The sequence below is a fragment of the Prinia subflava genome, chromosome 8 (genome assembly GCF_021018805.1).
Source record: "Prinia subflava isolate CZ2003 ecotype Zambia chromosome 8, Cam_Psub_1.2, whole genome shotgun sequence".
Taxonomy (NCBI): domain Eukaryota; kingdom Metazoa; phylum Chordata; class Aves; order Passeriformes; family Cisticolidae; genus Prinia; species Prinia subflava.
This window is the reverse complement of record NC_086254.1, coordinates 13,097,458-13,166,424: the sequence shown is the minus strand read 5'-3', so window position 1 is coordinate 13,166,424 and position 68,967 is coordinate 13,097,458. Positions and strand designations below refer to the sequence as shown.

At 56.9% G+C, this 68,967-nt stretch overlaps 2 protein-coding genes across 2 annotated transcripts; both read left to right on the top strand.

Moving 5' to 3' along the window:
- The first annotated feature begins 21,919 nt into the window (after positions 1-21,919).
- LOC134554280 (uncharacterized) lies at positions 21,920-24,588 on the top strand. Its single transcript, XM_063404821.1, has 7 exons — positions 21,920-21,952; positions 22,047-22,127; positions 22,731-22,932; positions 23,060-23,190; positions 23,529-23,636; positions 23,809-23,928; positions 24,445-24,588. The coding sequence occupies exons 1-7, from the start codon at positions 21,920-21,922 to the stop codon at positions 24,460-24,462; spliced, it is 693 nt and encodes a 230-aa protein (XP_063260891.1). The 3' UTR covers positions 24,463-24,588.
- An 18,852-nt stretch (positions 24,589-43,440) lies between these two features.
- LINGO3 (leucine rich repeat and Ig domain containing 3) lies at positions 43,441-66,634 on the top strand. Its single transcript, XM_063404963.1, has 4 exons — positions 43,441-43,705; positions 50,667-50,735; positions 54,417-54,520; positions 64,671-66,634. The coding sequence occupies exon 4, from the start codon at positions 64,704-64,706 to the stop codon at positions 66,516-66,518; it is 1,815 nt and encodes a 604-aa protein (XP_063261033.1). The 5' UTR covers positions 43,441-43,705; positions 50,667-50,735; positions 54,417-54,520; positions 64,671-64,703; the 3' UTR covers positions 66,519-66,634.
- Positions 66,635-68,967: the final 2,333 nt, after the last annotated feature.

The following is a 68,967-nucleotide window of genomic DNA, read 5'->3' as shown; positions in this document are numbered from 1 at the left end:
AAGGAGTAGCTGGAGGTTTGGGAATTACCTGGAACTGCTTGAAATCAGGCTGTGAATGGCAATTGAATTTTCCTCTCCTTAATTGTTCTGTGTGGAGCTGAACTGGCAGGGGGATGGCAGCAGCCCTGAGGTTTTTTTATGGTGTTCCAGAGCTTTTCTGGATGTTTCCTGCAGGAAATGCCCTGGTGAGTGAATCCCAGTTTCAGTGGTGCATTAGGAGTGTGAGCTCTGACTCGAGAAATAATCCAGGAATAAAAATTCCACAGGAACTTGTGAGAATTGGCATTATCTGCATGCAAGAGCCCGTGGGAGGAGGAGGAAACTCTTCCTGGAATCCAACAAAGCTCCTGAGCACGAATTACTGAGCTGAACTAACGAGTTTGCTGATCAAAAGTGCCTCATTTGAGTTTTAATGGTGCTCCACATAAAGGGGTTATTTGAATTTATGGCAGTGTCTCTCCATTCTTGTGGCAGAGTAGTTTGGAAGATCATTTTTAAAACATCCCATCCCATTGATTAATGAAAGAAATTCAGTTTTTACTGTCAGTACTGTCTTATCTGAAGTTGCAATAGTATAAGAAGGCTCTTTTCATATGGAAATCCTCCAAGTCTTTAGCATTTCTTCTTGCACACTTTGAACTTGATTTACATTTTCCCAACAGAAGTGACTGAAAGCCCTGTTTCAGATGAGGAGGGCTCACCACTAATGGAATATATGGCTCTATAATATTTTCATCATTACATAAACCCCACATTTGAATACCCTGCTCTTCTGGCCAGAACGCTTTGCTGAGCAGATGCTTCTTAATGAGCTCTTTCCAGTGACACTGAGGCCTTGGAGTTGATTTACAATGCATGAAACCCAGGAACACTTCAAACTCTTCCTTCCCACAAGCAGCACATTGCACTGACTTTCATCTGCCATCCTATTGCCCAGCTGAGCCTTTTTTTCTGTCTTTTCAAAGTTCCTCCAAATCCTCTCATATCAGGGACTATTCAAAACTCTCTCACATCGAAATAATTTTCTCTCAACCATAATTTGCTGCCATCCCCTATTCACTCCTCACAGAAGCTGTGCAGGAATTCTGCCTCTTGCAAGAATTGCTGGGCTCTAGAGCTGCTCATCCCTTCCCATGCTGAAAGTTTGCCTCTAAATTCCACATTTTGGGGTTTTATCTCTTGAAACCTGGTTGGGAGAGCTGGGAGTGTTCACCTGGAGGAGAGAAGGATCCAGGGAGAGCTCAGAGCCCCTTGCAGGGCCTGAAGGGGCTCCAGGAGAGCTGGAGAGGGACTGGGGACAAGGGATGGAGGGACAGGACACAGGGAATGGCTTCCACTGCCAGAGGGCAGGGCTGGATGGGAGATTGGGAAGGAATTGTTGGGTGTGAGGGTGGGCAGGCCCTGGCACAGGGTGCCCAGAGCAGCTGTGGCTGCCCCTGGATCCCTGGCAGTGCCCAAGGCCAGGCTGGACAGGGCTTGGAGCAGCCTGGGACAGTGGAAGGTGTCCCTGGAATGAGGGGAATGTTGGAATGAGATGATCCTTCAGGTCTCTTCCACCCCAAACCATTCCATGACTCTACAACGATTCCATGAATCATTTCTAACCAGTGAGAGAAGTTTTCACTGTGGAGATCTTCAGTCACAACTGGGACAGCACCACACTGCTCTCACCTGAGCAGCTTTGAGCCTTCATCTCCTCACCAGTGGTCCCTGGGATAAAACAAGGATCTAAAAATGCCCACGAGGAGCTGTGGATGGTTCCCACCCCGCGTGGAGCACTCATGGTTGCCATGGCCTGTGTTCTTCAGGATTCCTTCAGCACTTGTCATTTGTTTGCTTGGCCAGAGTGAGAGGCTTTGGGAAAGCCCTGAGACAAAGAGAGCAAACAGGAGCACAAACAGAGGTGCCACCCGCTGGCTCTGGGATGCTCCCTCCTGCCGGGATCCTCATTCCCAGGGCCGTGCCTGAGAACAAGGAGTGGTTCTCAGAGCTGTGTTTGGTCAGGGCTGAACTCTCTGTATCTTTGGGGTGGTTTCAGGTTGAAAGGCTGGGCCCTGCACCCTTCAGCCACTGGTCTCACTGGTTTGGTTCTCGGGAGGGTGCGTTGCCTACAGGGCAGCTTTGGGGGGGAAAGCAGCAACACCTTGGTCAGGGGAAGAGGATTTGGGGGAGATGAAGAACCTGGTGGGAGCTGGGTGTTAGAACAACACCTCCACCTCAAAGTGTGGGGCTGATGGAGACCAGGAGAAGGCTGGAGTCAGGAATGACACAGCAGGGCTGGGACAGAGGGGTTTGCTCAAGGCCAGATCTCAGATCCTCTCCCAGAGCAGGAGAGGTGAGAAGAGGCCGTGCACATCTGAGACCCCAGTGACTCCAGTCCCCACTGGCATCAGCTCAGGGGAGGTTGGGCTGGAGCTGTGTCAGGCCTTGGGCTGGAGCTCAGGGAAAGGTTCTTCCCCCCGAGGGTGCTGGGGCACTGCCCAGGCTCCCCAGGGAATGGTCCCAGCCCCAAGGCTGCCACAGCTCCAGGAGCATTTGGACAACGCTCTCAGGGATGCTCAGGGTGGGATTGTTGGGGTGTCTGTGCAGGGTTGGACTCAATGATCCCTGTGGGTCCCTCCCAGCTCAGGAGATTCCATGATCCAAGAATTGTCACATTTCATTTCCATTACCCACATTCACCTTTTGCCTCTCCTTTTGCAGGTTTCCTGGCCCACAGTAGCTGCCAATTGAAGTCCCTCAGAACACCTTATATTTCAATATCTTCCTATTTTATTTTCCTTTTTGTCCATTTTTCCTTTTTTTTCTGCCCAAGCCAATCATCCCAGGACAAGAAGCACAGGAAAATTCTTCAAAACACAAATGGTTTCTGCAGCTCCCTTTGGCCAGAAGATGTTATAAAACTGCTGCAGGTTTTTGTTTCTTCTTCAATAAAAGATCAGAATCACTTCATCCTGTGTCCAGTCATCACCAGCTGAGGGTCTTCCACCCAAATTTTACCTTCCCAGCTGGCCTTACACTCAGTATCTCACTGGAAGTCCAGGATGAGTCACTTTTACCGCTTTATTTATGGTGCAATCAAAGGAGCGGGAGCAGTGACTGCTTTGCCAGTGCAGAAAATATCCCTCTTTCCTTCAGCCCTGGATTAGAAACAGTGGGATTGCCAGACAAGCAAATGGTGGGAAACTCTGTCATCTTGCATTTGGATTTGTGGGGATTGTGGGAAAGGACAGCAGAACTGCCCTGAGGATGGAGAAGCTTGAAATGAGCAGGAGCAGCAGGAAAAGGGAACACAGAGGCATCACCACCATGAAATGGAGTGGAGAAAGGGGATTTTGCCAAAAGGCAGCTCCATGGGAGGCAGGCAGAGCTTCCGTGCCCAGTTCCATGTTGGGAGAATCCCAAACTGCAGGAGCTCCAGCCCACACCACATCTGTTCCTACCTCGTGGTGTCCTGGATGCCTTTGTTCCTTCTGATTAATATTCTTTAATATGCTATAAATATCTTCACTTAAAGAGTGGCCAGGCAGTGGGAGAGGCTGCCCAGGGAAGTGGTGGAATCCCCATCCCTGGAAATAAAGCTTAGATTTGGTTGAAGGTTTGACTTGATGATTTTGGGGGTCATTTCCAACCTCAACCTTCCTGTGTCTCTCTGATATCAAACTCAGAGAATTTCCTTATCCAAAAAGGTCAATTGAAAAGCGGGAATAAGGTCTGGATAAATCTCCCAAGCTGAGCCATTGGGACAGGAGGGTTGGCACAGCACAAAGCTCCCAGTTTAGGTGACATGAAAGATTTCAGCTTGCCCAAGTCTGAATAATTGAGCTGACATGATCAGATCATCTTTTGATGGTCTAATTGAATTATGTGCATTTCTGAAAGCTTCTCTCAGTGGAGCTAATGAGTTTTATGTCTGTACTGAGCCAGGCAGACCCAGCCAGGGTTCCAACCTTCCTCTAATGGAGCTAAACAGGACAAGGGCTCAGCCAGGAATTCTTACACCAATTATCAAAGGTTCAGTTCAACTCCTCCCTTCTGCTGACTGCTCAGAACCTTGTCCCAGGAGGATTCCCTGTGGCTTCGTTGGGATATTATTTCCCAGGGTGTTTCCTGGGCAGTCTGAACGGCTGAAGAGAGAAAATGTCTTTGCTTTTATGGGATCCAAGCTGGTTTCCATTATCCCAAGGGACAAGTTCCTAAGCTCATGTAACTAAAAGAAGGTGAATGAGACAAAAGAAAGAAGATTTTTTACAAGGTGAGTGGTGAGACCCTGGCACAGGGTGCCCAGAGCAGCTGTGGCTGCCCCTGGATCCCTGGCAGTGCCCAAGGCCAGGCTGGACAGGGCTTGGAGCAGCCTGGGACAGTGGAAGGTGTCCCTGCCATGGCAGGGGGTGGGCCTCTAAAAATCTTTTAAAGCTTCCCTCCCACCCAAACCATTCCATAACTCTATGGACATTGTGAGCTGAACATCAACCCTACAAGAACAGATTCCTTTCACTCACTGATCTTGGAGGACACAAAAGACAGGCTAGATACAAAAATGAGTTTATTCAATCGGGGAATATGTCTGCAGAGAGGGAGAGGTGCCAGTTCCAGCACCTTCACCTGAACTTCAGCCCCAGGAGGAACTGAAAGTGTCGAAACCTTTTGTGGTGGGGAGAAGTTTGCTCAGCCCAGAGTGTCAGCTCAGAAATCCACCCTGTGTTTGCCTGTGGATGAGCTTTGTGCCATCAATCGCTCTGAAAACAGGGATTTACAGCCATGGGAACCTCAGGGGTGTGAGAGGAGGCTCAGAGGTTCCTCCTCCACCTCCCTCACCTTCCATCCTGATGGACACTGTCCCTCTGGCCACCCAAATCTCTGCTGGTGGAGGCTGGAAGTCATGTGAAGCTTCAGCTGTGAGGGGGGAGTAGGTGCAGGTTCCTCCAGGGTTACTACAGAGATACTAGTGCCACACACAGCCCTTTGTCTGCCTCGCTGTCACTGTCACTGCACCTTTGTCTGCTGCAAACTGAGCCCAGCCCAGCCAGGATGGAAACACTGCTGGGATCAGAACCAACATTCAGGGAATTTCTGAGGATCTTGAAATGGTTTGGGCTGGAATTGACCTCAAAGCTCATCCAATTCCACCCCTGCCATGGCAGGGACACCTTCCACTGTCCCAGGCTGCTCCAAGCCCTGTCCAGCCTGGCCTTGGGCACTGCCAGGGATCCAGGGGCAGCCACAGCTGCTCTGGGCACCCTGTGCCAGGGCCTGCCCACCCTCACAGCCAACAATTCCTTCCCAATCTCCCATCCAGCCCTGCCCTCTGGCAGTGGAAGCCATTCCCTGTGTCCTGTCCCTCCATCCCTTGTCCCCAGTCCCTCTGCAGCTCTCCTGGAGCCCCTTCAGGCCCTGCAAGGGGCTCTGAGCTCTCCCTGGAGCCTTCTCCTCTCCAGGTGAGCACCCCCAGCTCTCCCAGGGCAGAGGGGCTCCAGCCCTTGCAGCAGCTCTGTGCTCTCCTCTGGGCTGGCTCCAGCAGCTCCACGCCCTTCTCGTGCTGTGGGCCCCAGAGCTGGAGGCAGCAATGGGGGTGCCAATCCAGCAGAGCAGAGGGACAGAATCCCTCCCTGGACTCTTCAGCCCAGAACCTGGGAGGTTTCTGGGCTGCCAACACCCAGCCAAAACCCGTGGGGGTTCTTGTCCACTCTCACCCCCAGGTCCTTCTGCCCAGGGCTGTGATTTCACTGCTGCCAGACCCTTCCATTCCTTGTCCTTGGTGTTGTAACATCCCACAGTGATCTGGAACCAGCACGAGGATCAGGCCTGCAAAGTTCATGGAAACATCTGACACATCTCTTGAAAACGTGGGGAGTTATCCCCTCCTGCCTCTCCAGAGATCCAGCTGGAATTTTTGAAACCTCTTATTTACAGTATCAGTGCAATCAAGGCAGGATCCATTCCCTGACATGTTCCTCCACTGCAGAACCAAGAAGTTTTCCTTGTTTTTTTCTCTTTCTAGGAGTGAATTCAGTGTTTGGAACACACAATTTCAGCATGAAGAGTCCAGATGGATTTTGACAAGAACCTTGAAGGCTGTTGCAGTTTGTCACGGTTGTGATCTCGAGACAAGAATTTGACAATGGATCAGTGTGGAGTTTAACAGCATATCAAATGACAAAAGCCATCCCCAGAAAGTGACACCCTGAGGTAAATGGAGGCTTTTCTTTCAGGGAAAAAAGAAAAAAGCCTGGACAGGTAAGGTGAACCTTATCATCTTGTGCAGAAGAAATCACAACATTTGCATGAAATTCCTGTTGAAATTCTCCTGAGGTATCACACTCCTCAGAAGACCTGTCATTCCCAGGCACTCCACAGGGATTAGCAACTTCATGGGAAGAAGCCAGTGTGATTCTTGAGATTTGGACATCAACAGCCTGCATGAATAAATAAAACCAGATAAATTCATGTTCTCTGAACTGAGTGTGTTCCTGCATTTTCAGCCACTTCCTTCCATGTGGGCAGAGGGCACTGGATCCTTACAAACCAAGCCAGGTCTTCCCAAACTGGTTTGGGGGCTCAGGGATTGAAAAGTCCCCTGGGTACACCCAAAGGGGTGGTCCTGGTGTGCCCTCCCAGCACAGGGAACCCCCAAACCTCCCTGCTCCCATCTCCAGCAGCCAGGGCTGTATCTGTACCTGCAACACGATTTATCTTCTGGCTGGATCTGCTGGCAGCCTTGGGTTAGAGGTGGCCACACGGGCCCAGGCCACGGATGAGCAGGAGCTCTGCTGACTCCTTTTACCTTTTTAGGTTTTAGATTGATTTTTGTCAATCACTGCCTGTGTTCCCATCCCTCCTGATCCTTCAGGATCCCTCCAGACTGCCTTTCACTCTTTGTGTCAGAGACCAAACCTTCCAAAGCCTGTCCCATGTCAAGCCTGTTCTTCTGAACACCCCAACATGGAAGTTCCAGCTCTTTCTGTAGCTCCAGCTCTCCCTGCACAGCTCCCTCCTCTCTCATCCCTTCCTCTCACTCCTCTTTGCTTCCCCAGGGACACTGCAGCTCTTTCCTGCTCCTCAGCACTGCCTTTCATCTCCTCCTGTTCCCTCCGGACCCCCTCCCCTGCCCACGTCAGCAGGAGCACTGCAGCAAACAGCCAGTGCCCTCCAGGCCACATCCACGAGTTGGAATCATCTCTCCAAAACTCGTGTCCTTGGGAAAAAACAGCTGAGTGGAGGTGTTGGCACAGAGGGGATGGAGCAGCCCCTTTCCATTTGCTGACTTGGCCCTTGCCTGGCCCTCCCCGGGGTGGGGACGTGGCGTGACAAAGGTGACAATGCAGGCAGGCCCTGCCTCAGTCAGCACTTCCAGAGAGGAGGTCACCTCTGCTCCGGCTCTGGAAGGCAGCTGGTGTTTGTTCCACGTCCTTGGAGAGACCTGCAGGAAGGCTCAGGGCCTTGGAGAGCGGGACTTGGGGAGCCAGGACACAAAGGGGCTGTGGCAGCTGTCCTGAGTGCCAGCCCACGGGCACTGGACCTCTCCCCACAGCCTGGAGGGCTTGGAGCAGTCTGTCCCATGCCAGGTCCCACAGCCTGGGACACCTCTACGTGTGGGACAGCCTCATCCAGGACTGCAGAGCTGTGGTGGGGCGACCCAGCCGTGTGTCCTGACACACTCAGGGGATTCCTGCACCTCCCCACCTTTGACTGTCCAGCTGAGACACCCCACGGGACAGGGCCCTGTCCTCAGGAGGGCAGGGTTAGACAGGCATTGGGAAGAAACTCGATCCAGCTCCTCCTGCTGGTTCCAGATCGCTGTGGGATGCTACAGCATGAGGAACAAGGAAGGAAAGGTCTGGCAGCAGGGAAATCACAGCCCTGGGGAGATGGACTTGGGGTGGGGGTGGATGGGAAGGTTGAGGTGTCTTGGCTGGGTGTTGGCAGCCCAGAACCCCCCTTGTGCTGGGCTGAGCCCAAGGAAGTGCCCAGGGAGGGATTCTGTCCCTCTGCTCCGCTGCCTTGGCACCCCCATTGCTGCCTCCAGCTCTGGGGGACAAGGAGCACGACAAGGACGTGGAGCTGCTGGAGCCAGTGCAGAGGAGAGCACAGAGCTGCTCCAAGGGCTGGAGCCCCTCTGCCCTGGGGACAGGCTGGGAGAGCTGGGGGTGCTCACCTGGAGAGGAGAAGGCTCCAGGGAGAGCTCAGAGCCCCTTGCAGGGCCTGAAGGGGCTCCAGGAGAGCTGCAGAGGGACTGGGGACAAGGGATGGAGGGACAGGACACAGGGAATGGCTTCCACTGCCAGAGGGCAGGGCTGGATGGGAGATTGGGAAGGAATTGTTGGCTGTGAGGGTGGGCAGGCCCTGGCACAGGGTGCCCAGAGCAGCTGTGGCTGCCCCTGGATCCCTGGCAGTGCTCAAGGCCAGGCTGGACAGGGCTTGGAGCAGCCTGGGACAGTGGAAGGTGTCCCTGCCATGGCAGGGGTGGCACTGGATGGGCTTTGAGGTCCCTTCTCACCCAAAGCATCCCAGAATTCTCACATTCCCCTGGTGCAGGAGGCAGCTCCATGTCCTGAGGAAGCCTCGCTCTGCCCTTAAATATTAATGATGATGTTCAGTGGAGCTGCCTCACTCTGAGCTCACATCCAGGGCAACAGTCAGGCTTTTTTTATCTTCATGTGCCATCTGCTCTTTCATCAAATGATTTGTAAAGGAGAGGCCCTCACATTCAGGAAAATCATCTGATAAATAAACACCCTGTTACACGGTGATACCTTTTATTGGGCTGTTAACTGCTCGAGCTGTGCAAGATAAATAGGTTTAATTAGTGGTAAGACATTCCTTTTTTAACATTTACATGAGTCTAATCATTATTCCCCTTGCATAGGCAGGCTCAGAATTTTAAGCAGACTTCTCTCCTGTGTGGTGTGTGCTGCCAGGAGGGTCCCATGAATAATTTAAGACTGCGTTGTCTTCTGGCCCTCAAAGAAAATACCAATATTTTACTCCCACTTCCTGAACTCCTGCCCATGAAGGATCGATCGTATTCCCGTGGGAGCTGACTCTGTTGGGAGATGCTCGTCCTGGAGTGGAATCTGTCCTTTTTCCATGGCTCTGGGAAGCTTTTACAAGTCTCAGGAGGAGCAGGGGCAGCCAAAACAGGGCAGAGCAGGCATCGCTGCCACAGTGACATCGAGAAGGGTCTGAACCTCCAACACCCCCACAGCAGCTCCTGCTCAGCCTCAGCAATTCTGTTCTCTTGAGGCAGCACCTGGACATTTATTTACAAAGTGCTGGGGACCAGCAAGGTCCCTCAGGTCATTCAGCGGTCACAGGGCTTTGCTGCAGCCTCTCTGGGGAGATGAAGTCCTCAGGGGCAGCTCCAATCTCTGCTCTGGGACAGGGACAGGAGCCCAGGAAGGGCTGGAGCTGTGTCAGGCCTTGGGCTGGAGCTCAGGGAAAGGTTCTTCCCCCCGAGGGTGCTGGGGCACTGCCCAGGCTCCCCAGGGAATGGTCCCAGCCCCAAGGCTGCCAGAGCTCCAGGAGCATTTGGGCAACGCTCTCAGGGATGCTCAGGGTGGGATTGTTGGGGTGTCTGTGCAGGGACAGGGGCTGCACTGATGATCCCTTCCCATTTTATTAATCCTGGATATTCCAGGATTCTGCGATTTGGCAGCTGCCTGTTCTGGCTCCTTCCATTCCCACAGGAACCAAACAAAAAGTGCTGAAAACTACAAAGAAATTTAGGGACACTTCAGTTCCAAAAACCCTGGGAACTGCCGGTGTCCCACCCACAGCAGTGCCCTGCCTCTTGTGCTGGGCACAGCAAGGGGCTGCTGGAGATGGAGCAGAGCTCACCCCTCAGGGAAAGCTGAGGAAATCCTGTTCCTCGGGAAGCTTTTCCAAACCAAATCAACCATGTTCAGAAGATGGAACATACCACCCCAAACAAGGTTTCTCCCGACTGTTTGCCTGGCACAGAAATTCTGATGGAGCTGGAGCTGAATTCAAACTCCTTCTGGAGCCAGGGATGGATCTGAGAGCAGCTCCAGAGCTGGGGCTGAGCATGGGGCAGGATGGATCCCTTCCCTCGGGAATGGCTCAGGATCCACCCTGCTTCTCTGCAAAGGTGATGGTCCCTGCAAGGGAGCAGGGGACTGGGGCCTCACTGCTGCTCCAGGCAGCACCTGCAGGAGAGGTGTGAAGGTTTTTCCTTAAAAAAAAACCCTGATCTTTTCCCTAGCTAAAGGAAGGTGTAGTTAAACTAAGATACAGAGGGGAAAGGAGAAGGAGAAAGAGAAGGAAATGGTGAAAGAAATCACATATAAAAAGTAGGAGGAGAGAAATAAAACCAGGAGAGGGGCAGTCAGCTGGTCACAAAGATGAAAAACACACCGATAATTCAGTTGTATGGCAAGCAGCAACATTCCTCTCTTGGCTCTGCTGGAAAGCCCTGAGCCAGAGAAGGGCACTGGGCAGGACACTGGGACACAGAGCCAGGGAGGGCAACAAGGGAAAGGGGGATTCTGCCCCTCTGCCCCACCCAGGTGAGACCCCACCTGCAGAGCTGCCCCAGCCCTGGGGAACAACAGCAGCAGGACGTGGAGCTGCTGGAGCCAGTGCAGAGGAGAGCACAGAGCTGCTCCAAGGGCTGGAGCCCCTCTGCCCTGGGGACAGGCTGGGAGAGCTGGGGGGGCTCACCTGGAGAAGAGAAGGCTCCAGGGAGAGCTCAGAGCCCCTTGCAGGGCCTGAAGGGGCTCCAGGAGAGCTGCAGAGGGACTGGGACAAGGGATGGAGGGACAGGACACAGGGAATGGCTCCCACTGCCAGAGGGCAGGGCTGGATGGGAGATTGGGAAGGAATTGTTGGCTGTGAGGGTGGGGAGCGGCTGAGATGGAATTCCCAAAAAAAGCTGTGGCTGTCCCTGGATCCCTGGCAGTGCCCAAGGCCAGGCTGGACAGGGCTTGGAGCAGCCTGGGACAGTGGGAGGTGTCCCTGCCATGGCAGGGGTGGAACAGGATGGGATTTAAGGTCCCTTCCAGCCCAAACCATTCCATGATTCCATGAGCTCACACCTGCACACCCTGGGAAGGCAGAACCCCAGGGGCCCATCAAATCAGGATTAATGGCCCCTCTCAGCAGAGTGAGGAGCTCTGTGTGTAAACAATTTTTATTCCAGGCCCACCAATCCATCCCTGGATGTTCCTGGCAGCATCAGCAGTTCCACCTGGCTGCCCAGGGAGCTGAGCTGTCAGCTCCCCTGGCCCCGGGCTCCTGGGGACCATTACCCCTGGATTTGTTCCCTGGATATCAATCACACCGTTCCCTCTTGGGCACTCTGCCTGAAATGATGGCAGTAAAACCCCCACCATGGACTCCAGGCTCTAAACTCTCACAGCACTAAAGGGACAGGATTCCTGCACTGACTGTAGCAGGTTGTGAAATTTAAGGGCCAGATCCTTGGGATGCTGCACTGTCTGGCCAGGATCCAGCAGATAAATAAGCTGCTGTTTCATCTCCAGCCAGTGAATCGCCCCAATTAAAATCAGTGTAGATTAATCTCATTAATTGGGTAGATATAGGACCTACCTCTGCATGCTCAGCACAGCCCTTCTGAGATTAAAAAAAAAAAAAAAAACCTTGACTGAACCATAATCTACACCAAAGTATTAAGCAAACTTGGCTAAAGTCATCTTCTTTTCACAAATCCCAGTTATTGGCAGGAGCCCCGAGGCAGCTGCAAATTCCTGCAGAGGAGGAGAGCAGAGGAGCTCTGCCTCACAGGAGTGTAATCCTCCCAGGAGCCTGGGGCTTCAGCTGCCTCCAGCGGTTCCTCTCAGCGCTGTCAGGCTTGGAGATTCCACTGGGATTACAGGGAAGTGATCCCAGAGGTCACCTGCAGTGCCACCGAGCCCTGGGGGAACAGCAAAGGGAGGGAGGGAGGGAGGAGAAAGAATTCCCTGCCGGCTCCATCCCTAAAAACATTCCCTGCCACTGAAGGAGACATAAAGCATCCCCTTTTCTCCTTCCTCTCTCCTCCTCCCACCTGCAGAGCTGGGGAACAACAGCAGGAGGACCTGGAGCTGCTGGAGCCAGCCCAGAGGAGAGCACAGAGCTGCTCCAAGGGCTGGAGCCCCTCTGCCCTGGGGACAGGCTGGGAGAGCTGGGGGTGCTCACCTGGAGAAGAGAAGGCTCCAGGGAGAGCTCAGAGCCCCTTGCAGGGCCTGAAGGAGCTCCAGGAGAGCTGGAGAGGGACTGGGGACAAGGGATGGAGGGAATGGCTTCCAGAGGACAAGGTTAGGTGGGATATTCGTGGTCATGCAGATCCCTCCTCCTGCTGTGTAGCCCTGGGTGAGTTAAACCTTGTGTGCCTCAGTTTCCTTGGAATTTTGGCTGTCTCTGCAGAGCTCAGGTGAGTCCAGGTGGAGCCCTCCCTGCCCAGCCCAGGAGCTGCATGGGTGAAGCCTTTTGGGGGCAGAAATTTTGATCCTCCCATGCAAACCCTGTGTGAGGGCAGGAGGTGTCTGCACAAAGGCTCCCTCCCTGCCCCGTCCCCTCCTGTCCTCTGATATCCCAAGGATTCCAAGCCCCTGGAACAACCTGGTCTCTCTCCAGTGGGACACAGAGGGGAGCTGGGCACAGCGAAGTGCAGGAGGTGACACTGAGGAGTGTTTTGTGTTATTTCATCCCCCAGCACCTCCAGACTCTCCAGAGCTTCCCAAAACATTGTTTTGGCCAGGGGCAGAACAGCCCACACCACCTCTCCTCTCTCCTCCTTTACCCACTAATGAAAATCATCTCTGAGCTAAATTAACATCTCCCTCACAGCGTACCCAGCCCTGAGGGCAATTAAAGAAACGTAATGAATCTGCTCCTTTTTTTTCTTTTTAAGCAATTAACATGAAGCAGCTACAAAAGTGAATTGTGTATCTTTTAAAATGACTAATGGCTCCAAAAATGACTCCAGAATGGCTTTGGGAGGGGGAGGCACCGCTGGCTTAGAGGTTTTTGTAGCACTTTTCACCTGCAGCTGCCCAGGTGAGGAGGGGGAGGAAGCAGCCGGTGGTCTCTGGGGCATCACGACTCAGCCTTGCTGATGTTGTCACCTCTGCTGAGGTCTCAATTCCCTCCCCGGCTGCCCTCACAGGTTTCTTGCCAAGGGACAGGGAGAAGGTGGGAGAGCAGAGGTTTGGCACAGACAGGGAGGGGACAACAGCTTTGGAGAGAGTCAGCCCAGGGCCAGGGATCCAGGAGTGTCCAGAGGCTGGAAAGGCCAGCAAGATCCAAAGATGAGCTGATAACATAAAGTGAAATTACATTTTTCACTTAGATCTATCCATGTTTGTTTCTCCTCCGGTGGTGGAAAGGAATGGATTAAAATTATAATGGTAGGGAAGTCGTTTTACAATGTCCAGCCTTTAAAACTGTTTAGAACTAAGGCAGTTGTTCACACAGAGCAAAACCACCTTGAAAGGGATCATTAATCCCACTCTGGAGGAGCAGAGCTGTCCCTGGGGCCGGCCCTCCCAGGGTGTGAGCTCAGGGAATCCTGGAATGGTTTGGGCAGGAAGGGACCTTAAATCCCATCTCATCCCACCCCTGCCATGGCAGGGACACCTTCCACCGTCCCAGGCTGCTCCAAGCCCTGTCCAGCCTGGCCTTGGGCACTGCCAGGGATCCAGGGGCATTGGGAGGTGCCCCTGGCACAGCGTGGCTCTGCAGGAGAACTCAGCTGGGACACTCAGAGCAGGATTTGTCCCAGGCTCTGCTTTTGGCTGCTTTGCCCCTCAGGTTCTGGGGCACACAGGTCCCTCACTGGAGCTCAATTCCCACCCCTGGAGCCACAGCAGGGTCCTGCTGGCAGGGGACTCCTGCACCTCCTCAGAGCTGTTCCAAAGCTGCTCCCACTGCTGGGGCTGGAATCAGCCCAGGGAGGCTCCAGCTCAGCCAGGGAAGCACACGGAAGCATCTGCAGGGGCTGCTCCTGTTATCAGCACAGGGCAGAGGCAGGGACCTGGATTTTCCTTTGCTTTTGCTCATTATCCATGTGGATAAAACAAGCTGGAAACCAAAATAATTTTGTTCCACACTCTGCCTTGGCACTTCCCACGATTTGACCCTCAGAGGAGCAGGGAGCTGCTTTGTTCATTTGGGGCTGTTTTCCTTCCTCCTGAGGCCTCTCCCATGAGCTTGTCTGGACATGGGGGAGTCACAGGCCACAGCTCTGCCCACCCTTGGGAAAACCAGCATTTACAAGAATCATTTTCACAGCCTTGGGGTTGATTTTTGCATAGCCTGGAAACCTTTCCAGGCTCAGGCCACGCTGGAGAAGCCTCTCCTGGTGTTAACCCAGGAGTTCTTCCAGGAGCACAGAGCCCTGGGAAGCTCTGTGCTGCTACTGGTGCCAGTTCAGCATCCCAGGATGAGAGATGATTCCCAGGAGCAGCTTCACAACACCACAGGTGGCAGCCCAAGGACAGTGGGAAGGAGAAGGATGTGCATTAATCTGTGTCAACTCCCCTTTTTCCTGTGTCCAACAACTCAATAAATTCTGGCTGGAAATAAAATCATTATTTGCCTCCTCTCGTGTTCCAGCTCAGCATGGAGCTGGAGATGCCAAAGGAGAGGGATGTGGATTGTTCCAGCTGGATTTATGGAAGGGCTGGAGCTGTGTCAGGGCTTGGGCTGGAGCTCAGGGAAAGGTTCTTCCCCCGAGGGTGCTGGGGCACTGCCCAGGCTCCCCAGGGAATGGTCCCAGCCCCAAGGCTGCCACAGCTCCAGGAGTGTTTGGACAACGCTCTCAGGGATGCTCAGGGTGGGATTGTTGGGGTGTCTGTGCAGGGACAGGGGCTGGACTGGATGATGGTGGTGAGACCCCCCCTGCAGAGCTGCCCCAGCCCTGGGCCCAGCACAGGGAGGACCTGGAGCTGCTGGAGAGAGCCCAGAGGAGGCTCCAGGATGAGCAGAGAGATGGAGCAACTCTGCTGGGAGGAAAGGCTGCAAGATTGGGATTGCTCAGCCTGGAGAAGAGAAGCTTTGGGGTGACCTCATGGTGGCCTTGCAGGGCCTGAAGGGAGCCTGCAAGAAACATGGAAAGAGACAATTTCCAAGGGACTTGAGGGCCAGCACAAGGGACAATGGTTTCCCACTGACAGAGAGTAGGTTTAGATTGGATATTAGGAAAAATTTCCTCCCTGTGAGGGTGGGCAGGCCCTGGCACAGGGTGCCCAGAGCAGCTGTGGCTGCCCCTGGATCCCTGGCAGTGCCCAAGGCCAGGCTGGACAGGGCTTGGAGCAGCCTGGGACAGTGGAAGGTGTCCCTGCCATGGCAGGGGTGGAATGAGATTCTATTAAAGTCCCTTCCTGCCCAAACCAGTCTGGGATTCTGTGAAGAGCAACAGATGCTCACGGTGAGGTTCAAAGTAACCCCGAGGAGGGAGCACAGGCAGGATTTTTCCTGCTCAGGACAGCCACAGTTGGATCTCTTGGAGCGTCTGAAAGGAAAAGCACAGACCTGGCTGCACTCCCAGCTGGGAACAGAGGTCCTGCTGCAGAACCAGGCGGGCTGGAAAAGTGGTTTGTGCCTGTGAGCACGGCTGAGCAGAGAGCAGCTGCTGCCCTGAGCCTGGCAGGGGCTCCAGGGCTCTGCCCGGCAGGAATGTTGAGCCTTTCCAGGAGCCACGTGCGGGCAGCGAGCACAGCCCGCCTGGCAGGTGTTTGCAGTAATGGAAAGAAGCAAACAAAGCCATTCAGGGAACAAATGAGGATAAATCCAGGCACTTCTACCTGCTCACAAACAGCCTGCCAGCTGAGGAGCTGAAATCCAACCCCCTGGAGAAGCTGGTGGCCTTGGAGCATCCCAGGCACCGCTGAAGCTGCAGCCCAGGAGTGGTGCTGAAGGTGCTGGAGGGCAGAGGAGGGGTGTCAGGGGTGTCAGAGGAGTGGGAGGCAGGACAAACTGGGCCAGGGAGGTGCACACTGGAAAACCAGGAGGGAAACTGCATCCCCACATTCACAGGAATGAAAAACATCCCAGTGTCCATCCCTTTGTGCTCCCTGCTGCCCAGGTGGGGACTCTGGGCTGCAGCAGACTGGGTCATAGCCAGAAACTGCCCTTTGCAGCCCCAATTAGCTGGGAGAGAAGCTGTGCAGCTAATGAGCACATGAAGGGATTTATTTCAGCCCCAGGCACCAATACTGACTGTAAAATACCTGGAAGCAGCTCTGTATCGATCCCAGGGAGGCCGAGTGCTCCCCAGCATAAAAATCACAGCGAAATGGGATTTCTCCATGAGAGTTCTTTGCTGTTGCTTGGGTGCCTGTGAGAATGAGAGCTCCTCGTGCCCAGTGTGGCCAAGAGCCACCTGCGACAGGTGACATTGGTGGCACTGGAGGTTGTTGACGGCGAGAAATAGTCACCCCTTTGAGGGGGTGTGAAAAGAGCTGGGCTGGTTTGAAAAGAGAAGGGATAGATCCTGATTTCCATAGGTTTCAGTGGGAATTCTGGAAAACAGAGAGGAGAGAACCTGAGGGATACACTGAGACCAAAGGGAAGAGCTGTCGATTTTTCCTGATACATTTTGCAGGAATGAAGCACTGGGGGACACTCTGGGTATCTGCCCAGTTTAACTGGTTTTCTTGAAATAAACTGGTGCCAGAACATTCCAGAAGGGTCACAGGGAGGGACGAGGGGTCTCAGTCTCACAGCTGGGGACAGCGCTCAGAGAATTTAGAGCCCTGTCGCCAACCCAGCCCCCCAAAACTCAGGAGCTTGGAATTGGTTCCTCCTCCGATTCCCCCTCCTTGCAGCCAGGCATGGTTGGTGCTGCTCAGAGCGTGGGATGAGGAGGGGATAATTAGCCCTGAGCTTTCCTTTACCTGCAGGAGGCTGGAAGGAAATTCTGAGTCAGACCAAAACAACATTTAGAAAATGTAGCAGGCCTGGGCAGGATGATCAGTGGCTGGTAATGACAATTTATCTTGTCGCATCTTGATGCCTCCCATTGTAACGTCCTCCCTGCCTGGTTTGCAGGGAAAGGGCATCCTGTAAATCTCAGAGGCGCTGGGAGATATTGTCCTTCTCACTTCACAGGCTGGAGAGGCGCCTTGAGCTGGAACCTGGCAGGCAGAGGCACAATTCCACCACAGAGCACCTTCGCTGTGCTGCAGGGAATTTATTTCCCTCCTCACTGAGCCCCAGCTCCACTCCTGCCACAGAACAACTCCCACTGCCAGCAATTCCCACTGCAACCATTTTAAACAATCCTATAAGCCATGATTCTCTCCAGGCTATCATCCCCACGCTGGCACACCCAGAGGAAATGAGTCTTGCACCATGGCAGGCTGCAGCAACACATAATAATTCTTGCCTTGGGAATTCCTGAAAGGGCGCTGGAGATGCCCTGGGAACAAGGATGAACAAAGCCCTGCTTCCCACCTGGGAAGCACAGTGTTATTTCTTCCTATTTTGTAGACAAGATAAAGGACATTTTTAAACGTTCCTGGGAGCTCAGAAACGTCCCCAAGAAAGGAACAAACCCCAGGAGTTGCAGCTCCCCGTGTCCAGGTTTAACTGGTAAATACAGCAGGTTCAGTCAGCTCCACGGGAGTTGTTTCCATGTTTTCCCCAGGACACGCTGAGCCAGTCGGGCAGAGCCACTGCTCTGCAGTGGTTTGAGCACAAAAGGAGAGAGGAGAGAGGTTTACAGGAGCGTGCCTTAATTGCCAGTCGCCTGTCAGCTCGGAGCACATGTTCGGCTCTCACAGCCCGAGTAACTGATAAGAGCTCGTTTATTAATCCCTGGTAACTCAATCTGCCCTCCCAGACGATGCCCTCAGGAGCTGCAGATCAATTTAAATTTCCAGAGCCTCGGTGCCTGACTCACTCCATAGTGCCAGTGCTCCTCAGGATAACCTGGGAGTGGATTTTCTGTCACATCCCTGATCCCAGCTCCCCTTCCAGCGGTGCTGGCTGCCACATCCTGCTGTGCTGGGTCATGGACAGGAGCCATGCAGGGGGACACGTCTGACCAGCCGCCACCCCCTCCACCAGCACGGGGATGGATCCTCTGGGTTCTGGTGGTCCATGCAGCCCCCTCTGGAGGAGAGCAGGGACTCCAGGGCCCTTCGTGCTCGTCCCTGTTGCTCGCTGGTGCTCAGACACCGCAGGAAAAGCTCCCTTGGAAGCGGCAGCTCCGACAGAGCGCTGAACCAGACTGGAGGGATGGGGAAAACAAAGGCACTGACTGGAGCAGGACCTGGTCCAGGTGACACTGGCACGGAAGGGGTGGGAGGCAAACCGGGTTAATGAGCTGCCTGGTTAATGACCCACATGCAAATCGTGATTGCCGCCCGTGCAGGGGCCTCAGCGACTCCCAGCACCCCTGGACTGGGTCCAGCCCTCCCAGTGGCACCTCTCAGGGATCTCCTGCAGAGCCAGACCCCTGGAAGGGAAGCTGGCAGCAGCCCAGCCCTGCTGACCCAGGGCACTCTGCTTCAGAAGCCCCCAAACACTGCTGATCATGAACTCTTTAATTCTGGCACTGCAGGTTCTGCTGCTCAGTAAAAGAAAAAAAAAAGAAAAAAAAAAAAAAAAAAAAAAGCCATTTATGAGGGAACAGTCAATAAAGTGAGACCTGCTTATCACAGCTGGTTCAGAGTGGTTGGAAACTGCACCCTCTGGAATGGTGAGGGGTCACTATTTCAGGACAGCTGCAGTGTCCTGGAGCTGAGGTCCCTCCTGCAAGGCTGGCACAGGGACCCTGACACATTCAAACCCCCCAGGTTATGGCCACAAAGCTGCCAAGCGGATGTGGTCCCTCCTCCTTCCTGGCCTGCTGCAGCTCCTGGGGCTCAGCGTCCCCGGCTCTGCATTCCAGCAGTGTCAGCCCAAGAACCTGCTCTCAGCTCAGGAGCTGCTGAGCCTGGGGGCACAGCAGGAGAGGGGTCACCAAAACACCCCGGTGACATCTGAGTGCTGGCACAAGAAAGAAAAAGGAGAGGACGATTGCTCAGATGAAACGTTTGCACTTTTATTCAGGCTCTGAACAGTCACAAACCCACAGCCCTCTGTCCCCCAGCACTGCTGTGTCCCTCCCAGCTGTGTCCTGCTGGACACCAGCAATGTCACATCCAGGCTGTCCCCTCAGGGAAGGTGACACCCTGATGCTCTCAGCCGAGCCTGGCTGCCCAGAGTTCTGAGGCATTGACAGAAGTGTCTCTTCCCGGGTCTTTAGGGAACCTCAGCTCCTCGGAGCTGCTTTGCAGGATCAGTGGAGAGTGAAATGCCCAGGCCTGAGCTGCCGCGGGTGGACAAGGTGCCTCCTGAGGATCCTCTGGAACAAGTTCTTCCTGGCCGTCGCCGCGGGGAGCTCCGGGCTGGAGCTGCTCCTCGGACAGTTCGCGCCCGGGAGCCTCCGGTCCCTCTTCTGTGCCCCTTGGCCTTCCAGAGCCTCTGTTATTCGCATGTCTCTGGCACATCTGGGCAGGGGAAGCCCTGCTGGGGTCGAGCTGCTTCCACCGTCCTTGTGACCGCTGGCACGGGGACTTGGCTGTTTGTGGTCCCTCTGCCTTCCTCCCATGGCGGAGTGTCCCCCGGCCGCAGGAATCCCGGGATGGCTGCGGCATCCCGGCTCCTCCTGCCAGGCGGGACGTGTCCCGGCAGCGGGACCCCGCGGGTGGCCCGAGCCCGAGTGAAAGAACGCCTCCTCACGGGTGACCTGCGGGCTGCGCCCCAGGGTGACAAAGCCGTATGGGGTGGTGACCTTGGGGAGGTGCGGCAGGGACAGAGCTGCCCAGGCAGTGCGGTCTGGGATGGAGCAGGATGAGTTAAAAGAGGATGAGTTAGAGCCGTGCTCATCCTGCACCGCTGGGTCGCAGCTGCTCCTCCAAGCCGTCCCCGTCCCCTCCAGCTGTCCCTCCCCCTTGCCTGAGCATCTCTGCTTCTTGTGGATGTCCAGGGACGGGATAATGAACTGCGGGATGCGGTCGGGGGTCACCACGTGGAAGAAGATGTCGCCGGAGCCGCTGCCCTGCAGCGCGGGGGGACGGAGCGCGCCCCGCCACGGGGACATGGTGGCCCCGAGGGCTCGCAGGGCAGCGCTGGGCATTTATGCTCCGCCGCCACCCCCGGCTGGTGACGCGCGGTGACGACAGCGCCAGGGCCCTGCCAGGGTCCAGCGCCCGCCGGGGCACGGGGCAGGCGGGTGGCGGGGACAGCAGAGGGGACGGCGCTGCCGCTGTCACGCAGGGCCACCGGCTGTGTCACCCACGAGGCGGCGGGGAGGGGACGAGCCGGAGGAGCGCGATGAGTCACAGCCGTGGGCATCAGGTGGAAGGGGCAGCCGAGAGCGGCAGACAAACACTTCAGCTCTGTCTAGCAAAGCTCCCGTCGGGAAACGCTCGGGCCCACGCGATTCCGCAGAGCAGGCGGCGGCTTCAGCCTCAGCCACCGCAGCCCCGAGTCCCCCTCCCAGCGCTGCCGGGCCGGGGCTCTGTGCTGGCTCCTTCCCGCAGCATCCCTGAGCCCCCATCCCGCTGGGCTGGCAATGAGGGGACAGCCCAGGCCAGGGGGAAGAGGCCTCGTGCCTCCTGCGGGTGGGAGGATGAGGAGGATGAGGCTGAAGCTGCTGTCCCAGCTTTGCCCTTCCCCTGTGCAGCAGGGCAGGGCTGGCAGTGGTTTCCTGTCCCTCTCCCCCAGCTAAGGAAGCCCCTCTTGTGTCAAGGGGTCTTGGGCTGCAATGCAAGATGTAACCAGCAGTGTGTATTCTGTTTTTCCAGCTGTTGGAACTGTTTGAGGAGGTGTTTTCTTTATCTCTCCTACAACCCATTCCTCATAACTCCAGGGCGAGGGCACGGGTGTCTTCTGTTAATGGGGCAGCTGTTAAAACCAGCTGGGGCAGTGTTCTTTATCCCTTCCAGGACCCATCCTCCCTCCAGGGGGTATCTGCTGTTAATGGCCATTAAGGCTGACCCATGACTGATACAATTCCATCATCCATGGGAGATGCTGCACACAGCGGGAGGAGCCCAGCTGGATAAAACCTGAGATTCAGAACAGCAGCACAGCCTGTGTGCTCTGCATTCCAGAGGAAAACTGGACCCATCTCACCACCCCTGAGCCTTCAGAGGAAAACTGCACCTTTCTACAGGTACAGGATCATCTCTGCTCCAACAGAACCACACCTGTCACTCCAGGAGGACTTAACTGGACTGCTGCAAACACCCTGATCAACAGGGTGTCAGGTCGTGTTCTGACTCTGTCAGGGTTTTCCTTTTTGTTTGCTTTTTTGTACTACTACATTTTTATTTTTAATATTCCTAGTAAAGAACTGTTATTCCTATTCCCATATCTTTGCCTGAAAGCCCCTTTATTTCAAATTTATGATTATTTGGAGGGAGAGGGGTTACGTTCTCCATTCCAGGGGAGGCCTTGGCTTTCCCTGGCAGACACCTGTCCTTTCAAACTAAGACACAAGGGAATAACGGTGGCTTTAGGGTGGATCCTGCTGGGAAAATGATGCAGACAGGAAAAGCAGCTCCGTCTCTGCACAGGCAGGGAACACAGGGGATGCAGAGTGACCTCACCTCACCTGGGACCCAGTTTCTCCCATCCCTGGGGGGCTCAGCAGGGCAGGTTCTGGCATCTCATCACCTCCAGCTCTTTGCACCCGCACAGAGCAAGGGGAGAGATCTCAAATCAGAGCCTTGGAAAGCTCCAGGAGGAGACTTCAAACTGAGAGAAAACAACCCCTAACTGACAGCCCCGAATTGAGGCTCCAGTGCTGATAGCAGGGGAGCCCCAGCTGAGGGGCCTGGGCTGCTGCACCAATTAGCAGAGCCAGCAGCTCGTCAGGGTAACGAGGAGCAGATGGGACAGGACCCATAAGTACCCTGAGGGCCACACAGGGGTCTAAGCCTGCTTTGTGTCTGGTTGGGGCTCTATGGAGCAGCTCCCAAAGCCCAGCCCAAAGCAGGTCTGGGCACTGCCCCTGCCTGAGAGGGGCTTCTGCTGGGGGCACTCTCAGAGCTGGGCTGGAGGCTCTGACCTTTCTCTTTCTCTCTTTCCAGATGACGCCACCCACCCACAGTGATTCCTTCTCCAGCAGGTTCCTGGGCCAGATCCTTCAGCTCAGATTGGTCAAGTACCCGGTGAGTGATGCTGGGGATGGGGTGGTTAAAACCTCAACATTGGCAGTTTTGGGGGGGTTTCTGGTAGATAGTTTATTTTCTATCAGTCTTTTCACATTATTAGATATTAGGAAGAAATTTCTCCCTGTGAGGGTGGGCAGGCCCTGGCACAGGGTGCTCAGAGCAGCTGTGGCTGCCCCTGGATCCCTGGCAGTGTCCAAGGCCAGGTTGAATGGGCTTGGAACAGCTTGAGACAGTGGGAGGTGTCCCTGCCCATGATAAGGTGTGGATTACGTGCTCCTGAAGGTCCCTTCAACCCAAACAATTCCATGATTTTTTTCTCTGCATGTATTTGTCGCCTGCTTTCCTCCTTATCCCAACTTTTTCTCCTTGGCCTTGCTTTGCTCCCCTTCAGCTGTTAGTGGCTGCAGCGTTCTCATTTTTCTCCCTCTCTGGGCCAGAAGAAATGGGAGGGGTTTGGGAATGAAGTACAACCCAGCAAGTTTTGGCTGAAGTTGGTCCCAATCTCAGCTCTACACTGGGACAGAGCAGAGTCTGGGGCTTTCCTTGGGGACTTGAAATACCTGAAAGTTCTCCCATGTGCTGATGGACCTCTCTTTGTAGCTGAAGCTCCTTCAGAAAGCGTCTGTCTGGATTGGATTAGTGACCCCTGTTGAGACCCTCAGGAGCAAGCTCTGCCCCCCAGACCAGTCCCCCACGTGGCCTGGAAAGCTCGTGCACCTTCTGCTCTCCGTGACTCCCACCAGGATCCAGAACTTCCTGGGATACCTCCTGGCAGAGTGGGACCAGAGCAACATGTCCAAGGGTAAGAGCTGGGGACACCTGGAGGCTTTGCAGCTGGGAAGAACACAGCATGGAATTCCTGTAGGGAGCCAGGAAAACTGCTGCTTTTGTTCTGGGTGTGGTGATCGTGCCTCTTGTGCCTCCTGCAGAGCTCCGGAAGGCTCTGAGCAACCCAGCCTGGAACGGGGATGATGATGTGGCTCCAAAGCAGCAGCAGACCTGGCTGGTGTTTCTGGAGATGGATTTGCCAGAGGATGACTCTGATGACTTCACGTATGAGGTAAGATGTGGCTGCTGTGCAATTCCAAGATGATTTGGCCTCTGTGTGGGCCTGGGATGCTCTGGGAGTGTCCTATGGAGGAGCCTGCAGAGGTTTTCTCCCCTGTTCCCTCTCTGAGGGCACAGGGTGTCCAAGGAGCACTTGACCATCCCCCCATGCACCATCTGTGAGCTGGGGACACCCCACTCACCCCTGAGGTTTCCCTTTGGTCTATGTCCCTGCAGGGCAGCGTCTCTGTCACCCTTGGCTGTGGCTCCCAGTGCTGTTGGGACAGGACTGGTGTGTCCTTCCCCTCACTGTTCCTTCCTCAGAGCCTCTCTTTGCCTGTTTCCCCCCAGCCCTCGGTGATGGAGTCAGACAGTGACGAGTACCAGTCCCACAGTGACACCGACCTGGAGCTGGAGGAGCTGGGTGGGGTCACTGTGCAGGAGGCCTTGGCTGTCCAGGTGAGTGTTCCTGCTCCGTTCCTGGGGACAGCATCAACCCTTGGCTGGAAGGACTTACCTCAGCCCCTGGCTGCAGGAGGAGGGAGTCTGGGAGGGCTCCAGTCTGAATTCCATGAATCCTGTATGGATTTTGTGCTGCTCTGACTGTGTCCCTGTGCTGCACAACCCCCAGGGCCCCATGTCCCTGGAGCGGGAAGCAGAGGATTCAACTGTGGCCAGTGGTGATGACAGCGAGCAGGAGACTGACATATCCTGTGACGCATCCTGTGACACCAGCACATCTCAGGATGGGGTAAGGACCCTTGGCACAACCCCACCCTCTGAGTGTGCAGCAGAGGAGGTGCCACAAGTCCCCTGGGTGTCCCCAGGCTCTGAGCCTTTGTCACAGAGCTCTGCTGCCAAGGGCGAGGGTTACAGGGGCTCCAGTGGCTGTGCAGGGACACAGCCTCAGTCCCGGGGTGGTGCTGGGTGTGCCCAGTGCCTGGGCATTGGCAGCAGTGCCAGGTGCCAGCTTGTGGCACCTCTGACCCAGGGCCACTATCAGCAGATTGCCACAAGCCCTGTGTGACTCTCTAGCCTGGATATTTTACAGTTAAAAATAGGGAGGATCTGTGGGAAGCTTTTCACCACAAGCCACTTCCGTAGGGTCCCTCCCTGCTCTGGTCCCAGAGCACTGCTGGATACCCTTCTAATTCCCTGGAGGCTGCTGCTCTGGGAAGTGGAGGGTGAGGAGGGAGGTGGGGAATTTCTTTGTCCCCAGGGTCAGTGAGGGCAGGCAGTGCTATGGGGAAAATCTCCTGTTTTCTAGGAAAACTATGAAGCCTAACTTGTGCACCTGAACCTTCTGGGGCTGCAAAGTGCCTGATTCCCTGGGACAGCCATTGCCCTGATGAAGATGTCCAGTTAAAGGCCGTGTTCATGTTGTTTGTTTCCTTCTTCTGAAGTTTGTAATAAAATCACCCTATTTTTTCATGTGAACTGGGCTCTGTTGGCTGTCAGTACCTGGAGGTGGCATTACAGGGTGTGGGGCTGCCAGGGGGGACCTCTTCCCTCTGATCCCCCCTGGGGCAGGGGTTCCTCAGGCTGCCTGTGAGGCTCTGGGAATGCTGGAATGTGACAGGAAAGGGAGAACTGAAGATTGGGCAGCACTGGGGCTGTCCATGGGGCAGTGCCTGAGCTTGGACACGCAGGCTGGATAGTCCTGGGCTGCCTGGTGCTTCCATGGAATCCCTTCCTTTCTGGCATCCCCAAACACACTGGAATAAACCAAGGAATTTAACACAGAAGCGATCTTCTTTAGCAAACATTTGGAAGTTTTCAATTTGTGTTTTGTCTTTTACCTGGGAGCTGTGAACAGGCCCTTCTCCCTCTACATGGATCCCAGAAAGGATCCTCTAAGGAAACAGGGATTTGGGGGTCTGGAAAAGCAGGTTGGGATCAGGAAGTGCCTGAATGGGACCCAGAGCTCTGGAGAGACCTGAGGTTGCCCAGTGCTGGAGCTGTTGCCTGGATCAAGTCCCAGAAGTCTGAGGCTGCAAAGTGCAGCAACTCCTCCAAATGTGGGTGAGAGAACAGGAACAGCTCAGAGGGCTCAGATCCCTTGCTCAGGGCATGCCTGGAGGCTGTGTCTGGCACCACTGCCTGGAGCTGGCTTTGTGTGGGAATCCACCGGGCCTGACAATGCTCCAAGTGCTAAAATGAACTGTGGTACCCTCCAGCAGGGCTGAATGAGCTGAGCCTTCAGTTTGGTTTAACCAGAGTGGACCAGGCCAGTTTAGAAATGCCTGTGATTGTGTCTGTGCCTGCCTCAGCCAAAGCCTCTGAAGGAGCATGAACCCTCTGAGGGGACAGAGGAGCTGGGCTGCCCCAAGGCTGTGTTTGTGTCCCAGTCCCTGTGGGCTGCAGGAAGGAGTGGCAGTTCAAAATCCCAGGGAGTTTGAAGGCAAGTAAGGGGGATGGGGGAGTCCTGGCTCCCAGACCCTGCTGGGATCAGGGATCTTAATGTCAGATTTATTAAAGGTTGTCCTGCCTGTCAAAGAAACCCATTGTGGCTTTTCCTTGTGCCCCATTGTGGCTTTTCCTGCTGGATTACACTGACATTTCCAAGGCATTCTCTGACCCCTTGACCAGTTAGAGGTGGAAATTCCGGAGCTTTAATCCCGTGGCTGGGTCAGGACACCTCTCCTGGAGCTGCAGCCCTTGGACTCCTCTAAAACTGGCTTTACAGCTCTGGGTCCTTGTGCCTCTGCTCCAGCAGGGCATGGCTTGGACCAGGCAGGGCTGTTTTTCTCTCAGGTTGGTTATTTGTGCACTGTTAACAGTCCCGAGTCATTAAACTCCAGCATTCATAAAGCTGCAGTGCCTCGTACCTGGTGTTATCTGCAGCCACAATAGCTCTCCTTTCATTAGTGCTGAATAACAGCAAGTTTTTGTTGGGTTTTTTTTTTGTTAAAGGTTGATAAAGGAGCTGATCCTGCAGCTCCTGGATATTATTCTGGGCTCAGCATTATTTCAGGTGCTCCTTGTTTGTGTTCAAGAGCTCTCCCCTTCTCTGCAGCAGAAATTAATAAAAATATCCTTCACAAAGCTGGGCAAGGGCTCTCTGGAATCTGGGCTGGCTTTTCCTCTTGCTCCTGAGCTTTAGGAGCCTTGGCTGTGGGGATGAAGGGCAGGCTTGGTTTCTTGCCCAAGTGATGATGTTAAATGTGGTGAGGAAGGAAAGAGCCCTAAATCTGCCTCTGAGCTCAGCTGTGAATTAATTCTGGGCATAGCCAAAGCTCCCCAGGCCTGAAGCCCGGATTTAGGAGGAAGAGACCTCCTCAGCTGAGCATGGAGGAAGTAAATGGCTGGGAGGAGCAGCTGCAGAGCCGAGTCCAGCCCCAGTGGGTGGGTGGTGCTCGTTGGTGAGGAGGAGGAGGAGTGGGATGATGGCCCTTGAGTGGGTGAAGGCTCACCTGGAGAGGTACCTGGTCACCTGGAGGTGTCTGAGGGTGGCACTTGATGCTGGTGGCCTCAGGGGCTTCACCACTGAGCCATTCAAAATGCTGTGTGCATGTGGGCAACATCCCTTTGCCCAGGAGGATGAGACTGGTGCATGCCAGAAATGCAGGTTTGGGGCTAAAGGGCTGTTTGGGGCCATTGAGTGGGGCTGCAGCCATGGGATGGGGTCTGTGGAATGCTTTGGGGACTTTTGGTCTGTCTCCAAGGCTGGGGGAAGCAGGACAGGGATGGAGAGTCTGTCCTGCCCAATCCATGAAGTCCCTCTGAGCATCCCTTCCCTCCCTCTCCTCATTCCTGTTCTTCCTTCCTGGCTGTGGAGTTTTTTTGCCTGTTTTTCCCTGCAGTGTGAGGAGATGGAGCACAGGGACTCACGGTGCCTACAGCCCCCTTGGTTTGGTGTTGGAGGGTGGCAGGAGCAGCCTGATGGAGCAGGTTACTGAATTCTGCTTGGATGGAGACGCACTGAGCCCTCCCTGGCTTTTCCTTTTCTAGGGAAACGCTGTGGGATGTGCCCAGCTGAGCCTCTGCTGCCCCTGAGCACAGCCCTGGGGATCAGCCAGGCCCAGATTTTGTGTGATCGCCCTCACCCTTCCCCTCAGTCCCTGCTGAGGAGCAGATTCCCTCCTTCTACCTCTGCACTCCCTGTAAATCTCCAGGCCCCTGCTTTTCCAGGCCCCATTTCCCTGCCCCTCCTGCAGGCCAGAGGGGTTGGGATGGCGGGAGCCGTGCAGGATGTGGGTCCAGAGCTGAGCTCTGCACCCTCCAGGGCCGGCTTGGTCTTTGAGGGTGACACCAGGGCCAGCCCTGTGTCCTCAGCAAGGGCCACCAAGGAGCGAGGCTGTGGGAGCATGGGAAGGAGGAGGAATGGGGAGAGGAATTGAGGGGTTAATGCCGCGTTTGGGGGTGAGGAGATGAGTGTGGGCCCTGAGGGCGCCTGAGGGATGAGCAAAGGTGACCCTGACAGTCGGGAGCGCTGAGGACACGCGGCCCCAGCAGCCTGCGAAGGGCTCAGACCTGAGCTGAGTGGGAAACAAATGGCTTAATTGAGGCGAAAACGATCATAATTAGCGTGAACAAATCCAATTAGGAGCCGGGGGCGGGTTACCCTGGGCCTGGCACTGGCAGCAGGGAAGGCTGGAGGTCCCTGGGCAGGGGCAGGGGGTGGCAGGGGGGTCCCCCGGGGCTGGGCTCGTTCTCATCTCCTCCTCCGGGGGCTGCTGGCTCTGTGCCCTGGTCTGAGCCTAATTAGGCTGGAGCGATGGATTAGGCAGGCTGTGCTCAGCCAGGGGGGAGCAGCAATCGCTGCCTGCTGCAGTCAAGGCCGGTAATTGAGAGGGGCAGCAGCCCCATTCCAACCCTGCCCCAGGGCTGGAAGGAGCATTTTGCTCTTTCCTATGAGGAGCAGAGGACAAACTGCTCCAGTCTGTCCTTTAAGGTGACTGCTGGGGTCAGGGGGGGCTGTGGGAGGGGGGATGTGCTCAGCTGCAGCCTCGGCATGCTGGAAATAGTGAGGTTAAATATTAACTGTGAGATCTTATGTTACAGCAGGAATTTCTTTCCTAGCAAAAAAAGGACTCAAAGTGTTCATTTCCAGTAAAATCATCTTTATGGGTCATGATTTTAGTTACAAAATTTTTCTCCTGTTTTGGGAAAATGTGAAACCACAATACTTCTTGCTGGGCTTCTCTTTCCTGTTCAGTCTCCTGCCCCTCCAGGAGTTATTCCTGGAGGAATTTATCCTTAAATCCACCATTCCAGCAGTGAGGGGCAGGCACTGAGCATCCCCTGAACCCAGCCTCTGCCTCTTCCAGCCCCACCTTCTGTACCCAAGTGCTCCCACAGTGTGGAAAGTAACGCAAAAGAGTGTGGCACCTCTGTGCCTGGCATGGTCCCAGTAAAACCAGTAGAGCCACCAGCAGGAGGAGCAGGCAGGTGCTTCTGCCATTCCTCAAAAGCTTTGGGAGCTTTCAGGGCCAGGCAACTCCATCCTCACAGGATTTGGGTAACCTGGGGTCTCTCTGTGTGTCCTGCTCAGCCTCTGGTGCTGTCACCTGTGTGAGGGTCCTGCCTGCAGCTGGTGACAGCTCTGTGATAATCCCAGCTTTATCTTCCCCCGTGCCAGCAGCAGGAATGAGAGAGGCTGTGATGTGTCCCTGGGGAGCCCAGTACAGCCCCTGGGGAGCTCCAGCTGCCCCAAACCCAGCAGGTTTTCCAGCTGCAGGGGCAGGGGACAAACATCTGCCCCATATCTGCTCATCTCCCAAAGGAACACGGGTTCAGGGTGAGGTGCCCAGTTCTGGGTGCCTGGGGAATGATTTTGTGCCTTTCTGGGGACACAGAACAGGGGTGGGCAGGGACAGGGCAGGTGCTGGCTCTTCTTTGCTCAGGGATGTCCAGGGAGGGACCAGCCCTGTGTCTCAAGTTGCCCTTTGGGGTTTTGCAGATGCCAGGGAGGGATTTGCATCAGGGCCGACCCTGCTCCCTGTGGATTATCTGGAAGCCCAAAGATGCCTTGGACCAGCTAAGCAGTGTTTTACTCCTGAGGAGGGCTCCAGCCAGGTGTGTAACTGTGTGACAGCAGTGACAGAGCACTCTGGCCATCACCAGCATCTCTGGACATGGAGCCATCTCCTCAGAGGTGCAGAATTCCCAACCCAGATATTTTTGGCCTGTGACTGTTGATGTTTTCCAAAGGCTCCGAGCTCATATTTGTGCTGCTGCCCTTGTTGGCGTCTCCAAGCTGTTGGTCACAGTTGGGTGGCGGGGAGGAACTGGTGAAACAGCAGATGCCACGGCTGGGCTGGCATCCAGCTGAGGCCTGGAGATTCACTGTGTGTCACACTGTGGGAAAAGTGAGGGGAAAGGGATGGAAAAATGAAGGAAAGTTGGTGTCCAGCAGGACACACCTCCCTGCAAATAGTCCTGTTGAGCAGAGCTGGGAGCTGAGCTGTGCCTCTCTCCCAGTGTCTTTCCAGCTCAGCCCAGGGAAAGCTCTTGGAAGCACAGCTGGGAAGGGCAACATTAATATGCACATGCATTAGGTGTGAGTCACCCCTGTCGTGGTTGGGGGGGGGAGGTGAATTTTTCTAGGGGGATGTGGGCAGTCTAATCAGTAATCAGCTTTTCTGCTGGCACCTAGATTGGTCACTCAGAGGTTTGGACACGCTTCTAAGGACACAAAGAGTTAAAAGCAAGAGTCTGAGGGGTTCAGCCTCTTTTGGGTTCCGGTTTCAGCAGTGGAAACATCTCCTCTCCCCTGCTCAGCTCTGGGCTGAGTGGGGGAGGGGGAAGCCACGTGGCCAGGCTCAAGACAACCACGCGGTGAAACTAAAGTAAGCTGGGGCCCGGGGGGGAGAAGAGAATGGACAGGACTGGAACTGAGCTGCCCCGTCCAGGATAGAGGGGTGGAAAACTGTGGAAGTGCCTTCTGTGTGTTCTCACCCCCCTCCTTCCCCCCAAACTCTGGGAGAAGGTGCTCAGCCAGGTGGGTTTGCCGAGCTTGAGAATGCTTCCGCCTGCAGCACCCTGCTGAGTAGAAACTGTTAACCCTTGCTTGGCAGAAAGAAACTTTTCTTAGACATTGATTCTCATGACTGGTAGTTTTCGGAGAGAGGGAAGCGGCCTAAGACTAAGATGATAAAGCATGATTAGAAAGAACTCGATAGAAGAATGAGAGGAGTAGCCTTGGAGCTAGACTTTTCTTGCATAATGTCAGCTATAGACTGAACTTGAGTCTCTTTTAAACATAAACTGCATTTTTAGGTGGATACAGCTGCTCTTTGCTTTTGCTACAGTGACTGGCACTTGAAGTGAGTAGCGAGCAGAGAAGAGAGGGGGAGGGTGAGGTGGCACCCTCTGTCCTCAGGGCAGACCTGCTCTTGGAACCCCGGCCCCTGGGTGAAAAGAGGGAGAGCTTAGCATGCAGCATCCTTAAAAAGCTCTGTATGCAGTTTTGGCCTATAAGACAGCGGTGAAAGCGCTAGACATAAGAAAAAGAGAGTGTCACCTTAGCAGACTTCTCCGGGCGGTGCTATGGGTGACATGGAAACACATAAGGGGTAGACCCGTGTTTTCTGAGGAACAGTCTGTGGTGCGAGAGAGACTCTTCTCTCCCTTGCTGAATTGAAGATTAGTTTGTTTTTGAGTGGTGATTGTTTGATCTAAAACCCAAAAGTTAGTCTGTGAAGAGTGATGGGTGGGGAAGTAGAAACTGGGAGAAGAAATGTTCTAAGAAGTTTTTATTTCTGTCTTTGTGTGTGTTTAAGAGTATTTCTGTCCTTGTTCTTATGTAATTAATAAAGTTTTAGTGAGTTTTTTTTTGTTTTCAAGATTTAAGCCTGCTCTGCTCTGTTCCTGATCACATCCCACAAGAGTTGTTAGAGAAAAAACATATATTCATAAGTGCACTAACATCTGGCCAATGCCAACCCATGACAACCCCACAAAGCAGAGTCATTTTCAGGCCTGATTATCCTCAGCAGTGCGCTCCCCAAAACTCCCTGCTTTTGTTCATATTTTGTTTAAAGATGCTGCTAGCTAGTAGCTTCAAAAAATGGGAGGTGACAGGGGAACCTGGGAGCTGTGGATGGTTCCCATCCCCACCCCAGAGAGGGAAGGAGGGATGAGGTCTGTGCCAGGGAGTCGAGCTGCTGGTGCCAATGTGTGACCCCCTGGTACCCGTGCCCTCAAGAGGCCTTCAGGAGCCCCCAGGGGTCAAAGATAAGCCAGTGTGGAGAAAGGCTATTTATAAGAGTAGGAAGTGAAATGGTTTTAAACTGAAAGAGAGGAAGTTTAGCTGGGAGATTGGGAAGGAATTCTTGGCTGTGAGAGTGGGCAGGCCCTGGCACAGGGTGTCCAGAGCAGCTGTGGCTGCCCCTGGATCCCTGGCAGTGCCCAAGGCCAGGCTGGACAGGACTTGGAGCACCCTGGGATGGTGGAAGGTGTCCCTGCACATGGCACAGGGTGGAACAAGATGGTCTTAAAAGTCCCTTCCCACCCAAACTGTTCCATGACTGCACTGAGTTTCTTGGCCCTGGATCTGCCTGCAGGGGAAGAGGCACCTGTGGGTGGTTCACAGCACCAAAAAGGGTGGGAGTGTAGATTGTCACCTGTCCCCTCCTTGCTGTGACACCCCCTTCTCCCCAGGGGCCTCCCGAGGAGCTGTGGATGCTTCTCTGCCCACAGCAGGTGACTTGTGCTCCTGCTGTGTCCCCACATCCCAGCTGTGGGAAGGGGAGACCCAGGCAGTGTGGAGAGGCAGGAGAGGCTGCCGGTCACTGCTCTGTCCCCAAGGGACCCTGGCTGGTTCAGCATCACCCCCTTGATGCCATTGCTGCTTCCAGGAGCTCCCAGCACCTGCCCCATCCCTGCAGAGCTCCGTGGGCACTGCCGGGACCTCAGATACGGCTGACAAATGACCAGAGATGTGACACTTGGTGACACAGGTGGGCGTGGCAGTGGTTGAATTCCATGATCTCTGAGGGGTTTTCCAGCCTTGCAGATCCTGTGACTTCCAGCTCCTGTTTTATCAGGAGCAGCCTCAGCTAAGGAGGCTTCATGCCCACAGCAGCCATGAACTGTCCTGGTTTGAATCCTCTGCTGCACTTTCCAGCCGGGCCCCTCACAGGCTCCAGGGGAGGGAAGGAATCCAAGGCCCACCTCGTTCATCACCGGCAAAAAGCAGCTCCTCCCACCTGGTTTCAGGTTTTAATGCAGTTCCCAGCAGAGGCAGAGCGTGATCTGATCTGCCGACACCAACCCCAGCCCTCCCACGCTCCCAGGGAAGGAGGGGGCTCCTCATTTCCTGCTTTCACTCAGGAGTGAGTTCTGTCCTTGGCTGTATCTCACTTGGGGATCAAAGGCCGGGAGCTTTGCACAAAGGATTGAAACAATCCCATTCCTGATGTTGGTCAGTCATGGAAGCTCCTAAGTGGGAAGGGACCCACAGGGATCATCAGCCCAGCCCCTGTCCCTGCACAGACACCCCAACAATCCCACCCTGAGCATCCCTGAGAGCGTTGTCCAAACGCTCCTGGAGCTCTGGCAGCCTTGGGGCTGGGACCATTCCCTGGGGAGCCTGGGCAGTGCCCCAGCACCCTCGGGGGGAAGAACCTTTCCCTGAGCTCCAGCCCAAGGCCTGACACAGCTCCAGCCCTTCCTGGGCTCCTGTCCCAGAGCAGAGCTCAGCCCCTGCCCCTCTGCCTCCCCTCAGGAGGAGCTGCAGCCCCCAAGGACCATTCCCTGTTCAGTGCCCAACATCCTCTGAAGGAATAGCCTTTCCCTGGTCTCCAGGAAGCCAAGGGGTGTCCTGAGGATGGGGATCTCATCCCAGGCTTGAAGAGGCTGAGGTGCACACGAGGGCTGAGGGAGCGAGCAGCCCCCATGCATTTCCCCTCCATGCAGGCAGCCTGGAGCAGATGTCCTCCCACCAGCCGTGCATCATTCATGCAAGAGTGCTCCCTGTTTGATAAATCGTGTTGGAGAGACAAGACACAATGGGGCTTTTAATTATAGAAACAATTAGCAAGGATTAATGACAGCAGTGGTGTGATGGTGCTGTTACTCCCAAAGTTTAACGAAGATTTAGCAGTTTTTGTCAGACGTGGGGAGCACTGAGATGCTGCCTTGGGTGTTGGGTGCACCTCAGCACCCACCTCTCTTCCTCACATTTGGAGGTTTCCAGGAGGTCCAGGGGCTTTAGTGGATGAAGCCTTGGGAAGGTTTATGGGAAGGGACAGGGCTGAGTGAGAGGATGTTGTTCATGAGGGGACACTGAGGTGGAGCAGAGCCTGGAGGTGGCCCAGGCCCCATGAGGGGGACAGCTCAGCTCAATGTCACCAGCCCATGGCCCATGTGCATGTGTCCCCCAGGCTCCAGTAATCCAAGCAGAGGTGCTGCTCCCTACAAACACCTTCGACACCCAAGGTGGCTCCTGATAGAGCTCCAGCATCAGCATCTCTGCACCTTTCAGAGCCAAGGGTCAGATCCTCACTAACCATGGAATGGTTTGGTGTCACAGTGGACACGGAAAGAACCACACAAGGACACGCTGGTGAGTGAAGCAGGAAAAAGGGGCGAGTTTATTTACAAAACTCAGTTTTATCCATTTCCTATGGTGCCCGTGGATTGGAGGATGGAGTTCCACCTCTCAATCCACATTGGTCAAGGTAACTGTCAATCACCTTTTCTCCTCCCACCTAGAAATATGTAAGCAATGAAAGACAGCAAAACATGGCCAGTGTTTATAGTAGAAAGTGTGATAAGGTGAAATTTCTGACTCCAGTATGAAGAACATTACAGAAGGCTTAGAAAAGTCTTCAAAACCAGGGTGACAGTTTGGGTTGGAAAGGACATTAGAGATCATCCCACCCCTGCCATGGGCAGGGCCACCCTCTTCTGTACCAGGGTGCTCCAAATCCCATCCAGCCTGGCCTTGGACTCTTCCAGAGTAAAGGGGCAGACACAGCTCCTCTGGACAATCTGTGCCTCCCCACCCTCAGCATACAAAATTCCCACCTGCTTCTCAGACTCAGCAAAACCCCCCAAAACCCCTTTTCTGCCCCCCAGCAGCTCCATGAGCTGATCTGGGTGCTGGGATCCAAGTTTAATCTGTTTAGAAGACACCACCAGAGCCAACGGCTTGGGAAAACACAGAAGTCAGCAGTAGCTTCCCTTTGCCTGCAGCCCTGGCTGTTCCCCACAGACGAGGCTGGGAACAGCCCACAGGGAGCAGGGACACAAACACGGAGTGACAGGAGCACAACAGACACGCTGGGGTCACCGGGGTGGCCGGAGCTGTCAGTGGAGGTGAGGTGGCACAAGCCACACCAGCCTGGAGCCTCGAGCTGCCCTTCTTCCTCCCTCTTCTGCGGGATGCTTGATGGAATACTCAGTGGGATGCTTGGATAGTGCAGGTGAGGCTGGGGGTCGGCAGGGGCTGCTCCAAGGGTCTGGCTGCTGGCAGGGGAGAGCGTCGGCCCGAGGGAGCTGAGCCTGTCTCTCCCCTGCTGAATCCCCCTGGTACCTGCCCCACACCAGGACCCTGTCCAGGAGCTGGGCTCGGGGCCCCTGGGAGCACCCTCTGCTCTGCAGCACCCCCACCCTGTGCTCAGGCCTTTCCCAGGAGGACCCCAAGGTCTGGCCCAGGATTTATCCCAGGGCAGAGCAGAGCAAGGACTCGAGGGTGGAGCAGGGACAGGATTCCAGACAGGCTGGACCACGCTTGGCCCAGGTGACTCAGTCCCTGGCCAGTTCACCCAGCACAGCCTGGAAAACCCATTCCCAGTGTTCCTGCCTGCTGGGGGATGGCTTTCGCAGTGGGGAAGGTTTCCCAGTCCAAGCTGTCTCCTGGTGGATTAATAATTCACAGAGCGAGGCCAGGCACAGCGACCTCCACTCCTCTCACATATCCAAGGATCCGGGAGCTGCTGCCGGAATGATGAGCAGGGACAGGATGATGGGGACGGTCACAATGGAGCTGTGGACCCTTGGGCACTGCTGCCCATCCTGCCAAGGCCATGGGGTGCAGGGAGATGCACCAGGAGAACATCTCTGGATCCCTGTGCCAGGTACAGGTCTTGTTTCCAAACAGTTTTTCCTTCCATGGGGTGGATTTGTTGCCTGTGGAAGTGAGACACTAATAATGCTGGCTGGGTGCTAGGCCTGTTCTCACCTCCAGCACTGACAGCTCCCCAGAATCCTCCTGCCAGCCCCATTCCATTACTGTCTCCCCACCCCAGAGCCCCCCTGGGGATGTGGGAAGAGCCAGGAGTGCCCAGAGCCCAGCCCTGAGTATCTCCTCCAGCCCCCGAGGCTGCCAGAGGGGCTGGAATTGCCTGCCTGGCAGCTGACAGCCCGAGCTAATTCCCACAGGATCAAGCTGGAGAAATTCCTTCATGCCCCAGAGCCACGTTCAGCCACATTCAACCCCTTTCAGCATCAGGGCAGCCAGAGCATTGCAGAACTTGCTCCTGGTCCCTGCAGAGGGCACGAGGAGTGAGGGTTGTCCTGGCAGGCAGAACACCGTGGAGCTTCAGGAGAGACTCTCAATATCTGGAAAGAGCTGGATTCCCTAGGGGACAAACCATCATCTTCATCCTGGTGTTGGCCAAAGCTCCTGGAGACCAACACAGGGAGAGAAACCATGGAACCATTAAGGTTGGAAAAGATCTGTGAGATCACTGAGTCCACCAATTAATGATGATCCAGCAAATTTGAAGCTGTTTCCTGCGAACACGCTTCCTGTTTAAAACCTTTTCCCTAACCATGGCAGCCTCCTCATCCGAGCTCTTGGATGGGCAGGGGAATTAATGATGTGTTCAGGCAGGAAAAGTTTCCCAAGTCTTCCTGTTACTAAAGGATTCGTCAGAGATCTTCCCTCCCAAATTAGACCTTGTAGACCCCCCCCAGCTGATGAATCAGCTCTGCCATCACTGCATCCCAGCATAATTTGTCTTTCAACCTAACAGTTCCCATCCCACTCCAAGGACGTGGAGCAAGAGTAGGCAGTAAAAAAACCCCAGGACCCCGTGTGCTGGTCTGGGGAAAGCAGGAAAAGATGGGGACAGGAGGAGTTTCTTCCTTTGCTATTTCAGATCATATTCTGGACCTGATCCATGTGAGGACAGGGAAGAAGCAGAATTTTGGGGATTGGCACCTCCTTGCCTCAGCATGACCCTGAAGCAGGAAAGGGACTGGGAAGGGCACATCCCTCAAAATAGAGGGCACAGCAGAGATGGGGGGAACCTTGAGAGCCTCCAGCAGCCAGCAAAGGGACAGTGTGTTGTCACCACTGTCACCCACCAGCTACACCTGGGCACAGGTAAGGGCTGGGCAGCTCCTGCTGGGAGCTCGCTGAGCCCAGTGGGTGCTCTCCTTCACCAGTTTGGTGCTGAGTCCCTTCCTTCCCAACAAGGGGACAATCCTGTCGTGGCTGAGGACGTGGCCCTGAGCCACTCACACCAAGTGACAGCGGTTTTTTTCCCAAGACAATGCCCTGAGGAGAGGCCAGTGGGTCAGACAGGCTGCCAGCCCAGCCGGGAGGGAGCCACCAGCAGAGGCTGAGTGGGATGTCCCTGGATGGTGCCCTCAGCAGATCCCTCCTGCCCTGAGTCCAGTGAACCATTCCTGAGCCACCCCTGGCTGACAGCCTGGCCAGGGCCATCCCACAGCAGAGACAAGCACGGATTTGGGGTTTTAGTGCTGTGCAATCCTGTTCAGATTCCCTGGGGACAGGGGGCCATGACCATTCCACAATGGCCCCATCCCTGAGCAGGAACCAGCAGCTGGTGAGGCCAAGCTGATGAATGAAGGGGATTAGAACCTCTCTGTCTGCAGGTCTCGGCGACACGGGGACGCGGGGACATTTCCATCTGGAAGGTGGAAATGTCGTGTTTGCCGTCCGTGGCACCGCAGTGCCTGGAATTCTAATCGCCTGCAAAGCAGCTCTAATGGAATTTGAAGAGGAGCTGCGAGCTGCCGGAGGGATTCGATGCCACTCGAAGATAAAGGCAGGAGGGAGGGAGAGCGAGGGAGATGGAGCCGGGGGTGGCAGCGCGCTCCTTCCGCACGCTGCGGCTCGGGGAACGTGGGCTGGATTCCATCAGGAGCGATTTCCTCGCGGGGAGGCAGCGGAGTGGCCGCCCCCAGCTCCCCGAGGATGGGGGAGCGCTGGGATCGCACCGGGAACGGCAGCGCATGGATCCCTGAGCTTGTTCGGGGATGGGGAGGAGACCCGGGACCTGGTGAGACAGGAATCAAAAAAACCACACCGTTCCACGAGTTCTCGTGTGTACGGCTGGAGGAGAGACTGAGGGGAGGCTCCTCAGGGGCTGCAGCTCCTCCTGAGGGAAGGCAGAGGGGCAGGGGCTGAGCTCTGCTCTGGGACAGGAGCCCAGGAAGGGCTGGAGCTGTGTCAGGCCTTGGGCTGGAGCTCAGGGAAAGGTTCTTCCCCCCGAGGGTGCTGGGGCACTGCCCAGGCTCCCCAGGGAATGGTCCCAGCCCCAAGGCTGCCACAGCTCCAGGAGCGTTTGGACAACGCTCTCAGGGATGCTCAGGGTGGGATTGTTGGGGTGTCTGTGCAGGGACAGGGGTTGGATCAATGATTCCCTGAGTGTCCCTTCCAGCTCAGGATATTCTGGGATTTATTCCGTACAGCTGATGGTTTATCCCCCTTGACCAGAGGGGCCGGCATTGCCCAGCTCATTTTCCCATCCTGGCAGCTGCGTGGTTTCTGTTTGCCTGCTAATCCAGGAAGGTGCTGCAGGTATCAGGATGCACTGACAAGGAGCGGCTGCCAGACCCTGTTCCTCCTGCCCGCTGTGATCCTTGGCTCCACACCAGGGTTTGCTGCTGCTGCCCAGCCCTGCCCAGCCAGGCAGAGCCACCTGTGTCCCCAAGGGCGCCCAGCCGGGCTGGGAACAGCCTGGGGACAGTGCAGTGACAGGGTGGGGTTGGGGGAGTCCCTGGAGTGGGAAAGCCTCGTGTTGGGACCCCTGCTCGACCCAAAAGCAGCAGGGAGCAGAACATTTCAGGTTCCAGCTGCCTCAAGCTGCCTGAGCTCAGGGGCTTTGGGGAGCGGGTGGCTGGGCTGTGGGGTGCACTGTACAGATCACCTCAGATTTTACCCCAAACATTTTCCCTTCTTGCCTGCTTATTATTACCTTATTTTTATCAGGGCTGGGGTGTGTTTGGCACAGTCATGGGGCCGTCCTGGTGTGAATGGGCAGGACAATCACAAAATCACAGAGTGAGATGGGTTGGAAGGGATCACCAGGGATCTCACAGGGATCATCAGTGCAGCCCCTGTCCCTGCACAGACACCCCAACAATCCCACCCTGAGCACCCCTGAGAGCGTTGTCCAAACGCTCCTGGAGCTCTGGCAGCCTTGGGGCTGGGACCATTCCCTGGGGAGCCTGGGCAGTGCCCCAGCACCCTCGGGGTGAAGAACCTTTCCCTGAGCTCCAGCCCAAGGCCTGACACAGCTCCAGCCCTTCCTGGGCTCCTGTCCCAGAGCAGAGCTCAGCCCCTGCCCCTCTGCCTCCCCTCAGGAGGAGCTGCAGCCCCCGAGGAGCCTCCCCTCAGTCTCCTCTGCTGCAGCTGAACAAGCCCAGTGCCCTCAGCTGCTCCTCACATGGCTTCCATCAAGCTGTTCCTCATCTTCCTTGCCCTCCTTTGGACATTCTCTAATGGCTCAATATCTCTCTCATGAGGGCAATCAATCCTCGGCCGTGGGCTCTGCGGGGCTGGGCAGCCCTGGAGGGTGACACGAGCTCCACGTCTGGCAGTGCCCAGCTCCATGACCATGGACACAGGAGGGATCTGGGGGCTGTGCGAGCCCCCCTGATCCCCAGCAAAGAAGGGATGGCCTTGCAAATGGGACCTGGGTGGCCTAAGTCATGCACCAGGGGAAATGCAGCCTGCATCGGGAAACCAGAGATAATTTGCTTTATCCTTCTCTGAGCAGGGAAATGTTAGGCTGGGTTTGAGGGCTGCAAAGCTCCTGCTGACCCCGGCTGGGGCTGGGTGGTTTTGAAAAACTGTCCCTTAAAAAAGGGAGGAAATCCTCCTTGTGTGGAGTTTGTCACCTTGGGGTGACTTCAGTGCCACAAGGGACACCTGGACCCAGACACGAGGGCTCACTTGCAGTGGGAGGAAGGGCAGGTGGGGATCCCAGCACTGCTGTCGCTTGAAGCCCAGGCAGGGAGAGAGGAGAAAGGTCCCTGTCCCTCCTGCTTGGATGAAAACCCTTCACCTGCTGGTGCTTCTGCTGGCACAGCTCAGAACAGCAGGTCCCTGGCCAAAGAAACTTCCATTGTTATTACCAAATATTTATTAAAAGTAACTGGGCTTAGTCACGGGCTCAGGCTGTGTGTGCAGAGCGAGGCCACCCGCCCGGGGCTCTGGCAGGGAAAATGAGGTGAGACTGTGCCCCCTCAGGGCTTCGTGCTCAAAATGAACAGATCTGAAGTGCAGACATGGAGACATTGGGGTCAGGGCAGAGAGTGCTCGAGGAAATGGGGGAACAAGAGGGTTTGCAGGGGAACAGCCCCAGCTCCGTGCACAGCAGGTCACAGATGTCACTCGTGGCGTGGCAGCCACTCTTCCCTGTGTCCCCCAAACCCCACAGTGGGGCCCAATTTCCATGCTGGAGTCCTGCCAGAGTGGACTCAGCACACCTGAGGTGAAGCTGCATTTTTGGGTGTCCTGGGTGACCAGGCCAGAGTGAGCCCATGGGACCTCCTGGTCCCACCTCAGCAGGTCCCTGGGAGAGGGTGGCTCCAGGCTGGATGGAGGGGACAACACCGGGCGGTGTCCCTGGGGCACGGTGCCCTGCAGCTGTGCAGTGTCACCCTCCAGGGATGTTTGGGGCACTGCAAAGCCTCTGGCCAGCACAGAATAATCCCCAGCTCAGCCCTGGGGGGCGAGTCCTGGGGACAGCACTGTCCCCTGTCCCTGTGGTGTGGCTGGCTCTGCTCAGGGACATTTGGGGCTCGAGGGCTGGGCTGCCAAGCCAGGACCAGCTCCCTGGCACCCTCAAGCCCTCGTGGCATCAGCCCAGCACCAAAGTGGCTTGTGGTGGGCTCCCCAAAACCCAAATTCTGTAGGACCACGTGGAGTGGGAGCATCCAGCTGGCTCCTTCGAGGAGTCCATCGAGGTTCCCATTAGGCAAAATTAATAGGCACCAGGAGCCTGCTCTCATCACATGGCTCCCACTGCTGCATCCTGAGTGGGGACAAAAACCTCCTGGGCTGTCACTGGAGCTGGCAGCGCTGGAATGCTGCATTCAGGCTGGCAGGGGCCCAGCACGGCCGGCGGCAGGAGGGGCTGGCAGGGACCCTGCAGGCAGGGAGAGGCTCTGGATCCTGTGATCAGCAGGGAAAGATCCCTCACTTCACCACAGAGGGCAAACTGGGGGCAAAAGGGACTTTACTTCTCACTTTGCTGGAATTATTTTTTTCCCCTTGGCACGTTTCAGTCAAAAACTCTTAGGGATTTTGAGCGTGTGCCAGAGCAGCTGCGATTTTTTTATTTCTCTCACACTTCTTTTTTTTTTTTTTCCCCTAAATCATTTTGCTGAGTCTGTGTGAAAATGCCCCAGAAAGCAGCAAAACTTGTCAAGACACTCCCAGGGCCGGCTCGCTTGGAACAGCATCTCCAAAGGCAGAGACCCTCCCTGGAGCACGGGCCCTGACAGCAGCAGGGTCCTGCCCCTTCTGTGTGTCCCCCCAAACTGGGGGACACTGGGACTGGGTGGTCTTGAAGGTCTCTTCCCACCGTGATGATTCTGTGATTCCAGGACATTTGTGTTCCCAGGGTACAGCTGGAGCCCAGGTGCCCCCATTTCATCCCAATCCTGGTGCTCAGCAAGATTTTGGAGGGTTTTGGTGGTTTATGGGTCCCCATCCTCGTTTGTGGGGTGCTGGTTTTGTTTAGGGCCAGGCTCTTGGGACAGAGGTGACAGGTGGGGGTAAAGCCCCCTAAGGAGGGGCCCGGGTCCCATCTCAGCACCCCAAATGCCACAGCCCCTGGCAGGGATCTCCTCCCCAACCTGTCCCTGGCTCCTGGCTTAAGATCCCTCTGGATTTATGCTCATACTGAGGCCAATTTGAATTAATTGGAGCACAAGACCAAGGGCCCTGTGGGATTCTCCAGTGTCCAGTGCCAGACTCTGGATTGGGGAAGCAGAACTGGTCACCTCAGCCTGGTGCTTTTCCTCCACAGCTTTGTCCTGTTCCTTCCTCAAAGCCCAGGGTGATGCCAGAAGGACACTGGAGTTAATGGGTGTGAGAGAGAGCCCAGAGGGGGAGCTGGGCTGAGCCAAAACCCACGGCCCAGGCTTGAATCACAACCTGCCTGTTCCCTTGTCCAGGTCTGTGCCTTGGTTTCCCCCAAAATAAAATAATGGCATGAAGGGAGCACAGTAAGACAGAAATAACTTGATTTTCTGGCGAGATGCTTGGGGAGGGAACAAAGGCAAAGCAGCCCCCTCCAGCCTGGGGGTCCCCCAGCTCCCCCAGTGCATTTGTCAGCAGCCTGATCCCCCAAAACCCCCTCTAACCCTGGGCAGCGGGCAGGAGAGCATCTTCCATCGGCAAAATCAGCTCAGCCCTTGGCTCCCAGGACCAGGATCGGGAGCTTTGTGGAAGCAGCAGCAGCAATTCCCCCCATCCTTGATTAAAACAGCACAGCCTGCGGAGCCAGGGCGGGGGGGCTGCTGCTTAATTGACTCTGTGCTTTTGATACGGCAGCTTAATGACTGTGTTAAATTAGCCAGAATCACCTTTCCATCCTGGGGAATGGAAGTGAGATGTGGATTGCTCCAGCACACCCTCCCCCCCACAGCAGCCTCTTAAAAATCCATCCCCAACTAAACCAGCCACAATTTTCATGCCTGCATTTTTCATCTTTTCCTAAGCAGATAAGTTGATAGTTTTTACAACAGCAATGAAATTCCTTCCCAGCCACATAAATCTGGTTTTAACCGCAGATCCAGGGCTGAGGCTGGGGGTGAAGCTCAAATGGGAAAGCCCAAGCTGCGTGTGCCTGCAATGAAATTATAAATCCACATCCCGGAGCAAGCGAGCAGCAGGAGGCACCAGGAACCTCCATCAGCAGAGGCGCTGGGCTGCAGCAAGGGATGGCACTTGGGAGTGGAACCGACAAGGCTGGGAGAGCTGTTGGCATTTCTCCTGACAAAATCCTGCACAAACGGAGCCAGTCCAGGCAAAACCACGGCGTTGGACCCACCTGGTGTGCAGTGCTGAGCCCTGCTCCTTCCCCCTGAGTTCTGCCCTCACCTTCCTCAGCTGTAAAGTGAAGAAGATGCTGCCAGACCCTGCTTGAAAAGCGCTGTCAGACGCAGCAAATGTCGCCGAATAGCTCAGGTGCTGCTTGGTCAGCTGGCACACAGCACATCAAGGGCACAGGACACTCTGCATCAGCTGCCCACAGCCCCTGAGGCCAGGGACCAGCAAGGCTGAGGCCAGCCTGGACTGACCAGCGGTGAGTGGAGAGGAGCAACAACTCCACCCTGCAGTCAGAGCCAAGGAGGGAATTGGCCTCTGCCATCCTCAAAGCCCAATTAACCAAATCGCCACAGTCCAGGAGGCTTTGGCAGGAGCGAAGAGGAGCAAGAGGAGAACTCCAAGGAGGAATGGGAAACGGTGAGTGCTGACCCTATGGGGGATGGAGGTGCTGCTGGGGACTCCAGGTCATTGTCCCGTGAGCCTGGCATCTCCCTGGCACCGCTGCAAGGGACAGTGGAGCTCTGCACGGGGGCACAAACACAGGAGACCTGGTCGGGCTGGGAGCTGCACTCATTCCTGGGGTCACGGCTCTCTTTGTGCCCTGATTGCCCCAATTTCCCATGGGATGGAAGGGAAATGGCTGTGTTCATCCACAGCCACCTCCAGTGCAGAGGGCAGCTCAGGGTGAGGTGGCCCCCAGACGCTGTCCTGGGGCAGGCAGGGGACACTGGGCAGGGAGATGCAAACAGGCTGTTGTGGGAATGGGGTCCGAGGGTACCTGGCGGTGCTGGTGTGGGGCTGAGGGACCCCAGGTGGGGTGGCAGGTGGGTACCGGTGGGTGCTGGCAGGGGGGAGCCCAGGCAGGGCGGTGTGGGGGTACCCGGGTGTGCGTGGTGGGGCTGGGGGAGCCCAGGCAGGGTGGTCGGGGGTACCCCACGGTGCTGGAATGGGGTCAAGGACCTCAGGCAGGGCGCTCCAAGGCTTGGCACCCCAGGCTGCCCGGCGGGACCCCTCCCCTTTGCTCACGGCTGCGCGGGGAGGAGACCCCCGTGTCCTTCTCTGCGTTCCTCCGGGGCCGTGCCCGATCTCCGCCCGGGGCCGCGCATCGCCCCCGGCCCCGTCCCTCCCCCGGCCGGGCGGGGGGCGCGGGGGGCGGCTCCGCGCACGGCCCGACGCGGCTGGAGAGGCGCTGCCGCCGCCGCGCCGCCCCCGGGGAAGGGCCGGGGCCGGGCCGGGGTCCGTCCGGAGCCGCCGCCGCGCCGCCCCCGGGGCTGCGGCTCTGCCCGCGCCGCCGCCGCACCATGGGCAGCCCCGCCGAGCGGTGAGTGCGGGGTCCCGGGGCCGGGTGGGGGTCGTGCCGGGCCGCACACGTGGCGCCGGGGGGCGGCCGCCGAGCCCCGCTGCCCCTGGGGACACGCAGCCTCCCTCCCTCCCTCCATCCCTCCATCCCTCCCTCCTCCGCCAGCGGCTCGGCGGGGGCTGCCCGGCTGCGCCCACCGCCCGCAGCCGCCAGGCCCCTCCGCAGCCGCCGGCTGTGCCCGGGGCGGGGGCTCGGCACGGCGGGCGGCGCCGGTGCCCCCGGGCAGGGTCGCCCCGGGGGTGCCGGCGGTGTCCGGCCCGCCCCTGCTCCGCTCCATCCCCCGGGGGTCCGGTACCCGCAGCCCCCCCGCTCCTGGCAGGGCTGGGGCCGCCGCTCGCAGCCCCTTCCCCGGCACAGCCGAGCGGCTCCAGCATCGCCGGGCGTCGGGAAAGCTTTTCCCATCTCCTCTCGCTCGTGTTTCCCCCCGGGCGCTGCAGGTCCTCACTCCTCGCCACCCCAGGGCCCTTCCTGTCTCTTCCCCGAGCATCCCGGATTTTAGGCGGATTCTCCTGTCGAAAATTCCGAGGGTTGGTTTAGCCGCGGCTGTTACCGGGTTGTGTGTCTCGGGGAAATGGAGCAGGCAGAAGCGCAGCATTCCTGGCTTCTCCTGCCGTGCTGGAATAGCAGCCTTTGCCTCTTCCCACTCTCCATCCAGAGTACTTTTGTGCCAGTTCCTTCATCCACTTGGAAAGCGGGTTTGAGCTAAAACCTGACAAAAGGTGCTCCAATCCCCGCGGCGTTCGCACAGGCAGCGGTTGCGGAGGAGCAGCTGCGTTTTCTGTTCCTGCCCAGCCTTACCCTGAGATGAGGTTTTTGGGAAGGAGAAAAGAGCAACCAGGAAGGGAGAGGATGGCAGGAGAAGGCAGAGTGCGTGTGAAATAGATGGAGAGTGGAGCCGTGCCGGGCTCCACAGCCTGGCAGCACCCGGAGCACAAACCCTTGGGAGTGAGGAGCGTTGGAACCGGAGCGGCTGGAGCGGGAGGTGACCGGGACTGGGGATGTTTGGTGGCCTGGTGAACACCAGCCTGGGCCTGGCAGAGCTCCTGGTTTTGGGGATGGTCTCTCATGCACTCTCATCCTGGCTGGGAATGTGCAGCCTGCAGGATGGAGACCCCAAAACCCAGCACCAGCCCTGGGATAGGGGTGACACCATGGGAAAAGCCTCATCCAGGGAAAGTTCCTCCAAACCTCTCAATCAAAATACGAGGCGTTAAAGCCAAAAAGCCCTCCACGAGCAGAGTTGCCCAGCAGTGGTGTGGTCATGTGTGGGATAAAATTCAAAATGCAGGCTTTGAACCCTGCAGTAACCCTTTGGGAAGTGTGGGGTCCTTGGGCTTGCTCTGCATCCCAAAGCTCCATCACGCCTTGCAGGATGGAGACGGGATTAAATCCCGGCACCCCGAGGCATGGCAGAGGATGTGGTGCACATCCTTTAAATGGGAGAATAATTGAAGATGAGTTGGGGAGCTGCCAGTTGGGCACTCTGGGGTTGATTTGTTTTAATTTTGCACTGATGTTTTTATCACTGGCAGTTTTGTGGCACTCACAGAGGGGAGACAGCAGAGCTGCTGCCTCTTGCTGCTGGGGGACTGGTGGAGCCGGCTGGGTTTTGGCCAGAGCAGCTTGGAGAGGTGATTTTTTGGTCCACCCAAGATTTCTTACCATTTTCACATTGCAAAAGCCCCACTCAGGTGTCTGCAGCCTTTCCCAAAGTGCTTGGGTTGTGGGCTGATCTTGGGGAAAGATGCTCTCCAATGCCCAGCCTGCAGAACAGCTGGAGGAGCATCCCGGGAGCAGGAGGCAAAGCAGCTTCAGGAAAGAGCTGGCTCCAAAATCAGTCGATTTTGCTTTTATCCTGCCCTGTTGGAGGAGGCAGCAGGAGGACGGGAGGAACAGGGGCTGGGTTGTGTTTCACCCGTCCTGGGCATCGATGCCCAGGGTGGGCCGTGGCTGTGACAGGCAGAGCTGGGACACATCCCAGGCACAGCCGGGCTCTGCCAGGCTCAGCCTTTCCCGGGGGATGTGCTTTTGCTGATCCCCGGCTGAAGATAGCAGGGCCGGGGGCTTTTTTCCTATTTTGTAGTGTTTAGAGCTCAGGAATGTCTGCTTTTATTAGCTGTGCTAATCCTGCCTCACCAGAGAACTCATCCCTGGCTCCAAGGCCCAAACCTAATCCCTGCTCTTCCCTCCTGGGCCCGAATTAAACACTGGGCTCGTGGCACAGACGGACACGCTGCACTCAGCATTTGAAGGTTTCCAATCCATGTGTTTGGGATGGATTTTTCCCAACTCCTGGCTGTGGGATCACTCCAGTTTCCCTCTCCAGCATCCCACCAGGGAGCAGGTGGCTCCTCTTCTCCCAGTGAGGAGCCGGAGCTGCCATAAGGCAGGAGGAGTTGGGCTGCTCCGGCAGCTCGGAGCCGCGTCGCTGCCGCGTTCGCATCCCTGGGATGGGAGAGAGGTGTTGGAAGCCCTGGGAATAACGTTGGGAATGTGAAGCACGTGGCTGGGGGTGCTGTGTGTGGGCAGCCCGGGTGGGACGCCTGTCACCAACAACATCTCTCCACGTCCCCAGTCCACAGCTCCGAGGGAAGGGAAGTGGGAGCCAAGTGAGGCCACCCCTGGGCTTGTCCCCAGTGACTCTGGTTCACCACGAGGCTCCAAAGCCCTTCTGCGTGCATCCTGTGCCTCAGTTTCCCGTGGTTGTGGTCTGGAGGCCTGGCTCTGGAGCGTGGCATGGTCCCTGAGGCAGCCAAACCCCTGCTGCCTGTGTGTGGCTGTGATGGGGATGTCTGAGCAGGCAGAGGGAGCATCCCGCAGGGTGTCTCCGGTCCGTGGGGCTGCAGAGGGTGGGAGGCGCTGCCTGAGCCCAAAGGGCCACTCTGGGAATCCTGGAAAAGCCCCAGGACAAACAGGACAGAAATGTTCAGAGCGGAGATGTGAGAGGAGATGAAAAGCAATAAATCTCACGAGGACTCTTGGAAATGCTGCCGAGAGCCACGGTGGCCGTGGAAGGGAAACTGATTGGGCTTTGGGCACCCTGGGTTGGCTTTTCTGTTTGTGAAGTTTTTGTAGGGTTTACCTTCAAAGACAAAGCAGCTGCTTCCACAAGGTTTGGCTCAGGGGTTGTGGGACCAGGGATGCAGGAGAGGGGCAGGCTGGGCTGAGCCTTGCTCAGCCACTGGCAGTGGAACGTGCTGGATTCTCCTTCAGATCCCATTTAAGCTGTGGTGTTTTGGGGCTGGAGCTGGAACCCCACGGATGCCCCAGGTCTGTGGGGTGTCAGAGGTGGGGCTGAGGCTGGGCAGGACAGAGGTGACAAAGTGGGGAATGGCCCTGGTGGTGGGAGAGCAGAGCCCTCCCCAGGCCCGGGCAGGGGCTGCCATTCCCTCTTTCCCATGTAAAATGGGCAGGCAGAGGACAGCACCAAATTCACCCCAGAACAACCCAACAGCAGAGATTCGAGGGAGAATGTGGGCAAACAGAAACAGCTTTACCAGGGATGAGTTAAAAACAAAGCACAGAGGGCCTGGGCTGTGACCCCCAGGCTTCTGTGGTGCCTTGGCACCCACACAGACACCCCAAGGCTGGGATCCCAGGCAGGATCCATCTCTCTGAGCGTGCCCTCCTCCTTCCTCTGCCTCAGCTCTTCCCTTGCCTCCCTGCCTTCCTCCCCCTGAATTTTTCATGCCACCACGAGCTCGGCTGCCGCTTGCAGCCCCGTCCATCAGGAGTGTTTGGTTTTCAAAGCTGTCCCAGCTCTGCCCGGCTCAGATCTGGAGCGCTGGGGCTCCTTGTTCAGCTCCCCATGTGCCAACCAAAATAGCAGCGGCCACATACTGGAGTGGAGAGGAACAAGTGTCACTGGGAATTAAAATGACAGATCCCAGCATCAAGGTCTCCGAGGGTTTGTGCTTTATTAAGCAACAGTGAGTTCATGGGAAAGGACTTTGACTCAGAGCACCGGTTGTGTCTACAAGAAAAGAGAACCAGGGACTATATTTAGGCTCAGGCTGTGATGGGGAGACAGGGCCAGGCACCGAGGGAGGGGAGCTGGGCATCCTCAGCTCCATGGGGACGAGCCCTGGCCCTGCAGAGCCAAGTGGGGAGCAGGAGATGGGTACACCTTAGCTCTGGGATTGTGGAATCCCCAGTGTGGATGGAAGGGACCTTAAAACTCATCCAGTGCCACCCCTGCCATGGGAGGGACACCTCCCACTGTCCCAGGCTGCTCCAAGCCCTGTCCAGCCTGGCCTTGGGCACTGCCAGGGATCCAGGGGCAGCCACAGCTGCTCTGGGCACCCTGTGCCAGGGCCTGCCCACCCTCACAGCCAACAATTCCTTCCCAATCTCCCATCCATCCCTGCCCTTTGGCAGTGGAAGCCATTCCCTGTGTCCTGGCACTCCAGGCCTTTGGAAATGGTCTCTGTCCATTTTTCCTGCTGGCACCTGTGCCAGGGCCTGCCCACCCTCACAGGGAAGGTGCTGCAGAGGAACAACCCCGGTGCTGTGGGGCAGGAGCGCTCCCTGTGCAAGGGGTGCTTGGGGGTCCTGCACCCCCAGCCCCCACATCAGCCATGGCCAGGGCTGTGTGGAGTGGCTGGGAGAGCTCCTCTGAGCAGGATCCAGCCTGGCTGGGGCTTGTGCAGCATCCTCTGGGTTCAGAGAAAAGAGGGGACCACGACCCTGCTGTGTGGTCCTCACGTGGCTCCCTCTCCCTTAGATGTGGTTTTCTGCTGATGGGGTGATTAAACAGATCAATGTTTTCTCTTCTTGCCTCAGGGTCTGCTCCTTCCCACCGCCCCCTTCTATTAAAAATTCATTGTTTCTCCCAGATACTGTTGCTAGAGGGAGACAGGGAGAAATAAAGGAAGTTCTTGGAAAGGAGAAGAGAAAATATTCAATGGGAAGGGAATTGAGGAAAAATTTAAACCAAATATTGTCCCTTTCTGCCCCTTGTTGCCCTGGGTGTGTGTGAGCCCAAGCTCTTTCCCAATCATGGCACAGGACCCTGATGTTCCCGGAGAATTGTCTGGGAACTGGGGGGACTTTGGGTGCTGGGGACAGTTCTGCTCCTGCCAGGGAGGTGATGAAGCCCCTGCTGGCTTCAGAGCTGGGACATCGTGGCAGTTCCACACAGCAAATCCCAGCAGGCACGTGAGGGAGAATGAGCAGGAGCAGCGCCCTGCAGTGGGGGATGCACCTGATCTCCGACTCAGTTCCCATCCTCAGCGTCTCCAGAAAACTCCTCCCAAGGCACTGATTGCTTTTCCTGCTCAATTTGGCCACTGTTTCAGTCCAAGTGGATGAGGGAGGTCGTTTTTAGACTGAAATAGCCAGGGGGGTGATGATGGCTGCTCTGTGGGCTCAGCTCCCCTGGCCCTGCGGCGCCCCGAGCCGTGGCTGTGACACGGAGCTGCCGGGCCATGTGCCACAGTGGGGATGGAGCACGGACTGAGGGGGATTCAGGCAGGCTTGGGAAGGCTCTTTTCCATCTTCTGAAGCCTCCTGAGCACGGTCCCCACAGTGCTCCTCGCAGGGCAGCAGCAGCAGAGGTTTGCAGGGCAGAGCAGGGGAGCTAAAGGGGCTCTCCCTGAGCATCCAAACTCCCTCAGCCACACCCTGGGGTGGAACCCCTCACCTCAGGTGAGCAGATTTGTTTTCTCTCAGGAAGAGTGGAAGGAATCATTTCCAACCCCTTCTCAGTGGTGCAGCCAGAGGAGCAAACCATGAGGGTGCTTGGTGCTTCTGGCCTCTTTTTCCAGAGGGTCACCTGGGCTGACCTTCCCCGTGCTCAGGACAGCTGGACACCAACCCTTCAATATTGGCACAAGGAGCTATTTTGTGTTTTTCCATTTAAATCTCATTTGAAGGGAAGTCCATCTGGTTCCCTTTGTGCTGCCAGAGGAAAAAGGGCTGCCCTTGGGTCAGATTTGCACAGGGAGACCCAGCAGAGGTGGCATGGCCAGGACTTGCGACTGGTGTGGGCTGGGGCAGGGCCCCTGCAATTGAACTCTAATTAGGGGTGGAAAGGGATCAGAACCCTGCAATTGCAAATGGAAGGTGGAGTGACATAAATGAGAGAGAAACTGTGACCTTTTTCCATAAGCAGGAATATTAACCAAGTGTGACTAATGGAGGGGGGGAGATAATCCTGCCTTCGTTCCTGGGCCTGATGAGGAGCAGGAACCTTGGGCTGCTCCCAGGGAAGTGCAGTGGGTGATGCCAGCATCCCTCCAGCCATGCCCAGTGCTCTGGAAGTCATTCCAGGAGTTACTGTGGAGGTTGAACCCACAGTGGTTTCTCTTCTTACCTTCAGGGTCACTTTTACATCAAGCACCAGCCTCGTGGCAAAGCAGGTCCCATCAGGAGTGTCCCTTGGCCTTTGGCACCACTGCCTGCCCCTGCCTTGCTCAGCCTGCACCAACATCTGGAAACCTCTGGAAGTCCAGGTGCAGGTTGTTGCTGTTGCAGTGACAAATGGGGCTGTGATCTGTTGGATCAGGCTCATCCAGCACCAGAAAATGCTGCTGGATTTGGGGTTTTTTTTCTGTGTTCCGAGGTTCTCTCTGGCTCAGGCAGGTGCTGCCCCTGAGTTCATGCTGGGCAGAGCTGTCCCCATACAGGGATCACTCCATGGCCTGGGGACCTGTCCCTGCTGCCTCAGTCCTGGCTCAGCTGTCTCCACCTCAGTGACTTTCCCAAGACTCTTAAGAAGTCTTCTTAAGAAGATCTTCTGATCTTTTTTCTTCTGTTTCATTTTAAACACCTCTGCCTCATTTCCCCCTCCATTTCTCTCCCTGGGATCATTTCTGGCTGTATCCCCAAAGCTGGGAGATGCCGTGTCTCTGTTGTGCTGCTGTGGAGCTGAATTTTCCTCCTTCCTTGAGCATTTTCCAAATTTTCCCATTTACTTTTGCAGAAAGAAACTCTGTGGGGGCCTGTCATTGAGAGAGGATTTCAAATGAGCAGCCTGTGACACCTCCCCATGGTAATGTGTCATTTTTGTTGTTCATATTTCAATAACTAAAGGTCAGCTGGAAGCTCAGCTGGCTGGGAAATCTGACATTAATTTCACTAATGAGCAAAAATCCCTGGCTTAAACTCCTGGATACCAGAGCGGTGCGACACTGGCCGGATCTTGGACACGATCAAGTGTCCTGGGATCCATGGAATGATAAAATCCCAGAATATCCTGAGCTGGAAGGGACCCACAGGGATCATCAGTGCAGCCCCTGTCCCTGCACAGATACCCCAACAATCCCACCCTGAGCATCCCTGAGAGCGTTGTCCAAACGCTCCTGGAGCTCTGGCAGCCTTGGGGCTGGGACCATTCCCTGGGGAGCCTGGGCAGTGCCCCAGCACCCTCGGGGGGAAGAACCTTTCCCTGAGCTCCAGCCCAAGCCCTGACACAGCTCCAGCCCTTCCTGGGCTCCTGTCCCAGAGCAGAGCTCAGCCCCTGCCCCTCTGCCTCCCCTCAGGAGGAGCTGCAGCCCCCGAGGAGCCTCCCCTCAGTCTCCTCTGCTGCAGCTGAACGAGCCCAGTGCCCTCAGCCTCTCCTCAGACCCTTCCCCAGCTCCGTGTCCCTCCTTTGGGCACTCTCCAACAGCTTTGGATCCTTCTGATCTTGTGGTGCCCAGAGTGCCCCCAGCACTGGAGGTGAGGCTGCCCCAGAGCAGAGCAGGACAATCCCTCCCTGGCCCTGGTGCCCCCAGGACACGGTGGCCCTTTGGGCTGGCAGGACTCAGCAGTGACTCAGATCCAACTTGCCACTGACCAGGACCCCCAGGTTCCTTTCTGCAGTGGTCTGAGATGAGCCAGGTTTGCTGCCATGCATGGAAGAGTTGCTGTGCACATCCCAAGGGATGCTCCTGCCTTAGAAGAGCTCGATCTGGACACCTGGAGGTCTCTGCTGATTTCCAGGACATCTGGGTCCTGTTTGGCTTTGGCATTTGCTGCTGAATTTCTTTTTTCAGGGGGATCCCATGTACAAAACTGGAAGCTCCTTGATGCAGCAGCAGGTTCCTTGTGATACCTGGGGAGAGGAGAATCCTCTCCTGGCTCCTCCACTGAGTAGCCCAGAAAAGAGTTCAAATCCGAGTTTTGTGTAAAACTCAAAGCACAGGAGCAGAAGGTGACAGCAGCCCTGGTGGCACAAACACACAGAGGGCCAGGGAGCTGTTCTGGTGTCACCACGTGGGACCCAAGGAGGCTTTAGGCCACTTCACCCACGTGCTGGGGGGTCCCGTTTCACAAGGATTAAAATGTATTTGCAGACAAAACGCCTGGAGGTAACCTGAGACAGAGGTTGCTAAGTGACCCAGGAGCTGCCAAAAAACAAATGCCAAGACCATCAGCTGAGCCCCTGCTCGTTCCCAGGGCTCACCTGACAAGCCCAGGCCAGGTGGTCTCTGAGTGAGCCTGAATTTCAGGTTCCCGGTGCTCAGGGAGGGCAGCGGAGGCTGCGCAGCGCCGGGAGCTGAGCACGTTCTGACTGCGGTTTGCTCTCAGCAGCTCTGCAGTAAACACAGTGGTTGTGTCCAGCCTGCTGGAATTGGATTGAAATTTTACCTTCTCCATCCCCGGAGCTGGAGCCTGGCCATGGGGAGCAGCAGCTGAGCTGTTGTGGATGGGATTAACCCTTGGATGGCGCTGGCTCCGAGCATCAGAGCCTTCTCCATCCCTGCTGGAATATTTGAGTGTGTGAGTCCCACTCGTGGTGCTGCAAGTGAACCAAACCCACTCTTCTCCCAGTTATCCCAGCTCCCAGGATGGGAGCAGCCCCAGGGATCCACAGCACATCTGTGTGCCTCAGCCCTGCACCCTGAGTCCCTCAAAGCACACACACTGCATCCCCTGGAGGCAAATTCCTCGTGGAATTGCCCCAGCTGTAGTTGCTGGAGGTGCCACAAGCTCCCCCCTGCATGTGCTGAGGGCAGGCTCAGGTGTTCCCGGGTCATTTCTGTATTTCAGGGCTTGGTTTGGGTCATTCTTGCTGTTATTTCAGATGCTGGGTTGGAGTTACTCCTGCACGTGTGTGCTCCAGCCCCCTGTGCTGCAGGACACATTCCTGAGGATCCTGCTGGGATCCTGGGCTTTTCCATCCTGCTGCAGACCCTGAGCTGCCCCTGTTCTCCAAGCCCTACCATCCCCTGGCTCCAGCAGGAAACTCTGGCGTGCCCAGGGCAGGGGATTTCTGTTGCTGTGGGGGGTTTAGTGCTGTTCCTTTATTGGGGAGCGTCCCTGACTGAGTTCTGTGCATCCCACATGGGATTTGCATCCCTGCTACCCTGGGATTGGATGGGGTGAAGAGCTCAGTGTGTCCCACTGGCACTGGGACATTCTGGGAGCTGGGAATGTGGGTTCCTGCTGTTCCAGGGAGAGGTCTGGGTCCCTCAGGCAGAGCAGACAAGGGGAAGGTGTTCTGGAGCAGGGAATGAGCTGGGATTGCCAGGCACTGGTTGAAGTCCTCCAGCCTCAATTCAGGGGCCTGGGGGTGACCAGGAGTGTGGAACCCTCAGATTGTCCCTGTACAGCTGAGCCCCAACCTGCAGGTTTGAAGGGAATCCCTCTGACTTTGCTTTGGGGTAGTGCTGCTTTCCTGGAGGTATTTTAGCTTTTTCTGGGCACTGTCAGTTCTCCGAGAACCCCCAAAGTCAGGATTTACCCATCCACAAGCAGCGTGTGGACACCACTGGGTTTCACAGGAGCACACAGGGATGTGCAGCTCCATCCTCCAGGGATCCTTGGCTCCGGGATGTGCAGCTCCATCCTCCCGGGGCTCTTGGCTCCAGGATGTGCCAGGGGTGTGATCCCTGTGCTGCTGCAGAGCCGGCTCCTCGTTCCTCTGCCATTCCCCAGCAAATCCCTGCCGTGGAAAGCTCCTTTGCCTAAGGCTCCCTAAGCCTCTCCCAGCAGGAATTAACCCCCCTGGCTGCTGCTGCTGCCCACCCAAACCACCCCTTCCAGACCTGAGCGAGGTCTGGAGCAGGCACGGAGCAACTGCTGAGCTGCAGCAGCAGCGTCTCTGCGTGGGTGAAGAGGACCCAGGGACATTTGAGGGCTGTTAACTGGGATTTCTGCACAAAAGGAGCCATTTAAATTCTCTTCCTCTGCAACAGGCAAATTAAACTTGATCTAGAGAGTTCACAGCAATTCGATAAAACCACAGCAAATCATTGTTTCAGCATCGGCTGCATCAGTGCTGGGAGCATCTTCCAACCCCCCAAGTCCCCCAAAATGCCCAGGGGGTGGACACAGGCCTGGGGGTCCATGAAGTCTCCCCAGATTTGAGGCCTCCTGGGCTGTGGGCACCCCCTGGGTGGGTTCCTTCCCCTCGTGATTCCCAAAGGGCAGTGCTGTGTCTTCCCTGCTGCATCCAGAGCTACCCACGGCAGGACTGGGCTCGGACACTCTCCTGGTGGGGAGAGGATCCCTCAGGGCACAAAATGTGACATAATTTTATATTTATATGTCTATTCATATAGATAAAACCAGACAAGCTGCAATAGTCAGATCACACATCTGTCTGGAGCAGCACTGAGAATGCTCCCCCTATGTGGGAAGTGTCTGGGTGCCACATCCCCGGACCTTGGAGGAGATAATTTTGGGATTTCTGCGGCAGACACTGGGGAAAGGTGGCTGACATGGTCTCCTTGTGCTTTCTGTGCAGAGGAGCCGAGGCTGGCTGTGCTGGACACTTCAGCATTTGAACATTCCCAGGCTCCAATGCCTCAGCAGATCCCGATGTCAGAGCAGCCCTGGACCTGCAGAACGGTGAGAACTCCCTGGGCTCCAGTGGGATTGGGGGTTGTGCACTGAGTGCTCAAAATCCAACTCATTTTTACCTCGTGGCCACCCCTAATGCTTGGTGGCATTAGCCCCCTCCTTTTCCCCACCTCCTTGTGCAGCAGGAGCACTCAGCTGGACATTTGTCCCATGGAACAGCTGGGAGATCTCCAGCCTGTTGTCACCACCCCAGAATGAGCAAGAGGTAACTCAGGTGGAGCTGTGACGTGAAGCTCTGGGGTGCTGAGCTCGGGGACTTGCTCAGGGTTGGTGGCAGGCAGGAGTGGGGCCCCAGGTTTGGGCACTGTTGGGCCCTCAGCCTTGGCAGTGCCAGGATCCGTGTGCAGCACCAGTTTGAGGGGCAGTGTTTGGGGTTTGGATGGATTTCCTGGGATTTGGGAGTTCATCAGCTGGGAGAGGAGCGCTGGAGGCTTTGCCCCTGCGCTGCTGTCCAGATGCCGGACAGGGAATGAAGCCACACGGCCCTGCCATCCCCTTTCCCTTCCCCCGTGGAGATTTCTGACTTTTGGGATCCTCTTGGGCTGCACACGGCAAAGGAGCCACTCTCCTGGTGCCCCAGCCCCAGCTGATGCCCCGCAGCCGTGGATCCGGGGACTGGCACCAGCGCGTCTCACTCCAAATGTCACCACTGCCTCATCCTCCAGCCCGGGGGAGTTTTGGGGCTGACACAGCTGGACCCCCCCTCCCAGCTCTGCTGGGCCCCTCTGCAATCTGTGCAGCGAGGCCAGGAGGGATCTGTGCTCCACAGGGCTGGCGTGAATCCCCCTGTCCCCCTCCCCTCTCCGGGATTGTTTCAGGGGGCTGGTCCTGCTCCCGCCTGGCGCGACAGGGATGGATTGGGATGTCAGGAGCCATTCCACCCCTGTAATGGCATTTTGCTCTCGCTGCTCCCATGATCATAATTGGGATGGCAATAAAATCTCCAATGCAGCAGCAGCTGTAGACAGGTCTTAAAAAATGAGCTCAGCCTGGGCCTGATGCTGAGCAGAGCTGGGAGGGGGAGGGAGAGCTGTCACTCCATGCTCCTCCTGGATGGAATTCCCACTCCTAGCAGGGTTTCCAGCAGATCAGGGCTCCAGCTCTGCCCCCTTTCCCCCCTGCCCCCGCAGAGCTTTGCTCACACAGCTCCCAGCTGGTTTCTGCAGAGCTGAGCAGTCCTGCTGGGACCGGGCTGTTCTCCAGCCACAGCTGCCTGTCCCTGCTGGCCTCGGAGCAGACAGCTGTCCATCAGTCTGGCCTGTCAGTCTGCTCCTCTGCCCACATGTCCAGCAGTCCAGTCGAATTAAAGCCTCTGGAATGATGGATCACCCTGCCAGGGTGCAGAGATTGGCAGCAGCCGGGACTCCGGGCTCCCTCTCCAGGGGAAGCTGGGCTTGCTGGGCAGCCCCTGCCCTGGGTGAAGGCTCCCGTGGGGCTGAGCCCTCAGGAGCAGGGGGCTTCCCGAGGCTCAAGGCTGCAAAGAGCTGTTGTGTCATCCAGGAGCTCGGAGGGGAGGCTGGGGCTGCCCTGACCAGTGTCACCAGAGTTCAGGTGAGGGATTAGGAGGAGATTTTGCCATCAAAGGTCCAGCACTGGCAGCCAGTGACAGCGATCAGGGTGTGATTTATGTGTCAGCTCCCCCAGGGGCTCAGGCCAGCGGCACTGAAGTGCTGAGCTTAATGAACGAGCTGATCTAACGAGGGCTGGCACGGCTGGTCCGGCTGGACAAATGAGGTCGTGTGCTGGGGCAAAGCCCATGGGAGGCAGCTGGCACTGAAATCACCGGGCAGTCACCGTCCAGCAGCAGGGCAGGGCCCTGCTGGGCACTGCTGGCCAGCCTGGGAGCGGTGCTGGCACTGGGGGGTGGCTGCACGTCAGCACCGCCGGCGCTCCGCACGCCCCCGAGCAGCGTCATCCATCAGCGCTCTGAAAGGAGCCTCATTACAGCCTCTGCTTTCCTGCTCCCCTGTTCATCACCCTGCCCCAGCCTCCAGTGCTTCCGAGCTGCTGGGCTGGAGCTGCTGGGCTGGAGCTGCTGGGTTGGAGCAGTGAAGGCACAGGGACCCTTCCTGTGACAAGGTCCCACATTCTCCCTGCTGCTCAGAGCCCCTGTGGGTGATGTGTCCCCCCACACAGGTGGGGACATCCCCAGAGGTGTCCCCACCATGGCCCAGTGCTGTGGCTGGGGATGTCCTGCCTGGCCAGGCTCTGGCACGTTCTCTCTGTCCCCTCCCATGTGGCTCCAGCCATGCTGCCCTCAGTGCTCTGGGTTTGCTCCTGGGGTGCACCTAGGCTGCGCTGTGGTGCAGAAGGTGAAGGATGAGCTCAGAAGGGAGGCAGGAGGAGGAGGCAGCTGCAGAGGAAGGAGCAAATTCCGCTTTCTCATTTAATGCTCTGTATTTGTGTCTGTGTGGGGGCAGGAGCCCTTGCCGGGAGCGTGCCCTTGTTTTTCTCTGCCTGTGGCTGTGCCTGTCACATCTGTGCTGCTGCAGCTCTTGTGGGCTTGTGTTTTGTACATCCAGCAGCAACAAATGTCATGTGGACACTACAGCTGAGGTGCCAGGACAGCTGCCAGGGGTTGGGTTCCTTGTCCCCACTCCCAGGCTGGGGAGACACCTGAGACCAGGCAAGCCTTGGCCACAGGTTGGTTTGGGTGGGCACCTTTGGGCTTGGATGGGGACCTTGGCAAAGCCCAGCTTTGGTGGGAGAGGACAAAGCTGGGTTTGCAGTGGGAGTCTCCCAGACCTGGGCTATCACCTTGCTCCTCTCCTGGCTGGGTCAGTGCTCAGGGCCAAGGACACCATGGGGGCTGTGGCCAGCACCCAGTCCTGCTGACAGACTGGAATGGAAAAACATCGAGAAGTCATCACCCTGCATTTGCCTCTCAGCCCCTCCTCATCCTGCCCCTGATGTTAGTGGGCTTCTTCAAATTCAAAGTTCTGACTTGAACCCTCAAAAAAAGAGCCCCTGCTGTCCATTCAGGGACCACAGCCACTGCAGGAGGTTCAGCTCCAGGGTTCCTGGTGGCATCAGTGAAACAGCTCAGTGGCAACGCAGTGGTCTGGGATGCAGCCAAGCTCAGCCTCTGCTCCCATGTGCTCCAGCAGGTTCTGAGGCTGTTGAGATCCAGGTCAGGTTCACTCTCAGCCCCCTTTTCCCAGCAGCAGTCGAGATTCAGCTCTGACTGGTGGTTCAGTCAACCTTGAGTGGAAACAAGAGCCCAGCACCCACCTGCCCTGCTCCTCTCCCCTACTTTTAGAAGAGTCATCCACTTTGGTAGAGAAATAGAGATGCTCATGGAATATTAAACACCTCCCCAAAGCCCCTGTTGCTGATGAGTGGCTTCTGCTCCTCGTTGCCTGGTGCAGGCAGTGACCTTTCAGAAATGTTGTACGTTGTGGTCGTCTCTAAATGTCTCCTCTCCTGGGAGCATCTTGTGGAGATAGAGATTCAGACATGATGTCTGTCAAGAAGAAAAGCAGATTGCGGCCAATCTGGGGCTGCCTGTGCAGTGTTGCCTGGGCCACGTGCTCAGGAATCATAAGGTTGTCTCTAAAAATAAGCAGTGCCTTCTTTTGGGTTGTCTCCTTGGTGCCGTGGCTCAACAGGGAATCCTCAGTTCTGGGGTTTCGCGGCGTTGGCGAGGGCTGGGAGTTCCCACGTGGGAGAGGAGTGGAGAGTCCTGTGGCCGTGGCTGCCGAGGACTCGGGATGGGATCCTGGGTGGGAGGACAGCTCCGTGGAGACTCCAGGTTTGCTGGGAAGGAAGGGCAGGTCCTGCCTCCCTGGGAGCTGCTCCGGCGCCGGCTCGGCCGCCCCGAGACCTGGGGCTGCTGAGCAGGAGGAGCCGTGTGAGAGGCAGCAGCTGCCACTCACCAAAATAACTCCCTTCTGTGGCAGCTCTTGGTGTTCTCCAGCCGTCCCTGGAGTCACGCTCGGGGACGTTCTGTGGTGACCCAGCCCCGCCCGGCTCCTGCACAGACAGCTCCCTTCACGCTCCCCTCCCCATCGCCCCGCCAGGAAAATCTGCTTCTGCTTGAGCAGCCCTGAGAGGGACACGAGGGTGACATCAGGAGCCACGGCCACCACGGGCACAGCCCAGCTGGGCTCTGCCAGGGCTGTTGGGGACGGTCACTTGGCCACCTGGTGGCCTGAGGGCCCCCAAGGTGTTCACCAGGTCCTGTGGGGTGGGAAGATGCTGTTGGGGACCCTGCTGGGTGCCCTCAGTGGCCACCCAGCCGTTGGTTCTCCCTTGGCTCCTCCAGCCCTGCCCTCCTGCCTGCCCAGCCCAGCCCTGACCCAGAAAAACGTGTTGAGAGCTGTAGAGCCAGGAGAATTTGTTTCCCAGCCAGCCCCTGATGGGATTAGGAATAACTCTCTCCTGGATAATTCTCCATTAGGTCCGGTGATTGATTTCCTTCCTTCTTATCCCTAGCTCTGTCCTGCTCTCCCTGTTTCAGCTGGATTATTTATTCTCATGTTTGGCTTGCTAATTGCCTGATCACCAGAGCTGAGGCTTGGCCACATCCCTGGCCTCTTTTGACCCTCCTGTTTCTGCCTCTTTGCTTCTGTCTCAGCTCTGATTTAATCCCCTCCACGCCCCAGCATAAACTGGGATCTTTCTGCTGCCTTGTACAGAGGTAAAAACCTGCTGGTGACACCCCAGGAGCCAGGGAAGGTCAGAGGGACGCTCCTGAAGCTCCTCCCCATCACCTCTCTCCTCCCCATGCCCCCTGTCTTTGCTGGGGTTTTTCCAAGCTCAGTGTGGCTCCAAACCCACCGACTTCGCAGACTCGAGGCAAGGGATAAAATAAAGCTGCAGGAGCCACTTGTTTGTTTTTGGAGGGTGGCACAGGTCACCTTTGGTCCTCATTTCAGTGCCCCTGGGAACTGTGCTCTGTTCTGAGCTGTAGCAGCAGCTGGAAAAACACAGTTGGATTCCCTGACTTCACATTTGGGCATCAAACTGTGCTCTGCCAGCTCTGAACCGTGCCAGAACATCCCCCTGGGGAGTCATGGTGCCACAATCAGTGTGAGCGGTGTCACCAGTGAAGCTGAGCATGGAGCAGACCCCAAGGACCTTCGGGTTTAGCATTTTTAGCCTAAAATCATATGGGGGGAAGGGTATTTTTGGAAGGTGTAACTGAGGGCTCAGGGTTTTCCAGCAGGGAAGAAGGAATAGATGTCTGGACGGGCTTTGGCACAGGACTGGGGTCTGAGCTCCTCTTCCTGTCTGGAGAGCCCTGTCCTGGGGCAGCTCTGGCAGCAGTTTTCCCTTTCCCATGGGCAGAGCTTGGAGCCAGGGAATTGTTGGCATCAGCATCCAGAGTGCCCCATCCTCTGCTCCAAGCCCTGCCAGGGAAGTTTGAGTCCATGCAGCCTGCTTGATCCAGAGAATTCCTGTTCCTGGGAATTGAGATCCCATCCAAGCCACACCCCGGGACAGGGAAGCACACAGAGCCCAGCAGCAATCCTGGGGAGCTGTCAGTGAGCTGGGGAACCCCACAGGGACACTCGGACACTGCACCCGAGCCCCGCATCCCGAGCAGGGTAACAGTGTCTGTGAAGATGCTGGCACAGCCCAGCACGGTTGGCATTGCCTTCCCTGGCACGGAGCCGGGCTGGGGACGGCAGCCAGGCAGCGAGGATGGCGTGGGGACACTGGGCTGCCAGGCAGGGCTGGGCAGTGCCGAGTGGGCAGTGCCCAGGGTGTTCCCAGCAGCATTTGGCTGCTGCTGGTGTTTGTGGGAGCCCTCTCCTGTCTCCTGCCAAGTTTGGGATACACTGACACTGGCACCAGGCGCTGGTACCTCCCTGGTACCCGTGTGACAGAGCACTGGGGTTAAATCCTCCCTGTCCATGTTGTCAGGGTGGGGGTCCCACCATCACTTTCTGCTCCATTTGCTCCCTCCATGCTTTGGGTCTCCATCCTCTCCTGGGGTTCCCTGCATCCCTGGAAAGAGGCAGCAGCATCCCCTGGTTGCCACCATGTAGGGGCCTGGCCTGGAGCAGCAGCTGTGGGGTGCTGGAACGAGAGAAGGGCTCGGCAGGAGCATTTTACACCCTGCATGTCAAGGGAAGGAGAAAACAAGACCCTGCTCTGACAGAGATGTTTGTGCTCGTGCAATGTCTGAGCAGGGTAACATGGAAATGGCAACCTGGGCTCATTTTTTGGTCTTTATTCACAAAAAGGGAGAAGTAATGGCAGCTGAGGAGCAGTTGCTCCTGGAGGAGCTGGCAGGGCCAAGCTTGGGCCAGAGAAGCAGGAGCTGTTTGAAGGGTGGAGAGGGAGCAAAATCCCCCCTGCAGGAGTCCTGGAATCCCAGAATGGTTTGGGATGGAAGGGACCTTAGAGACCATCTTGTTCCACCCCCTGCCATGGGCAGGGACCCCTTCCACTGTCCCAGGCTGCTCCAAGCCCTGTCCAGCCTGGCCTTGGACACTGCCAGGGATCCAGGGACAGCCACAGCTTCCCTGGGTAACCCCGAGCCAGGGTGGCTGGAGAGCAGCAGTTCCTCTGTGCTGCTGGTGGCTGGGACAAGACGAGCTCAGTGGCCACAAAAATCTTGGTGGGGAAGTGGGGAATGAGGCAGGGGAGGCTCCAGGGGCTCACAAAATTGTCCAATTGTCCAAATTGTCCAAAATTGTTCTGCTCTGCTTCCCCCATCGCAGCCCCTCAGCCCCGGGCTTTGCTGGCTCTGTCCCCAGCCCTGCGTGCAGCAAGCTTGTTATTTTTAAAAATAAATTAAATGAGGAGAGGAGCCTCTATCTAGGCCTTGCTCTGGATCTTAATTGCCCTGGCTCCCCAGGGGCCGGGCGAGCCCGGAGAGCGCTGCACAATGGCCGTAATGAGCTATTAATAAAGAGCCCGGCTGTGCCTGCCCCTGCCCGGGACACAGAGGGACCGCGGGCCCTGCAGGGGCCTCGGGGGCTGTGCAGCTCCCTGCGGGATGTCCTGGGGCCGCCACACACCAGGGGCACAGCCAGCCCTGCCCCGGAGCTCGGGTCCGCCTGGGTTTGCAGGGAATGGCTCATCCAGCAGCGCCTCACCCCGCTGGGCAGTTCACTGTGGGGTCACTGGAGCACCCATGGGTGGGGCTGTGGGGCAGCGGGGCTGGGTGATGCTCTGGCTGTGGAGAGGGAAGGTGAGCCCGGGGCTGTGGCTCCCGCTCTCCATCTGCCAGGGAAAACAACTCCAGCGGGGCTGGAGCTTTGCTTAGAGGATCAGGTGGCCGGAGTAGTAACCAAAAGTGGAGTTGGGTTACCCCAGGCTCATCCATAATGAACGCGGGGCAGAGCCTCAGGCAGGGAGGGGAAGGGGCAGATCCCCCAGGGCTGGCAGGGAGGGATGGTGGGCACGGGGACATCATTAAAGAGACACCAGGGCACCTTTATTTAGTGTAGAGACACTGAATGGGACAAGTGAGTGACACAATAAATGGGGAGGGTTCCGTCCTGTGGGTTTGCAGGTTGTGCTTGGGGCATCCTTCCCGTGCAACCCCAGGGTAGAGCAAGAGTGGGGCCTCCAGAACCAGGGGGACCAAGGGGAGCTGCCCCCACCTCACCCCAGAGCCAACTGAGCTTCCCAGGGCCACCAGCCAGGCAGAGCCTTCACAAGGTGGCTCTCCTGGAAGGCAGAGGCTGCCCAGCAGTGCCCAGATGGCATTTGGGGACCTCCAGTCCCCACAGGGGTTTGGTGCAAGGAGTGAAGCTGGAGAGAGGGGAGGAAGGGGCAGGGGCAGCAGTGGTGCCAACCCTCTGTCCCCCAGCTGCGTCCACCAGCTGCTGCTCCTGTGGTCGTGTGAAATGGTGACACTTCCCTCTTGGTTTGATTCGTTGGAAGAAAAAGGGAAATGTGGCAAAATTAAGACACACGTGCAAAAATAAAAAGAGAAAAGGTGTCATAGACTCAGAATAGAATTGTTGAGGTTGGAAATCCCTCTAAGATCATCGAGTCCAACTGTTACCCCAGCACTGCCAAGGACACCGCTTGTCCCTCAATGCCACATCCCCACATCTGTAAAAGATCACAGAGTCCTGGGATATCCTGAGGGGAAGGGACCCACAAGGATCATCAATCCAACCCCTGTTCCTGCACAGACACCCCAACAATCCCCCAACAGTCCCACCCTGTGCATCCCTCAGAGCGTTGTCCAAACACTCCTTGAAGATCATCTCCCATCCTTCCAGAACTGCACTTGAGCAATGCCTTTATTCCCAGAGAATATTCCTATTCCAGATCCTATTCCTCTCGGATAATAGGATCAGGGCAGGAAATTATCCCTGGAGATTGCATCCTTCCCTGAGGCATGAGCACAGAGAGTCAATAACCCCCAGCCCCCATGGGGACAGGAGGGATGGTGACACCAGCCTTTGGTGTCCTTTGTCAGCACGGTGGGTGTCAGGGGCAGGAGGTGCTGGGCTGGGCCAGCTCTGCTGTCCCTGCTCCATCAGTGTCGCCTCTCTGGGGGATCTGGGATCCCCATCACTCTCCTTCTGTCACCCCCTAAGCCAAGCAGCAGCCACCTCAAGATGGGCTTTTTTGGGAGTTTTTGGGCACTGAGGACCTGCAGTGGCACCGAGGGGGAGCACTGCAGCCACACCTCGATGGCCTCGAGCAGCCACAGATGTCACATCGTCCTCTCCCCTTGCCCCACATCCTGCTGGGCTCCCACAGACAGCTTTGGGGTCCCTGAGGTGCCCACAGGGACAGGAGGCAGCGTGGGAGGGGCTCCCTGGAGCCACAGCTTGGTCTCCCTGCAAGTCAGAAGGGCTGGAACCCGCCCTCGGGGGCTGCACCCCAGTTTGTCCCAGTGCTGTGGGACCGATGGGACAAAGCCCCCCATGCTGGAGGTGTCCGTGCCCTGCTCCCTGCACCTCCGCAGGAGTGGCTGGAGGGGCTGGCTCTGCTCTTGGTACCCCCAATATTCTCTTGTCAGGCTCATAAACACCCCGCAGCTCCCCAACCGAGCAACTCCGCCACTTAATTAGGTTAATGACCGTGCTTCATTAGGGAAAGGCGGCTGAGGAGTTTGCGGTGGCGCTGGGAGCTGCGTTTCCAGGCAGCCTGGCAGATTTGGGGCACGGATGGGGACAGGGAGCGGGAAAGGGGAGGCAAAGAAAAGGGAAAGCGGCGGCGAAGTGCTAATCCCTGGAAAGGAGGGCAGCCGGGGCACGGCGCTGCGGGCCGGTGTTAATCCCTCCTCGGCAAAGATTGTGCCCGGGGTTGCGTTAATCTGCGCTGGAGAGGGCGGGACAGGGACAGGGATGGGGACAGGGACAGGGACAGGGACAGGGACAGGGACAGGGACAGGGACAGGGACAGGGACAGGGACAGGGACGGGGACGGGGACGGGGACGGGGACGGAGACAGGGATGGGGACAGGGACAGGGACAGGGACAGGGACAGGGACAGGGACAGGGACAGGGACAGGGACGGGGACGGGGACGGGGACGGGGACGGAGACAGGGATGGGGACAGGGACAGGGAAGGGGGACCAGGCCCTACGTGCAGCACCGAGAGGCCCCCATCCTATGGGACCCCTCCAAGTCTCCAATTCTTCCTCCTGGGGAGAATTTGTGCACCTGGATGAGACTCACACCAGGAGCAGAGGGCATGGAGCATCCCACCTGTGTCACCAGAGGGACTGGGGCATCCCACCTGTGTCACCAGAGGGAATGGGGCATCCCACCTGTGTCACGAGTTGGTACCGTCTCTGCCAACACCTCTGTGCTCCTGCCCTGCCCTGGGGGTGCTGTGCCCCGCATTGTCCCAGGGTGCTCACGATCCGCTCCGCCCATGCCGGCACCATCAGGGGCACAGCGGGGGCTGAGCCAGTGGGAGCAGAGGCTCAGGTGTGGGTCTGCAGCCCTGGCTCCTCTCACAAACCTCTCCCCTGCCTCAGTTTCCCTGTTCCGATGGAGAGTGAGGCTCATTTATCCCAGCTTTGCCCAGGGCAGGATCCCCAGGTTGCACGGTAGGTGAAAGGGATCCAGAGGGTTTCCTGGAGGCACTGGGACCTGACCACCCCCACGGGCCATGGCTTGGGGAGCGCTGTCCAGTCTCAGCTCCTACACAAGTGATCTGTGGGGCGGGGTAGGGCTCTGTCCCCGCTGACGCCGCTCTCTCTCCATCTCAGGCACATGGCAGAAGGGCAGTGAGCCCCTAGACCATGCCCCACACGATGACATGGTGGCTCCCGGTGCTGGCCCTGCACGTGTTCCTGCAGCCCCCGCGGGCGGGCGCCTGCCCCGCGCGCTGCGAGTGCGCGCCGCAGCTGCGCTCGGTGCTGTGCCACCGCAAGCGCCTCACCGCCATCCCCGAGGGCATCCCCACCGAGACCAGGGTCCTGGAGCTCAACAAGAACCGCATCCGCTGCCTCAACCCCGGTGACCTGGCCCCGTACCCGCTGCTGGAGGAGCTGGATTTCAGCGAGAACATCATCTCCAATGTGGAGCCCGGCGCCTTCAGCAACCTGTTCAACCTGCAGACCCTGCGGCTGCGGGGGAACCAGCTCAAGCTCATCCCCCCGGGGGTCTTCACCAAGCTGACCAACCTGACCCTGCTGGACATCAGCGAGAACAAACTCGTCATCCTGCTGGACTACATGTTCCAGGACCTGCGCAACCTCAAGAGCCTGGAGGTGGGTGACAACGACCTGGTGTACATCTCCCAGCGCGCCTTCTCGGGGCTGCTGGGCCTGGAGCAGCTCACCATTGAGAAGTGCAACCTGACCTCCATCTCGGCCGAGTCGCTGTCCTACCTCCAGAACCTGGAGGTGCTGCGACTCCGGCACCTCAGCATCTCGGCGCTGGAGGACCAGAACTTCAAGAAGCTCTACAATCTCCTGCAGCTGGAGATCGACAACTGGCCGCTGCTGGAGGAGGTGTCCCCCACCAGCTTCCAGGGCCTGAACCTCACCTCGCTCTCCATCACCTACACCAACATCACAGCCGTGCCCGCCGCTGCCTTGAGGAACTTGGTGTACCTGCGGTACCTCAACCTGTCCTACAACCCCATTAGCACTGTGCTGAAGGGCTCCTTTAAAGACCTCATCCGGCTCCAGGAGCTCCACATCGTGGGCGCTCTCCTGGTGTCCGTGGAACCGCAGGCGTTCTCCGGCCTGAGACAGATCCGCCTGCTCAACCTCTCCAGCAACTTCCTGTCCACGCTGGAGGAGAGCACCTTCCACTCGGTCAACACGCTGGAAACGCTGCGGGTGGACAGGAACCCCCTGGCCTGCGACTGCCGGCTCCTCTGGATCCTGCAGCGGCGGAAGACGCTCAACTTCGACGGGCAGCAGCCCATGTGCTCCTCGCCGCCCGAAATCCAGGGCAACGCCCTGCGCGACTTCCCGGACTCGGTGCTCTTCGAGTACTTCACCTGCCAGAAGCCCAAGATCCGGGATCGGAAGCTGCAGCACGTGACGGCGCGGGAGGGGCAGTCCGTGTCCTTCCTGTGCCGGGCCGACGGGGAGCCCGACCCCTCCATCGCCTGGGTGTCCCCCCAGCACCGCATGATCACCACGCGCAGCACGGGGCGCGCCACGGTGCTGCCCGGGGGCACCCTGGAGATCCGCTTTGCCCAGGTGCAGGACAGCGGCACCTACATCTGCATCGCCAGCAACGCCGGCGGCAACGACACCTACTTCGCCACGCTGACGGTGAAGGGGCGCCCGGCCGACGGCGCCCGCCACGCCAACCGGACTTTGTACCCCGGCGACTTCAACGACACCTTCCACAACGACACCCAGGTCTTCCTGAAGTTCACCTTGGACCTCAAGACCATCCTGGTCTCCACGGCCATGGGCTGCATCACCTTCCTGGGCGTGGTGCTCTTCTGCTTTCTCCTGCTCTTCGTCTGGAGCCGCGGCCGGGGGCAGCACAAGAACAACTTCTCCGTGGAGTATTCCTTCCGCAAGGTGGACGGTCCCACCACCACCACCGGCCAAGGAGGGGCCAGGAAGTTCAACATGAAGATGATCTGAGCCTCTCCCAGAGGAGAACCGTTGTGTGCTGCCCGGCCCCGGGCACGGCCATGGCAGGATGGGGAGCCCAGGAGGGCTGTGGGAGCAACGGCCGTGTCCCGGAGCTGGCAGAGTGACCTTGCTGTGCTGGGACATGGCTGGAGACAGAGGTGCCACAGGCCAGCAGGGTCGGAAATGTGGGGACCTCAGGGTCGGGTTGGGGTGACCCCAATGTCCCGGCCCTGTGGAGAGCCCTCAGGGCTCGGGGGCCATCCCAGGGGCTCCTGATGTAGCGAGGTTTTTGCTACCAACTATGCATTTCTTGAGCCAAAAGATCAGCAGTGTTTGGGCCTGGGAGAAAAATGCTTCCTGTTTCCCCCCCACCCTTTCCCTTTTTTTGTAAGGGACTCTTCAGAAAACTTTCCTGGTAGTTGCTTGTGGTTCTTTTCTTGGTGTTGGTGGGGGTTTTGTTCTCTTTTTTTTTTTTTTTAATTAATTTCCAAGAGAAATGTCTTCCGGGGCGATGCAGGACTGGGGAGGCTGTGCCGAGCTGGGGGGGTCTCCCAGCCCCTTGGCAAAGACAGACCTCCCCACCCCGGGCACGGATGTGCCTTGAGAGCTTCCCATCCGTGGATTTAAGATCCAGCATCTGCCAGTGTGGGTGCCCGGGGACACTTCTGCTCAAGCAATAATAACCCTCCAGGGCCAGGCTCTGAGGAGGTGTCAGCGAGAAAAAAAAAGGGGGGGAAAGGCAAAATGAGGCCAAGATCGTTAAAATCAGGAAGAGCAACCCCAGGGCAATGCGAGGCCCCTCTGTCTCTGCATCTGCCCGAGGGGGGTTGGGATTCCCGCGGGTTCAAAAGGCACTTTTGGGTTCATTTTCTTTGAGTTGCAAAGTTGAAATCTGCAGGAGAGCAGGACCTGGCTCATCCTTTGCAGGGAGGCCCTAAGGCCCAGGAAAGAAGAGGAGGGAAAAGCTGGGAAGAAGCAGTCCAGGAGAAGGTCCTGGCTGACACCTCCATCCCAGATCCTGCACCCTCCAGCGCTGAGGACCATGGGTCGATGTCCCTGGGGTTTCTCCCGGCTGCCACAGGGGTGGTTCCTGCCGTCCCATCCCGCCCCTTCCCAGGCTTTGCCCTGGCTCTGCCTCAGGGCGTGGATTTTTGTGTGTGGGAGAAGGAATGAAGCAGGAATGGAAGACCTGGATGTGGCCTGGAGGATCCAGGGAGTTCATTGCTTCCTCCTCCTCTTTCTCCTCCCATGTGCACCCTAGGGGTTGCTGCAGGTCCCACCATTGTCCCCATTCCTGCAGGGACATTCCCCACCTGGATGTCCCTTCTCCAGTCAGTGATGGAGGGGGAACTGGGAGGGGGCAGCTGCCCTTGCCCTGATGGGCATCCCAGAATGGCATTGGAGCATCTGAGGGGTTGGGAGCTTTGGGGGGCACAAGTGGCTGCTTAGAACATCCCCCCAACCCTGTTTGTCCCTCACAGGGTCCCATCCATCCATCCGTCCCTCCATCCATCCATCCAATCCTCCATCCCTCCCTCCATCCCTCCATCCATCCCTCCATCCCTCCATCCATCCCTCCATCCATCCATCCATCCATCCATCCATCCATCCCTCATCCATCCCTCCATGCATCCATCCCTCCATGCATCCATCCATGCATCCATCCATCCATCCATCCATCCATCCATCCATCCATCCATCCCTCCATCCATCCATCCATCCATCCATCCATCCATCCATCCATCCCTCCATCCATCCATCCATCCATCCATCCATCCATCCATCCATCCCTCCATCCATCCATCCATCCATCCATCCATCCCTCCATCCATCGATGCATCCATCCATCCATCCATCCATCCATGCATCCATCCATCCATCCATCCATCCATCCATCCATCATCCATCCATCCCTCCATCCCTCCCTCCCTCCCTCCCTCCCTGCCGTGGCTCCGGCTGTCCCCGTGGCCCCGCGTGCCCGGTCCCCTCGCCCTGAGCCGTGCATGCCGTGTCCTACCAGGGTCCTGTTTGGTGTCTGGGGTTTTTTTAACTTTGGGAGGGAGGTGGGAGGGTGGGGAGGGGGTCGGGCATGGACCCTCACAGTGGGAGCAAAGGGCAGTGCAGACCTGGCACAGTTTTCTATGTAATGAGCATGTGAGATGTACTTGTGAGCAAAACAAAAAATGGGGGGAAAAAAGTGACTTTTGTGGCTCATTTGGGTTTTTCTCCCCCTTTTCTTCCTCATGTGCCTTGATAAGAAAAAGCAAAATCAATGGGCAAAGAACCTGGAAAGGGCAGGAGCACCAGAATTGACACCTTTGAGCTCTCCAGACCTGCTGCAAGCTGGGAAGCCCCTGGAATTCCCACAGACCTGGAATTCCCACAGACCTGGAATTCCCACAGACCTTTTCCCCTTTCCAGGGCTCTGCTGGGATTTGCAGCCCCCGAGTCCATCACC

Coding starts and splice junctions, on each gene's coding strand:
- LOC134554280 (XM_063404821.1), top strand. CDS start 21,920: ATGGAGCAGCTCCCAAAGCCCAGCCCAAAGCAG. Junction 21,953..22,046: donor CAAAGCCCAGCCCAAAGCAG/GTCTGGGCACTG, acceptor CTCTCTTTCCAG/ATGACGCCACCCACCCACAG. Junction 22,128..22,730: donor TCAGATTGGTCAAGTACCCG/GTGAGTGATGCT, acceptor CTCTCTTTGTAG/CTGAAGCTCCTTCAGAAAGC.
- LINGO3 (XM_063404963.1), top strand. CDS start 64,704: ATGCCCCACACGATGACATGGTGGCTCCCGGTGCTGGCCCTGCACGTG.